At 40.1% G+C, this 72,089-nt stretch overlaps 3 protein-coding genes across 5 annotated transcripts; all 3 read right to left on the minus strand.

The window, feature by feature from the left end:
• Positions 1-23,470: 23,470 nt before the first annotated feature.
• LOC121967655 (signal peptidase complex subunit 3B-like) lies at positions 23,471-30,144 on the minus strand. The gene is made up of 6 exons (XM_042518009.1): positions 29,927-30,144; positions 29,275-29,322; positions 27,130-27,192; positions 24,674-24,727; positions 24,455-24,541; positions 23,471-23,833 (listed from the first exon to the last, which is right to left on the minus strand). The coding sequence occupies exons 1-6, from the start codon at positions 30,050-30,052 to the stop codon at positions 23,708-23,710; spliced, it is 504 nt and encodes a 167-aa protein (XP_042373943.1). The 5' UTR covers positions 30,053-30,144; the 3' UTR covers positions 23,471-23,707.
• A 763-nt stretch (positions 30,145-30,907) lies between these two features.
• On the minus strand, positions 30,908-34,236 carry LOC121967656. 3 transcript variants are annotated; one of them, XM_042518012.1, is made up of 7 exons: positions 33,929-34,236; positions 32,721-32,933; positions 32,033-32,183; positions 31,772-31,899; positions 31,459-31,521; positions 31,317-31,385; positions 30,908-31,216 (listed from the first exon to the last, which is right to left on the minus strand). In XM_042518012.1, exons 2-7 carry the CDS (start codon positions 32,910-32,912, stop codon positions 31,145-31,147), a joined length of 675 nt encoding a protein of 224 aa, XP_042373946.1. In that variant the 5' UTR covers positions 32,913-32,933; positions 33,929-34,236; the 3' UTR covers positions 30,908-31,144. The 3 variants fall into 3 exon arrangements, with proteins under 3 accessions (XP_042373946.1, XP_042373945.1, XP_042373944.1); XM_042518011.1 differs by having other exon boundaries at positions 32,721-32,948; XM_042518010.1 differs by having other exon boundaries at positions 32,721-32,964.
• Positions 34,237-34,554: 318 nt separating this feature from the next.
• LOC121967657 (subtilisin-like protease SBT2.4) lies at positions 34,555-37,839 on the minus strand. Its single transcript, XM_042518013.1, has 9 exons — positions 37,520-37,839; positions 37,310-37,442; positions 36,822-37,240; positions 36,645-36,740; positions 36,502-36,571; positions 36,138-36,420; positions 35,740-36,062; positions 35,132-35,672; positions 34,555-35,065 (listed from the first exon to the last, which is right to left on the minus strand). The coding sequence occupies exons 1-9, from the start codon at positions 37,732-37,734 to the stop codon at positions 34,644-34,646; spliced, it is 2,502 nt and encodes an 833-aa protein (XP_042373947.1). The 5' UTR covers positions 37,735-37,839; the 3' UTR covers positions 34,555-34,643.
• Between the last annotated feature and the right edge of the window lie 34,250 nt (positions 37,840-72,089).

Raw genomic sequence — 72,089 nt, forward strand, 5'->3', positions numbered from 1 at the left:
ATCTGATTAAAGACTACTTTTAATGAAATCAAAGTACATATCTTTACGCATAAAATAAATAAAGACCTCAAGTTAAAAAATCATTTACACTCGTTTATAAGAGGAATAATGAATTATTCTTAATATGTGGTCTCCTCTTAAGCCGGTCGTGTCCAGTATACCTCTAAACTCAAGGCACTCTCAAGTACAACTTGAATATTCATCCCTCGATCTATCTCGACCTAATAATACTTAGCGTTGATCTAGATATTTATGTCCCCTCCAAATATCTATACGATCATGGGTTATTTTTAAATTAATATAACTATTAATATGTGAAACTTTATCATTAATCATATACAAAAAAAAGTAAATGATTAACAATAAATACTTACCTTTATGAAATAATTACCCATAAAATATATAAAAAGTATCTTAGTACATAAGTGCATACACTAACATATTAGGTATTTAATGTCGTGTTTATTCGAGAAAGACTTTATTTAGTACATAAGTGCATACACTAACCAAGTTGGGTCTCATGTACTCAAGATGATAGGATACATAGAGAGGCTTGAGACCTTAGGTTCCAAATTGGACCAGGACTGGACTATTGACCTGGTCTTGTCATCACTACCTCCATCATTTTTCCAGTTCATATTAAACTTCAACATGAATAGCATGGACAAGTGTTTGACTAATCTGATGGTAATGCTGAAAACTACTAAGAAGGGTATGAAGGTAAATCCTTCACTGCATGTAATGATGATTAGAAAGATAAATAAGCGCCTTAGCACTGGGAAGTTTAATCCCAAGGCTAATGTAGTGAATAATCCTAGATATCAAGATCATAAGAAGCTTAAGAGAGGGATGCATGTATCCCAATCTAATGAGAAGGAGGTCATGTGCTTCCATTGTGGCAAGAAAGGTCACTGGAAGAAAAACTGATATATTTTCATATAGTGCCAGTAGAGCGGATGCTTTGGGTATCTTTATAATAAAGTACAATCTTTCTATTTCTTCACCATGGGTCATAGATTCTGAAAGTAGTTCTTATATTTGTGTGAACATACAGGGTCTACGTGATTGCAGATAGTTGTCCAAGGGCGAGATGGACTTATGAATAGCTAATGGAGCAAGAGTTGTTGCGTTAGCTGTAGGAATTTATTTAATAAATTTGCCTAATGGACTTGTTTTGAATTTAGAAAACTACTATTTTGTTTCTAGTTTCTCAAAAAATATCATTTCAATATCGAGTTTGGACACCAAGGGATTTGTATTTTAATTCAAGGACAAGTTATGTTCCTTTTATTTGAACAATGTGTTATATGAGAATGGTTTATTGAATAATGGTATTTATGTTCTTAACTTAGATGAACCAATTTATTGTATTGAAAGTAAGAAACAAAAATTGCATGACTCAAACTTGGCATATCTCTGTCATTGTAGACTTGGTCATATAACTGAAAAACGCATCGCTAGATTACTTAGTAATGAGTATTTGGACTCTTTTGAATTAGAGCCCATAGATATATGTGAAGCATGTTTATAAGGAAAAATGACCAAGAAGTCTTTCACCATGATAGGTGAATGGGCAAAGGAACCATTCGAACTCATACATAGTGATATTTGTGGGCCATTACAAGTTCAGAATACAGGAGCGTATACCTACTTCATGACTTTTACTGATGATTTAAGTAGATATGGATATATCTACTCAATGTGGCATAAATCTAAAACTCTAGACAAGTTTAAGGAGTTTAAGAATGAAGTATAAAATCAATGTGGCAAGAAAATTAAAGCCCTGATCGAGGTGGCGAGTATTTAAGCTAAGAGTTCATTGATTACCTAAAAGAGTGTGGGATAATTTTTCAATTTACACTTCCTAGAACGCCGGAGTGAACGGTGTTTTAGAAAGGAGAAATCACATACTCATGAATATGGTTAGATTAATGATGAGTTATGTAAGTCTTCCAATATTATTTTGGGGCTATGCCTTAGAAATAATGGCATACACACTTAACCGAGTTCTAATCAAAATAGTAAATAAGACTCTTATGAGTTATGGTTTGGAAAAAAACCAAATTTGTCTTACCTTAAGATATGGGGTTGTGATGCTTACATGAAAAATGAAAATTCTAATAAGCTTGTAGTAAGATCCATAAAATGTATGTTTGTAGGTTATCCCAAAGCTACAATGGGATACTATTTTTATTTCTCAAGTAAACACAAAGTTATTGTTGCTCGATATACTACTTTCTTAAAAAAAGTGTTTATTTCTAAAGAAAGTAGTGGGAGTAAAGTAAATCTTGAAGACATTGCAAACTCTACAAATAGGTTGGAAGATAAACAGTTAGATGATGAGACAGTGTCATAAGTACAAGTGTCTCCTTTATCCGAGACTGTTTAAGAAATACGAGATCAACGTAAGTCTACAAGAATACATCGACAGCCAAATAGATATGGTTGGTTGATAACCCAAGATGAGGAAGTGCTACTTATTGAAAATGATAAACCGTTGACTTACGAGGAAGCAGTTGCTGCAAGTGATTATGAGAAATGATTAGAAGCCATGAAATCTGAAATGAACTCCATGTACACCAACCAAGTTTGGGAGTTGGTTAATGTGTAAATTAGGGTAAAATCCATAGTGTGCAAATGGATCTTCAAGAAAAAGATTGACATGGATAAGAACATAAGTACCTATAAAGTAAGACTATGACAAAGGATTTCAATCAACGTCAAGGAATTAACTATGATGAAATATTTTCGCCCGTTGCAATGCTTAAGTTCATTAGCATTTTGCTAGCTATAACAACTTACAAGGATTACGAGATTTGAAAAATGGATATAAAAACTACTTTCCTAAATGGAAGGTTATAGGAGGATGTATATATAGTACAATCTTCCAGTTTTATAACATCCAAGAACACTAATAAATTATGTAAGCTTAAGAGATCTATTTATGAACTAAAACAAGCATCTCAGAATTAGAATATGTGATTTGACGAAATTATTAAAGATTTTTCTTTTGTCAAGAATCCAGAAGAACCTTGTGTTTACAAAAATATTAGTGGAAGCAAAATTATGTTAATAGTGTTGTATGTTGATATTATACTTCTTATAGGCAATGACATCCCTAACCTAGAATCTACCAAGATTTGGTTGGGAGAGTGTTTCTCAAAGAAAGATTTGGGGATGTAATCTATGTCTTAGGTATTAGAATATACCGAGATAGATAAAACAGGTTACTAGGGTTGAGTTAAAGTACATACTTTGATAAAATGCTGAATAGATTCGGTATGCAGGACTCCAAGAGAAGATATTTACTAGTGTCATATGGTGTACATCTTTTTAAGGTTATGTGTCCAGAAATGCAAGAGGAGAGAAGTAGAATGAATAAGATACCTTATGTTTTAGCTATAGGGTCTATAATGTATGTTATGATATGCACTCGTCCAGATGTTTCATATGCATTAAGCATGACGAGTAGATATTAGTCAGATCCTGGAGAGGGTCATTAGACTGCAGTAAAGACTATCCTTAAGTATCTTAAAAGAACAAAGAACATGTTCTTGATTTTCAGAGGAGACGAGGAATTGGTCGTTAAATGATATACTGGCACCCATTTTTAGACAGGTCAAGATGATATGAAATCACAACAAGGTTATGTATTTTTTTTTTTGAATGGTATAGTTGTTTGCTGGAGGAGTTCCAAGTAGGAGACAGTTGTAGATTCAATAGCTGAGTCCGAGTACATAGAAGCTTCAGAGACAGCAAAGGAAGCTGTGTGGATCAAGAACTTCATAGCAGAGCTTGAAGTGATTCTTAGCATTGTTGATCCAGTTGTGCTATACTGTGACAATAATAAGGTCATAGTGCAGGTAAAGGAGCCAAGGTCTCACCAATGATCCAAGCATGTACTGAGGAAGTATCACCTCCTTAGAGAGATTGTTTAGAGGGTGACATGTTAGTTAGAAAAGTAGATATCAGTGAGAACATCGCTGACCCACTTACAAAGGCCTTACCTCTACAAAAACATGAAACCCATGTTAGGAGCTAGGACTGAAAGTTTATAGTGTTTTGTAATAGTGTAAGTGGGAGATTGATAGTGTGTGTACTTATGTGCCAAGACACTCCTTATGTATTTTGTGGATAATTATTTCATAAAGGCAAATATTTATTATTGATCATTTACTTTTTTGTATATATATGATTAATGATAAAGTTTAACAGATTAATGGTTATATTAATCTAAAAAATAGTCCATAATTGGATAAATATCTAGAGGGGACATAGATATCTAAATCAACACTGAGTTATGATTAGGCTGAGATAGACCGAGGGATGGATATCCAAGTTGTACTTATAGTGCCTTGAGTTTAGAGGTACATTGTGTTGGAGCAATCCCAATGGTCCGTGCGACCATGTGTTTTGGTGTTTGGGCAAAGGGTTTAAGTTAGGTTCACACTTGTTATTTGATATATGTACTTGAGTTGTGCAGGACTGCAGGATACACATGTGACTCAGGTTGACGGCTTCGGGTCCGGTGAAGGATAGAGCATCCGAGGGACCGTGGACAAGGCAGCGAGGACAAGGGCCGAGGGAAGCGACTTCGAGGCATACGCGAAGGATGACATTGGGGACGAGCCACGGGCTTGAATGCATCCGAGGGATGAGAGCCAAAGAAAGTAGGCTTGAAGGCAAGAGGTCAAGGCTGCAAAGAAGCGTCAAGTGAGTCATAAGGGTGAGGGTACGAGTGCACGAGAGATTATACTCGGAGTAAAATCCTAATTATAGGATTTTACTGTAGCAGTACTGTAGAGTTACTGAAGCAGTACTGTAGCAGTCAACTGCATGTTTTAGCAGTCGACTGGGCACGAACAGAATGGTTCTGTTCGTTCGGTCAGTGTGGATCAGTCGACTGCATGTTTTAGCAGTCGACTGGTATCGAACCGTTGGGATGAAATGGTCAAATTTCCACAGAGGGCAGTCGACTGCATGTTTTGGCAGTCGACTGGTAGGCGGGGTTTTCAACCCGCGGCCTATATAACCAAAGCTTGGGAGCTTGGTTATAGTTGACGAAATTAGTGGTGGGTAACCTCTAATTAGTAGTCAACTAGTGCCCTAGCAATCCAAGTGCTCTTGATCGAGTTGTGGCGAGGTTTCTCCACCGACAAGGAGGATTATGCTAGCCGGAGTTTCGGGGGATTAATCCACCGACGGATTGAGGGATCGTCCACCTTACGGGCAGTCGTGGAGTAGGAGCAAGTTATCTCCGAACCACGTAAACGAGCTTGTTAGCGATTTGCATTCTTTCTTATTCTTGTCTTTAGTTTAGCTTGTTTGTTTTGTATTTCCGCTGCGCAAGCTAACAAGTGTAGGAAGCAAGGATTTGGGGGTGCCGTCTATCCAACCCCCCTTCAAGCCGGTCACCGATCCCCCAACAAGTGGTATCAGAGCAAGGCCGCTCTCCATTGGACTAACTGCCAAGGAAGCAAAGATGATCGGCTTAATTAAACCGCCAAAGCTTGAAGGTAGAGGCTTATGGGACATCACATTTGGATGATGAAGATGGAGGTCTTCTTCAACACGGATTGGGACACCATGATGGTGGTCAAAGAGCCGTTCGAAGTCCCGAATGACAAGAAAGGGAAGAAGCTCCGACCACGACATTGGACGGAGGAGCAAACCTCTTGGTCAAAGGCAAACGACAAGGTAATATCAATATTAATTGATATTTTGCCTAATGACGTAATGAGCCTTGTAGGTAAATACGAGAATGCTCACGATTTGTGGAGCAAGATAAAGAAGACTCAATGGGAAGAACCTATGCCTACACAAGAAGAAGAAAAATCCGAAGAAACGGATGAAGAAGCTCAAGTAGAGGAGGAGCAACCGGAAGGTGAAGAGCACTCAACTTTCGAGGAGAAAGAGGAGAAGAATGAAGAAATGTCATCCACTAGTGTGGATGAGGAGGCATCCTCAAAGGTTGAAGAACAATCCAAGACAAGCGAAGAAGAAGAAGAAGTCTTGGAAATCAACCTAGAAAGCACCTCTACCGAAGTGAAGTCAAAAGACCATATAATATGTTTCAGGTCAATGAGAAGGGATACTACAAGAATAGATGTCCTATGGGTAAGAAGAAGGTAAATCCTAAACCCAATCAAGTTATTTTAAATTCTAATGTGGGTTGTAGAAATGAAGAAGTCCAAAAGAAGAAGATGCGCATCATATGTGATCCGGTGGTAAGAACAAGAGACACCCGTTCTGGGGAGGCAACACCACGAGAAAGTCAAAGGATCAGGTGGTCGATAGAAGAAGGATGGGCCGACCAGAGAAGGATGGGCCGACCGTCCGGCCGGCAGATCGGTGACTAACAGATGACAAAAGGCGCCCTGGCAGGAGTCAGGGTTCCGGCGCTCATTGAATAGGATTGTAAGGCCGAGCGGATGACACGTTCGACCAAAGACATAAGGTGGCATACTGCTAACGGTCTCCACAGAGCACCTTACCGAAAATCTCCCAAGTAGACCACGCTATGTGACCGGCCGGACGTAAGGCGTGTGCTGGCCGGCCGGACGCCCGGCAGGAAGTAAGTAGAAAAGGACATCTGACAGCGGGCATGCTCTATAATCTGGCCATACTCCAAATCTTACGACAGAAGGATCCGCTGTCCCATCAGAGACGTGCTCAAACTGTGGCAGTATGGTGTCAGGTAAGCTCCTCTGACAAGCCCACACTACAGTATGGGAAAGGACACGTGTACACCTCGGTATGTGTGCACTCGCTTCTCCACAGCCCTATATAAAGGCCCTCACCCTTCGCCAGAGGTATGCATTCTACGATTCTTGGAGCCACTTTCTTGTTGAGTTTCGCCTGACTTGAGCGTCGGAGGGTCGTCGCCGGGAACCCCTTCCCGGCCCGACTTCTGTGCAGGTTCGCCGGAGGTTCGTACGACCAATCGGAGATCTACGTCAGCGACTCGGAGAGCGCCACGTGCCCAGCGTCCGTTGATTCAGCATTCGGACAGGATCAATTTGGCGCTGTCTGTGGGAACGCACCTGCATCCGAGCGGAAGCAATGGACGAAGCTGGACGATCGCATACCGTGATGCTCTCCACGGAGGAGCTCGACGCTCTGATCGATGCAAGAGCGGCTAAGCTTATGGAGCAACAGAAACAGAAGGTGCAAGCCGAGCGGATGGAGCAACAAACGACGTCAGAGTCAGGAGGCCGAGCGGAAGCCGAGTTTCGACCGGAGAACATCTCACCAAGGGGCCGAGATAACGATCCGATCGGCATTCAAGGGGAAAAGGATGGCCGAGCGAACCACCTCCAGCCGTACCGAGCTGGGTGAAAGGTGCGCCGATGTAATTCATTTTATGTGTGTCTTGGTCGCCTGTGTCCTTTTAATGCAGGAGGCAAAGTGATAAAACACATTTTGGAATTATTGGTCGAACGGCCGACTACACGAAGACCACGTGCCGCTCGGACCGTGTTGAAATTAGCCTTGAAGGCCGTCGAGCTCTGACGTTAAAAATCGAGAGACGAGCCGGTGTCTATAAACCATCCGAGCGGAAGGCCGTCGAGCTCCGACATTAAATATCGAGAGACGAGCCGGCGTCTATAAACCCTCCGAGCGGAAGACCGTCGAGCTCCGACGTTAAATATCGAGAGACGAGTCGGCGTCTATAAACCCTCCGAGCGGAAGACCGTCGAGCTCCGACGTTAAATATAGAGAGACGAGCCGGCGTTTATAAACCCTCCGAGCGGAAGACCGTCGAGCTCCGACGTTAAACATCGAGAGACGAGCCGGCGTCTATAAACCCTCTGAGCGGATGAGGCCAATAAAAAGGACTGCAAGTGTCCAAGAACTTCGCCGTTAATATTGTTCGACCGTCTCTACATTCCGCTCTGCTCAGAACCCAAAAGTACTTCATCGGCATATAGCGAGCGATCTCTGCTATTAAAGCGGAATATTACATATTTAGTCGAGCGGAATATTACATATTTAGTAAAAATCCCTTTCAGATGCTAGAGGTGTGATAATAGATGGGCGGACAACACATATTAGCTAGCCAAAGGGGCAAAGTACGTGGAAGGAAAGCATTGCATTAAAAATAAAACTTTAAGCTGAGCGGCTTAAGTACAAAAAAGGATCATTTTTTGGCCTAGCGGCCTAACTACATATAAAGACGTCTACTCGATGTAATCATAAAGGTCCTTGGGGATATTGTCCAGGAGCGCCACTTGATCGCCGGCCGGAATAATAGTGGACTCCGGAAGAAGACCCTTAGACTTCAGATACGTGGTGGTGGCGGTCATAGCCAAGTCGAAGGCTGTGTACATCCGCTCGCAGATTTTCTCCCAGAATTCAGGCGAGCGGATGTAGCCCTGTCTTAGGGTAGCGACCCGACTCGGCTCGGCCCCTTGGTATTCTTTGAAGGCCAATTGAGAAGCAGCGAGGGATTCCTGTAGAGTTTTCAGCTCGTCCTTATGCTTGATTGCGTCGGTCGCGCGGCCCACCTTCTCTTAGTCGAGCTGCTCCATCAGCTCTTTGACCTTCTGCTCCAATCCCCGAGCCTCAACATTCTTTTTCTCTAGATTGGAGATGGTCGTGTTTTTCCGAGTGGTGGCCAGGGTTATCTTTGTGTCAAGCGACTTGACTTGTCGCTCGGACTCGGCCAAGGCGTGGGCCTGATCGGCCGTCTTCTTCTGTTCGGCCGCCAGCAAATTTTGAGTCTTTTTGAGCTCCTTCTGCAGCTCAGAGTACTTCGGGCCGTGAGAACCGGACGGACCGCCTGCTGCTTTCAGTTGCCTTAACTCCTCGTCCACCATCGCCAAGCGGTTGGAGACTGTTATCTCCTCCACCCATCTCTGATGCAAAAGGAAGGAGAAGTTGTTAATGGCCGATCGGAAAAAATGCATGCAAAACTTCGGAAAAAATGAACTTACCCCCGTGGCCTCCTGCATGTGGCTATTGGCCAAGTTGCGGAGGGGGATCATCGCGATGCGCGCCCGAGCGTCGGCCCACATCTCGGCTAGGGGCCCTTTCAAGGTAATGGTGTGCTCGGGCGCGGTTGGTCGGTCGGCCTCTGGCAGCAGCTCTTCAGTCGGGAGATGAAGAGTGACTCGTACTGTGCGGCCATGACCGGGGGTCGTCCAACCGACGGTCGGAAGAGGATCAGAAGTTGGCGCCGAAAATTGAGAATGAATGGTCGGACGCTGGACTAGTTGACGAGCGGGCGGAAGGGTACTGACCGGAATAGCCTCAATAGGGGTTGTCGGCTCGTCCCATTCAGAAGGCGTCCGGTCGGACGAAATGGCCTCGACCTCTGGAGCCTTGCCTCGAGCAGTAGCAGTGATCCGCTCGGATGGTTGGACTGCGGAGGTAGCCGATCGTAGGGGAGTCTCCACTCGGCGCCTCTTTTGTCGAGGTTGCTCCTCCTCCCGAGCGGAACCTTCCTCTGGGACAGTTGGTCCTCCGCTGGGGGTGGCTCCGCTTGCCATGTTCTGTTGAGAAGCCTGAGCGGCCGACTCTTCCTGAGTCCCGCTTTCCCCTTCGTGCGAGCCGACCGGCTGGATGCCGAGCGTCTCCATTTCTTTGGCCGCCGCGGCTTCGAGCGTCGCCACTTTTCTCTTCAAAATGCCGGCCATTACTGACTCCATGACGATGTCCGCTGCAAAGGAAAGAAGAGAAATCAGTTAGCAATCAAAGTATATGCCCAAGTTAAATTCTTACGGAAGATGGTCGGAAGGGGAGTCCGCATGGGACTCAGGCCGAAGATGTACATCACTCCTTCGTGAAGAAGCTTGTTGATGTCAAGCCGCAGACCGGCTAGCATATTTGCAGCATGAAGGTAGTCCGGTCGGGTCTTGAACTTCTTCAGCTCAGGAGTGGGGGGCAGGTCGACCTGCCACTTGGTCCGGAAATTGGCCTGATCGGGCATACGAATATAGAAAAAATACTCCTTCTAGTGTTTATTGGAAGAAGGCAGTTTATTAAAGAAGACTAAGCCAGGCCAAGCTTGGAACATGAAGGTGCCCGACTCGGACTGCTTGGGGTAATAGAAATAAATAAAGACCTCCGGTCGGAGGGGGATGTTGTGAATTTTGAACAAAATGACAACGCCACAGAGAAGGCGAAAGGTGTTGGGTACTAGACTGCCGAGCGGAACACCAAAAAAGTTACAAACATCTATAATGAAGGGATGTATAGGGAAACGCAGACCGGCAGTAAATTGGTCACGGAAGACATAGAAAGCTCCGCGCGACGGCCTGTGTAGCCGAGCGGAAGGACCGGCTAAAAGAAGTTCAAAATCACCAGGGATTTCAAAATTATCGGTCAGAATATCAAAGTCACGCTGATCGAATCGTGACTGCATGGTGGTGTACCAAGGGCCGAGGGACTGGTCTTCAGGATGAGAAGAACTAGCCATGATCTGATCGGAAGAAATCGAAAAGGCAAAAAGGCAGAAGAAAGACGACAGCAAGCTAAAAGAGTACCCTGGGAGCGAAAACTGGGGAAAGAAATGCGGAGAAAGCACAAGGAGCAGAAAGAAAAGAGGAGAACCTTACAAGAAAAAGGTGGACCGAAGGAGGAACACCGGGGATCGCCGGAAGCAGAAGAATACGACCGCCTGAACTTTGGAGCGCGAGGAGTAACCGGAGGCACGCGAGAGAAGAAGTGAAACGACGGAGGAGGAAGCGAAGTTTTTATAAGGCGGGGGCCGGGCGGCCTCCACCGTTGGATCCAGGTCACGGGATCAAAGCGCGCATCGCACCGTCCATTTTGAACCGCCTCGATCCCATCAAAGCACCACATCGCCGCCGTACGATGACGACAGTGTGCCACGTGGCATTCAGCCATTCGAGGCATTTAATGAGCGCATGCTCAGCCTTAATGTTGAGGATTGACGCAGGTTACGAGAAGATCCGAGGAAGGTTGCTGTTGACTAACCTTACGGCCATCCCCGCGGAAAATCGAGCGGAGGATAATTGCACGAAAGCGCTGCCCGGCTAGATTTGCAGTCCAGTCAGTCAGACTAAGTGCCTCCTTCGACTAGACTTGAAGGGGAGGCAAGTGATCCGGTGGTAAGAACAAGGGACCCCTGTTATGGGGAGGCAATGCCACGAGGAAGTCAAAGGATCAAGTGGTCGATAGAAGAAGGATGGGCTGACCGGAGAAGGATGGGCCGACCGTCCGGCCGGCCGACCGGTGACTAACAGATGACAAAAGGCGCCTTGGCAGGAGTCAGGGTTACGGCGCTCATTGAATAGGATTGTAAGGCCGAGCGGATGACACGTTCGGCCAAAGACATAAGGTGGCATACTGCTAACAGTCTCCACAGAGCACCTTACCGGAAATCTCCCAAGTAGACCACACTATGTGACCAGCCAGACGTAAGGCATGTGCTGGCCGGCCGGATGCCCGGCAGGAAGTAAGTAGAAAAGGACATTTGACAGCGGGCATGCTCTATAATCTGGCCATACTCCAAATTTTACGACAGAAGGATCCGCTGTCCCATCAGAGACGTGCTCAAACTGTAGCAGTATGGTGTCAGGTAAGCTTCTCTGACAAGCCCACACTACAGTATGGGAAAGGACACGTGTACACCTCGGTATATGTGCACTCGCTCCTCCACAGCCCTATATAAAGGCCCTCACCATTCGCCGGAGGTATGCATTCTACGATTCTTGGAGCCACTTTCTTGTTGAGTTTCGCCTGACTTGAGCGTCGGAGGGTCGTCGCCGGGAACCCCTTCCCGGCCCGACTTCTGTGCAGGTTCGCCAAAGGTTCGTACGACCAATCGGAGATCTACGTCAGTGACTCGGAGAGCGCCACGTGCCCAGCGTCCGTTGATTCAGCATTCGGACAGGATCAATATGCTTCACGTGTGGAGAGAAGGGTCACTACCACACCAAATGCCCCAAAAAGGGGGAAATCAAGAAGCTTGCGCAATTGAAGAAATGGGAGAAAGAGAAGAAGAAGAAAAGCTCAAGTCAAGGGGGAGCTTCAAGGGTAAGGGAGGTATACCCTAACTTGAAGGTTAATTCAAATTTAAATTCTTATACTCCCATGCATGCTAGAAATAAGTGTTATTATTTGCCCATGCATAACTTCGGTTTTAGATATCATGATAGAAGTAGGTTTAAGGTAGACCATAACCCTAGGAGACCAATGCATGATCAATCTAGAAATGAAAGACCTAAGGAGACCCAAGGCATTAATCCCAAGAAGGGGAGACATATGCCTAGGAAGGGTAGGTCTAGGAATGTCCATTGTGGACATGTTGATTCTAGGTTTAGTAACCTAGAAAGGGAAAATCAAGCTTTGAAGGCAAAGCTTGATAAGTTGGAGAGAACCCTAGAAAGATTCAATGTTGGATCTAAGGGTTTAGGTATGGTGTTGGGTAGCCAAAGACCCAACAATGATAGATCGGGTTTGGGATACCGATCTAATGTCTCCAATGCTAAGGGAAAATCCTATGCTAGAATTGTATATGACTATAGCAAGGAGAAGTCAATAAATGGCAAGGGAAAGCCATTTAAAGGTAAGGACAAATTAACCAAGGACAAGGTGTCCAAGGTTAAGAAGGTTAGATTTGTAGGCCAAGTGTCACCGGAAGTGTACCGATGTGGCATGGCGATTGTGGATGAGTCACCTAGGGAGGTGGCTATGGCTAAGAGCTCTAGGGGGAGCTCTAAGAGTCAAGGTGGGACCCATGGCCAATGGATCTCAAGTGGGTTTTACTTGGGAGTCTAGGTTAGGTCATAAAATGTGCCAAGTGATTTGGAGACGAACTTGAGTCTCAAACCTAGGGAATTGGCACACATGGGTTGTGTTTCATGCTTGGAAATATGACATTGGGGTCATATAGCATGATAATTGATTTTGGATGTATAGATGCCATATAAACCAATGCTAGGGATGCATTGTGGGTTATTATGGGCAAATACATCAAGAGGAAGCCAAAACTAGGACTTTAGGTCAAGGTTCAATTGAACTTTTTAGCTAGTTTTGTGTTTTGTGTCAATCTTGGGATTGGTGATAGATATATTTTTATATATATATTTTCCAAGTAGACATTGATATAATAGACCTTTTCACAAAATTTGAGATTTTTTGTAGGTCTGTGGAATTTCTGGCACATTTCTGAAGTTGGCCAGAAAAGGCTGATTTTTTCATGAATAGTATACCAGTCGACTGGTAACACTGTTCACGAGCACAGAATGTCTCTGTAAACTCATTTTCATGGGTGCAGTCGACTGATACCAATCTGAAAGTATTTTCAGCACTGGATTTTGACCGAGTCAGCTCGTATAGATGTATGAGATCTATGGGGGATTAATACATGAGTTTAGGGTCAATTTGGATGACAAGTTTTCAACAATTGGGATATTATTGGAGAAATTTTTGGATGTTAGGCAAAGGGGGAGAAGTAAGGTTTAGTTGGGAAAACCTGAAAGTGCCTTTGCGTAGGGGGAGCCTTGGGATCGGTTTTTAAAAATCCCTGTGGAAAAATTCCTAGCTCAATGGGGAGCATAGGTGTAGGGGGAGCCTTGGGATAGGTTCCAATGCATGATGCATTGTTTCGGCGTTGCAAGTCCAAGTGTGTTGCCTTGGCATCGTAAGTCCATTCGGCAGTATAAGTCCAAGTGTGTAGCCTTGGCAACGTAAGTCCATTTGTATTAGCATGTTTATTTGCTATTTGTTTTCCCTAACTTAAACGTATTGTCAAACACCAAAAAGGGGAAGATTGTTGGAGCAATCCCAATGGTCCGTGCGACCATGTGTTTTGGTGTTTGGGCAAAGAGTTTAAGTTATGTTCACCCTTGTTATTTGATATGTGTACTTGAGTTGTGCAGGACTGCAGGATACACATGTGACTCAGGTTGACGGCTTCGGGTCCGGTGAAGGATGGAGCATCCGAGGGACCGTGGACAAGGCAGCGAGGACAAGGGTCTAGGGAAGCGACTTCGAGGCATACGCGAAGGATGACATTGGGGACGAGCCGCGGGCTTGAATGCATCCGAGGGACGAGAGCCAAAGAAAGTAGGCTTGAAGGCAAGAGGTCAAGACTGTAAAGAAGCGTCAAGTGAGTCATAAGGGTGAGGGTACGAGTGCACGAGAGATTGTACTCGGAGTAAAATTGTAAAATATCGAACCAATAAAAATAAAATAGTAATTAAATAATAAGGTTTAATGGGCTAATAGCCTTAACGGAATTTTTAAGAATTTTTAGAAATTTTCTGAGAATTTTTCGGAGCTCGTAAGATGTATTTTAAGTGGATCAAATATTGGGCTGTAAGAAAGCCTGTTTGAAATACCCGGAGGTAGGAGTTGATTAAGGAACTTATCTAGGGTTTAATTGAAAAATCCCTAAGTCCTAAGTTATAAAAGCCCCTTCTCCCCTCACCCCTCTCGCGCCGAAGCCTTTTCCCGAGCCCGTCCTCACCCCATCGCCGAAACCCCTCGTCCTCCTCATCTCCCGAGCACCGACGCCACTTCTTGTCCCGACGCCTCCTTTCCCCGACGCCGCCTGTGCCTGTTCTCTTCTTCTTCACCTACGCCCGACGCTGCCTCTTCTCCCTCCTCTCTTCTCCCGAGCGCCGGAGCTCGATCTCTCCGAACCGTGCCCTAGGTTCATTGCTTGTGCTTTTGTCCTTGGATCATTGCTTCGTGGGAGCCGATTTTTGATCAGGAAGGGAGATCCTAGCCCTAGCCCCGACCTTTCCTCTTCATCGCCGGCTTGGATCTATCGTGTCGTGCTCTAGCTCCGGGCTTTGTCTTCTCCTCACAGTAGTGGTGTTTCGAGAAGGTGACAACAAGGTGAGTTGGGTTGTTTATTTGATCTGTGATCTCCCCTACTTGATCTCTACTTGATCCGGTTGATTCCAATCTTGATCCTAGTAGTATACCGAAATCCAACAGAGAGGTTATGCTTCGGTGGCGCTGGAATTGTGATCGTGAAATAGGACTTGCTGTGAGGTTTCTTGTTCTTGGTTCCGATAACCCTCCAACCAGCAGTCTCCTTTGTTCCAGCAACCTTATCAGTTGTGAATCGAGGTAAGGTGTAGGGATTTAATTACAAGTTGTGGATAATGGATCTTGTGGTAGATCATGGTGTAATTTGATCTTGTAGTAGTTGATTGCGCTTAGATTTATTTATTTGGATTAATTTAATGGGATGATTAGGGTTAAGGCAATAAACCCTAGTCAACTATTGGATTTATTTTAGGTTTGGATTTCTAATCTAATAGGTGATTAGGGATTAGATAACTAACCCTAATTAACCGTTAGATTTAATTTAGGTAGATTGAGGTATGTGTCGATTTGGGCTTTACCCTAAATTACTCATAGGGATTTTATTTAGCTATTTATATGTATGTAGATAAATAAAATAAATATATGGTTTGATGCAGGACTTTGATTTGAGACGAGTGTCTCGACTTTGGATTGCTTGATTGGATCTTCTTTTAAGGCGGGTACTTCTTACTTTGATTCTCTAGTTTTTTCGAACTTAATGCATGAACTATTTTGGATAAGAATTTCTTTACCTTGACTCCACTCGAAATTTTTCCTATGCTTGATACTTCCACTCAAAACCTTTGAGTTACTCGTTTTTATATCCATAAAGTCTCTTATTGTTGTCCATGATCAGTAGCAGATATTGGATACCATGTTTGTATGTTTTGACTGTTGCTTATTTATGTACGATATTGAACATGCTGGCTTCATGTAGCATACCTGTTTCTGCGTATATATGTATATATGATGACTGTTGCATTGTTCGCATCATGTCATTGCATGCATGCCGCATCCTCGGCCATTCGAGAGAGTGGTAGCTGGAGTTGATGCTGCTTATCCTGTCGTGCCGCACTCGGCCATTCGTGTGAGTGGTAGCTGGAGTACGAGCAACAGGGACCCCGTCGCAGATGTAGCTAGTTAGCTACTATGCAACTGTCCCCTCGGCCATTTGTGTGAGTGGTAGCTGGAGTGGTGTACAGTCTGTCACTGACCCGGCCTCTCGACCATACAGGGGTCATGGTGCGGAGAGGTGGGCGGGAGTGACCATCCGTGCATACGCTGTTATTATATTTGCTATGATTGATGCTGTTTATATATGTTGTTATTGCTTACTTACTGCTGTTGTTCGCATATGCTGATGTGTTTGTGTTGAGATATATTCTCGTTGCTGATGTTTAGTCATTGGAAATTTATATATATCTTGCTTATTACCTCTGTAGTTATAAGCAGTACTATAGCAGATTAGTACCAGTTCTAACCTACTATACCTAGCCTAGGATATGGTTTCAGGTAGGAGCAGTTGTTTTGATTCTACTTTAGTATCTGCCATTTCCTCTTATGAGACTGTGTACTTTTGGCACTTTCTATCTGTATATTATGTTCATGCACTATCTTATCTTTACCCGCTGAGTTCCAATACTCACCACCCCGCAAAATGGTTTTCTTTCGCCAGGTAACAGGTAGATGAGTCATGGATGCTTGGAGAGATGCCGACCGCTAGTCCTGGGTCCTACGTCACACTCGAGGATAGTTTTCGTTTTGGTTTTGTTATCATTTTGGATTGTATGTTAATTTTGCGTACTTTGCTTTTGAACAAGTCGATATGAATTTTGGGTCAAGTCTGTGATGACAGGTATTTTTATTTGTGTCGTTGGTTTTACGTTCGTATTGTTTTATGTCTTCCGCTGCTGTGTGTTTACGTTCAGCCGTGTAGGCTTATTAAACCGCGTGGTTGTATTTATTTTGTTCCAGCCGAGTAGGCTGATGATATAAACTGCGTGGTTGTGTTTATTTCATTTTTGTCCAGCCGGTAGGCTGAGTATATTAAATTGTATGTTCTGTTGTTTGTATTTTGTATATATATATTCCAGCCGAGTGTGGCTGAGGTATATTTTGTATGTAGTAATGTTTCATATTATCCGCCGTACAGGGGAGATGCTGTCGAAATTTCTTCTGGCAGGGACTCCTTTGGGGGCGTGACAAAAATCCTAATTCTAGGATTTTACTGTAGCAGCACTGTAGAGAGTACTGTAGCAGTATTGTAGCAGTCAACTGCATGTTTTAGCAGTCGATTGGGCGCGAACAGAATGATTCTGTTCGTTCGGTCAGTGTGGATCAGTCGACTGCATGTTTTAGCAGTCGACTGCACCAGTCGACTGCTAGTTTTAGCAGTCGACTGGTATCGAGCCGTTAGGATGTAACGGTCGAATTTTCACAAAGAGCAGTTGACTGGTAGGCGGGGTTTGTTAGGATGTATACTAAAAGCCTAGCTTTTGGTATAAACATTTATTTAGGAATAAGAATCACATTGGTCAAATGTTTACATTTATGATAAATGTAGTTGTTCAATTAATTTATATTGTAGATAACATGGTGTGTGGTGTCACACACAGAAGATCTTGTTATTAGTACCTTATAAATTATAAACAGTAGCTCACGACCAAGATGAAAAGGAACAAATCATTGGAAGGTCGTAGTGTAATTAGGTATTAGTTTATCTTAACTATATAATTATACTAGTACACTTAGAGTGTATTGAGTAGGACCATTAAAGGGCGTTTCTTTTATACTGACTTTATAAAGGAATAAAGACCTCAGTTATTATGGAAGTGTGTGCTCTTAATCCTAATATAATAACAAGCACATATATTTGATATTTATTTCTTTAATTTATCAATGGGTGAGATTTAGTTCGATAAATCAATAAGCCCGATAAGTTGGGAAATGATATCACTTATAGTGTGTGTTGTTGATTATAAAAGGAAACTGTGTCCTAGTAATCTAGGTTGAGAATGTCCCTAAGAGGAGCTCATAAGGATTATCATGTTAAACCCTGCAGGTGGACTTAGTCCGACATGACGATAAGTTTGAGTGGTACTACTCTTGGACTAAGATATTAATTAAATGAGTTGTCAGTAACTCACTTAATTAGTGGACATTCGACATCTTAAACACAGGGAGACTAACACACTCATAATAAAAAGGAGCCCAAAATGTAATTTGGGATTGGTGCGGTAGTTCAATAATAGTTCTCTAGTGAAATGAATTATTATTGATAAAATTAAGTTGTGTGTTCGAGGCGAACACGGGATGCTTAATTTTATCGGGAGACCAAAACCAATTCCTCCTCTCGGTCCCTACCGTAGCCTCTTGTATATAGAGATTTATACCCACCACATACCCACCTTCTTACCCATCCAATGGGGCCGGCCAAGCTAGCTTGGAACCCAAGCTAGGGCCGGCCAAGACCAAGTGGATGAGCCAAGTTGGTGGCTGGCCAAAGCTTGGGTCCCAAGCTTAGGTGGCCGGCCACTAGAATATTAAAAGGGATTTTTATTAAAATTATTTCTTATGTGGATATCATGATTTTAAAAGAGAGTTTAAAAATTAAAAATTTCCTTTTATAGCTTTCTACAAAAGATTAAGAGAAGAGATTAATCTCTTTCCTTATTTGTAGATTAAAAGGATGATTTTAATTTTTGGTAAAAACTTTCCTTATTTGTAAATCATCTACATGTTTAAAAGAGAGTTTAAAATTTGAAATCTTTCCTTATTTTTTGATTAAAAGGTGGATTTTAAATTTTAAGAAAACTTTCCTTTTTAACCATGTTCATGATTTAAAAGAGAGTTTAAAAATTAAATATTCTCTTTTATAAGTTTCTACAAGAGATTAAGAAAAGATTTGATATCTTTCCTTATTTGTAGATTAAAAGAGATTTTAATTTTTAGAGATAACTTTCTTTTTATCCACATGTTTAAAAGACAGATTTTAATTTATTAATTTTTTTTTATAAACCAATCATGAAAGGATAAAATTATTGGAGAAATTTTTATAAATTTCTAGAAATAAATTAGGAAGTTTTAATTCTTGTTTAATTAAAACTCTCCTTGATTTGGGGAAATAAGTGGCCGGTCATGTTATAATGAAAAGAAAAAATATTTTTAATTAAATAAAATTTTCCTTTTCATGGCAAAAGAATTAAGGAAGTTTTTATTTAAATTTCCTTATTTGCCAAGATCAAGGATTATAAAAGAGGGGGTAGAGGAGACTTTATAAAAGATGAACTCTATTTTTTCTCCCTCTTTTCTGTTGGGGTTGCAAGGTTGCAAACATAGTCCCATATTGAAAACACATGGAAAAGATCATGGGTTTATAAGAGAAAGATATCTTCATTGACATGAGGCCTTTTGGGTAGAGCCCAAGAGCAAAACCATGAGGGCTTAGGCCCAAAGTGGACAATATCATGTCATTGTGGAGATATCTAAATTCTTTTCGATCCTACAATTGGTATCAGAGCCCGGACTGCCAGAAGGTTTAACCGCCGACTGTGCACAAGAGCTATGGTCTAATTGAACCATGTGAGTACAATATTGACCTCGAACAAAGAAAGTGGGGGCTCCTATGTTCGGATCAAGAGGATCAGACACCAGGCAGGAAGTCCTAGTAGGTCGGGTGGACCGAGGGGGAGGAAGTCCTAGTTGCGGCTAGGCAAGGAAGTCCTAGTAGGTCGGGTAGACCGAGGGGCAGGAAGTCCTAGTAGGTCGGGTAGACCGAGGGGCAGGAAGACCTGTTGGGTCAAGGATCGAGCGTGGGAAACCCATGGTCCTTTGTTTGAGGGGGGGATTGTTGGGGTTGCAAGGTTGCAAACATAGTCCCATATTGAAAACACATGGAAAAGATCATGGGTTTATAAGAGAAAGATATCTTCATTGACATGAGGCCTTTTGGGTAGAGCCCAAGAGCAAAACCATGAGGGCTTAGGCCCAAAGTGGACAATATCATGTCATTGTGGAGATATCTAAATTCTTTTCGATCCTACATTTTCTTCCTTGGTGTGGCCGGCCCTTCCCTTTCTCTTCTCTCCATCTTTGTGGCCGAAACCTTCTTTTCTCTTGGAGATCAAGTGGTGGCCGGATCTTAGCTTGGAGAAGAAGGAGAGAAAGATTGCATCCCTGTAACGACCCGCCTTCTACTGGCTAGGCTGCAAGGCCGGACCGTCACATTATGCTGTGCTAAGCTATATCCATGACCATTACTAAGTCTAGGTGCGGAAAACTGTACCAATTTAAAACTTTGCCAAGCTAATACAAATTCTTGTTCCTACATGTACTGAGGGATGCAATCTAAGGTATACATGGCATATCCTACATCCCCTATGGTCAAGGAACTGAATTACAAGGGTTCCTGGTCGAAACCTTGCTTCCTAATCGATCCAGATTGAACTCAATCGATTGCAAGCTGTTGAATCGATCCATGGATCGATTCAGGTTGCTACTGTGCTCGGGGGAATATTCTGGATCGATCGGCTGATCGATCCAGACTGGCCAATCGATCCAGTGATCGATTCCGGAGCTCTCTGTTCGCGGGAGCGATTTCCCGATCGATCGAACGATCGATCCCCAAACTCTCTGTTCGCGATAGAATACGACTGGATCGATCGGCTGATCGATCCAGAAGCTTACTGTTCGCGGAACCAGACTCCCAATCGATCCGCTGATCGATTGAGGGCCCCCAATCGATCCGTTGATCGATTGGGGTTTCTAATTTCGCAGCAAAACTCTGATTTCAGCACTGCTTCGTGCCGAACTCACCTACAAGAGTTCTATAATAGCTGGAAACATACCAATAACACATAACTAGGATTGTGAGCATAAATACTAACAATCTAAGCAAGTCTTTCACGATTCAAGGCATTAAATAACTAGAAAATGCGGAAAATAACACTATATAAAACTAAAGTCTTAGTTTGCTAATTTCTCCAAGATCTTTATTCCAGGTTCCTTCCACACACATCTTCATCGCATTGACCTCCAACCTCCTCTAATCCATCTTTCCTTTACCTTTATCTGCAGTATAAGGAAAGAAGTATCTGTAAGCTTTACGCTTAGTAAGAAACCATCTACCTCACAAAAACATGCATACGATGCAATTTATGCTTTTAAAACATGCTATGTGAAATATGTGCTGAACATACTAAAACATGGCATACTATCATACAAAACATAGAAACCAAAAGCTAACCTTGGCTATAACTGCAATGTCAATAGGAAAGGACTAAACTGAAACATGCTGAGCTAAACTAAAGCTGAACTAGAACTGATTTTAAAAATATAATCACCTAACTGATTTGTGAGTTTGAAAGCTATTATCATACTAGATAAAAATACATAATCATGCTGCTGATGGGCCCGACAACTTTACTTGCTATGCGCGCATCCCTAACTAGACCCGGGTTTGCAAGTCCCGAATTTAGTAGGGTTTACTAGGTTATCTAAACCTAGGGACGACTGTGGGAGCCCAACCCAATGGACATCTAGTCCAGTACAGTGCCACTGCTGAAAATAAAATACTAGATCATAAGCTAATTAGTTTATCTTGCTGATTCTAGGTTATCTGAACTTAGAGCTAGGTTATCTGAACCTAGAGGCGACTGTGGGAACCCACCCATTGGACCGTAGTCCCATAAAAACTGTAATAAAACTGAACATATACTAACTAAATGCTTCTATTGCATTCAGCTAAGCTATTAAAATGCCTAGGTTGCATTTTACCTGTGCTGAACATATTATCGAACACTTGGTGTGCGCTATTGCATAGCCTAAGTGTCAAAATTCATATGCTACTAAACTGAAGAAGGAAATCACACGAGAACTACTTATACTGCAGGTGAGGGGTTTCTTACTTCCTGCGCTAGATTTCCTTACGATCTGATCGCTAGATTTCCGGTGGAGAAGATCCCTTCGGCGATCTCCTTGCGTCTACGTGTTCCTCTTGTAGTGGAGAGCGTCCTCGTACCGGAGTTATCGCCGGAAGGTGCTCTTGGAACCCTTGGAACGAAACCCTAGTCTTCCTTGGCTGGGGCGCCGAGAGGATGAGGGAGAGAAGAGGGGTCGGCGGGTGAGGCCTGTTGGTAGGTTGAGATTGACCCACTCATATGGACAATCATCTCTATTTGTTAAGTATAAATAGAAATAAGACCGTTACTTATGGGATAACTTATGTAACTGTGAATAAAGACATACCCATAAGTTAAGGTCGTATTGATAATGCTGTAAAAATGAGATCATTTATGTGATTATTAGAGTAAACGAACCCACCATTTATTAAATTAGTTTAAGGCCAGATTGAAATTTATAAGTTGAATTCATGATTAGACATTAGGTATATCTAAATTAAAATCTATACAATGTTAAATTTTGAGAAGAACATGTATTCTTTATTAGTAAGAGAAAAATATCATAACATGTGATTCATACCACATGTGTTATGACAACAATAAGAATAGTAGAAGAATGGATATCTACTTCTTTATTATGTGAGATCCTTGAAATTACAAGTTAATTTCAATTTTACCTTAAGTGTCTATTTAGCTTCTACTAAAAGTTTTAATCAGTGTCTTATACTTTAGCATGTATCCTATTGGATATGAATGATTCAGTTTATAGAGCATAACTAGGAAAATGACTTATTAGAATGAATAGATTTTAGTTAAAAAAGAAGATTGAAATATATTTATATTTTTGACATTTATTCGCTGATCGACAAATTATATTTTTTTGTCGAGTACATAAAATATGATTGTTAATAATTGTATTGAATAAAAATATTAAACTTGCTCTCGATATAATTAACATTATGAGGAATTAGAGATATTCACATTAATATAAATGATTTAATATATGATAAAGGTAAGATATTCATGTCTCTGATTTGTTTGATAGAGAAATTAAGTTAAATGTAATAATTTTTTTAATAGTAATTACTCAGTGTATTTATTATCGTACAAATTATTTTACCTGAAGTATAAATTAAATGTTTTTACATGGCCTTCATGACTAGATAATATTTATGAATTGGCTTAGAGATGTGTATAATTAGTATTTATGTTACTGAGAGAGTAAACTTCCGCTATAATGTGCAGTTACTGCACACACTACCACTCTTCTTCCTATATAAGCGTCCGAGTAAACTAGAAAAAAGAGCAAGAGAACAAATCAAGAGGTTGGTTCATTTTGGGATTTAATTTGTGGATCCAGCGTGGAAGTTTGTTGTGATCTTCTCGCAAGCGGCAAACTCTTCTCTTTTATTTCTTCTCCAGAACAAGATATGAGATTTAATGTTTGTACAGTATTGTCATTCTATTCTACAATTAACAATTATTTCCTCAGAACTCTTCCAATTTCCACCTACCGAGTAAGGAGGCACCAATTTATTTGATCTTTCTAATCGAATAGCATATTTTTGTTAAGATTGATAAAGCAAATGATCAAAACTTAACATAATCAAGCTCAATCCAACTAGTTTATAGCCCTGCTATGCATTGCCCGCGCCACCGTAGTGGCAGAGTGCTTCACTTGGTGAATTCAGTTCCTGCAAGGAAAATAATGTGGCAAAGCAAGCAGTAAAGTGGATGGTGGTTGTTAAGTAATTCTTTCAAGGGGCAGATTAAGAGGGAAATGGCTTCAAACTAAAATCTATAGTCCAAAAAGCGATTGTATCATACAAAGAAGGGCTTTGGAAACGAATCCCGCACTAACAGCTAAGAAGCTTTAGCTAGTGTTTGTTGCTCTTCACCCAAAAGCCACCATAAGAGGACAAAGGAGAGAAAAACCATAAATTGCTATCTTTCTGCAAAATCTTGCTGCTAGAATCATACAACATGGTATCTATTTCTCAAACAGTTGGAAGAGCTAACTATTTATAATCCTCAGGAAGACTGTATCTAGTCATGACTAGTTTGTCGGCAAACATCTTGCCAGTCTTGGGCATGATATGCCAATGGAGTGTCAAGTTGTAATCCTTTCCTTTAAGGTTGTTGCCCTGCACACAATTTGAAATGTAAGAGATTAAGTAATAGAGTATCAAACAATTGACTGATGAATTGTGGTATTCGCTTCCGATTTCGCACAATTAACATTGGACAAAGCAATATGAACCAGAGACTGCTAAGAAAATAACTGATTACAAGGTTTCTTTCATGATGAGACTTTTAGATAAAGAAAACTTAATTAATTCATGCAGAGATAAAAATTGACGGCTTTGCATAGGTGTCCATTATGAACAAATCATGAAGATCAAAGCTGAGTCTGGAAATGAACAAGGATGATGAGCTTAAAGCTAGTCTGATTCTTAATAGTATTCTGCAATGTCAACCTACTGAACTCTCCATGTCTTGTACAGATACGAAGAGGAAAGATATATTTTACAAACGGCTACTTGTTACATAGCCACTATGAACCTACCTGTGCATTATTCATCTACAATATAGCTGAAAACCATGTAGCCAAATAGTAGAGAGCTAATACTAGTGAATATTTTATTTTATTAAACAAATTAAGAATTCACTATTCACGATCAATATGTTAAGAAGAGTATTATCATAATGCATAAAAAAATATATTGTATTATTTTAGAAGACCAAGGATGTATTAAATTTCTTGCCTGGTCAGTAAATCGATACTTGTTTGTGGTATGAATCCAGAATTTGGCCTGTTCTTTAGATTGTATGATTCCGTCCCAAAGTGAAACCTGCCATCCAAAATTATCATGATTGCATGATTTCGGTCAACATGTCACAAAAAAATAAATAAATGATAGAAAACACCATTACTGAAGTTGTAACGGTAACAAACTACAATATGTAAATAACACTAGGTTCACCTGATTAAAGGCATTCTGTGGTGTCTCATACTCAGCCGCTACAAAAACAAACACCTACATAATCCAATTAAATATTTTTAGACCAAAGTTAATGAATTTGTAAACAGATCCTGCAATGGAATTGAAAATTATTCTGTTGTGAAAAGTTTATGAAGATTGTAAGGAGAGAGCAAATAATCAATTGGTTATTGCTATAATTATCTAGGCATGTTTTGTGACATGAAGTTAATTGAGAGATACATTATCATTCATTACATGTCATCTAGGGAGTTAATTATGGAGTTACCTAGAGTTAGAGAAATGTTCTTTATAATGTGTGAACTGAAAGGGATATGCTAATTGGTCCCTTTCGTAACAGAACAAACTTTTGACATAAATGTTCAACCAATCAGCTGTAAGACGATATCAAAAGTTAAGAGATACTGTGCTAATAGTATTATCTCATCACTTCAATGGGCATGTCTGTGTTAGTCAAGTCTATTATGCCACTCATACATGATTGGGGTGTATTAAGAATATAAAAATAAAGATTGGTTGTCTTTCCAAATAGCTCAAGGTTTTGAAATAGATGGTTAGCCAATCCACTAAAAACAATATTTCAGTGGCAGAGTTGTATCTTGTATACTTCTTTGTGTCTGATCTCCATGTTTGTTAAGGTAATGTGTTTTTAACTACAATAGAAAAGGAAGAATGCACAATATCTCCATATGCAAAATGATCCAAAAATGGCATAAAACTATTAAAAGTGAACATTGCTCAAATAGTCGATCAAAAATTAGCATGCCTTCACATTCCTGGCGTCATTCGTTCCAGGTTTGTGACTATGATTTTAAATGTATCCTTCAGAAATTCAAATCATCATACACATATCACAGTATCAAGTTCAATGGCACGCCAAAAAATATCCTACTCATCTATCCAAGCATTACAACCTTTGCATAATTAGATTTCTCCAGCTTTAACATCTTATGTGGATCATCATATCCAAGCTATAGATTCCTGATTGTAATATTGGAATAGAAGTGAAGATGCAACGTTGTAGCTATGCTTTGTATTGAATGCAACAACAAAGATTCCACTTGAATGTTTTAATCTTTCTTCACTTCTCAGACTCCTTTAAAATCATTCATGTACTAGAATTTGAGTTATTGAAAATTCTATATGAAAAGAACCATAACCTCAGCATGCAAAACAAAAAATTCATGATTTTTTTAATGATAAGTTACAATTTCTCTCTAATATTATGTTTAGAAGTTATTGATTTCAATATTACATTATAAAATTATTGTGGAAAAGATGCCAACTCAGGTAAATATATTTAAGCAGAACAAGATCTCCTATTTCCACTCAAAATAGATACTTCAAAAAAAAGTGTGTATTAAAAATACTGCCAATTGAAATATTTATATGAATTGCGGTTGCCATGGAAATCAACTCCCCTCACCAACTTCATATTACTATGTCTCATTAAACCTAAATTGTATTCATATAAACCTTTCCTATCTAGAACTACCAACTCGGATGTACCAACAGAGAGAGGAATGAACCAAAATACCCACTCTTCCATATAGTACATACATAGATCTAGTGTTTTATGGCTGGTCCTAGAATGCTCTCTCCATATCAGTCAGGTTACAGGTACACAATTCCTGTACCCTCTGAAACCCTAAACCTGCATCATTTTTCTCAAACTCAAGTTTCAAGTTGAAATAGTCTTTTATGATCAATCAAGTACTAGTAATTCATTAGATGGCTCTATGAGATTTACTATCAAAACTTTTATGGAGAATACTCTACACCCATCAGCAAATAGGGAAGAGTACTGATGTCATAGTCCCACTAAGTGTAGGGATTTTGGATGTGCCTATATTATGCTAGTGGCCATCTCTGGTCTTCAAAATGGCAAATCATTTTCGCGATTAAGTGGTCTCACTTTCAACATAATATCAAAGCCTTAACTCATATGTCTGAACCTAATGAAAAAAGTGTGTGTGTCATGGATGTACATAGAGCCACAGCCCGCACCTTTGAGTTTGATGGTCAGCTGAGGACTCCTGCATGTGCTCTATCCTAGATACACTTAAAGCTTCAATTCATACCTCTGAACATGACAGGATGTGAGGACCTGAGGAGGGTATTTCAAACCCATCAGTGTAGAGGGTGGCACTGGCTCATCATCCAACAATGGCTTATAGTAGGCATCCTGACTGTGCTTATACTAAAGGGGTGCCCCTTCCCAAATAGGTAGTCAGTTTAGGATGAAACAGGAACAATTGCAAAAGGCAATGACTTAACACCAAATATGTTTGACATAATTACATGCAAATTACCAAGAAAAGAATTCTTAAATCATTGTACACTTACAACATAGAACAGCAGATAATAGGTTCTAATTATCAACACTATGTCCAACAATATACTTAACAATATGCTGATTAGTAAGTGTGAAAATAAACCTGTTTAGTATTCCAGGTGAAAAGAGATGAAAGATCTGCTGATATGTTCATTGTTAAGCTGACCTAGAAAGTATAACAGTACATGAAGTTAGATAAACAGCAACTTGCAAGATTCTTATGTCCATATATAATGTGTTTAATATAATAACAAAATGTCCTATGCTAGCAGTGAACAGAAAAACGTGATTTAGTAGTATAATGTGCAAGAATCAACAAAATCTATATTATATAATCAGGTTTAGTTGATTGAAATTTTCACCCAATATGCAGATTTTTCTTCTGGACAATATAGCAAATTAGAAGCAGGAGGATTTACTGTTTTCCCATTTTTCCTTTCAAACAAAGATACTGCTAACAGGAGATACTAATTTTGTGTTTAATTGGAAAGAAATAGGCAGGAAAAGAAAAGAAGTGAAATGAAAGGATGCATTTCACTTATTTAGTTCAAGGAAATAGAGGAAGAACTTGATTCCATCCATTTCCTATGATTTTATTTCCATAGGATTGGAAAAAATGAGCAGACATGAAATTTACACATATTGTAAGAGCAGATAAGTGAGACCAGTTCCCTTTAGGTAAGTCTGACAAATGAAATAGAGTGAAATCATTTCTTTTTAATAGATGGTAGTGAAAACAGTTAATTATTGCACATGTTCTTTTGACAGAGTTTGTAATTCGACTCATTGATCTTAAACTTCATATAGTATGCATTTTGATTTTGTATCCATAGAATCAATGTTTTGGCCAAAAAGCAGTCAAAGGTTTCAAGCAAAAGAACAGTAAGTTTCAGTATACTTATCTACGCAATGCTCTGGAGTCTGGCCTAATAGCCAACAGAGCTGTATGCAACTGCAGCCTGTGTTGGTGTTTTAGTGTATTTTAAATTATACTTGCAATAGCAAGTATTATGAATTACCCATATAAGAAAATGCAAAAATGTATAGAAATCTAGAGAGGTACTAGTTAAGTATTATAGACCATTAATCAAAGGGTGAAGATATACTTTTCCAAAATAATGAAAAACATATTTATCACTTAGCATTACAAATTTTAGTATTGCATATATATCCTTCTAAATTTCAAATCTTTAACAAATACAATTCATTTGAATTAAATTTAGCTTATTGATGTTTTATATTGTCATTATTATAATTTTTGTAATTGTTTATTTTCATTTTTTTCTTTGTCTCACTTTTCATCTTGCATTTTATTTCTTTTAGTCATTTTTTCATATTCAAATGTCATATCCAAATATTCAAATAACATTTTCGAATATTAATAAAAAGAATATCTTGAAAATATTAAAATACTTGTGTGATCAAATTCAAAGGGACATCATAAATGTTTAAAAGTTATAGAGCAATATGGTTAGTACAATCATTTTGTTACTATTCTAAGAAAATTTTACAATGCCATTTTTGAAAATTAAAATTTCAACTGATAATGCCAAGGGGAAAATACATATTTACTTTTTCAGAATAACAGAATTGCAGATTTGCCATTACGAAATTCAATATTTTATCATCCATGGAAATTTGAAAGTCTCTTATAGAAGGGGAGCCTTGGCGCAACGGTAAAGTTGTTGTCATGTGACCAAAATGGTCACAGGTTCGAATCCTAGAAACAGCCTCTTGCAAAAAGCAGGGTAAGGCTGCGTACAATGGATCCTTCCCCGGGACCCCGCATGGTGGGAGCTTCGTGCACCGGGCTGCCCTTTTTTTTTTTAGGTTAAGGATGTTTGGGTAAAATGATATAAGCAAAATGTCCTTAATATAATTTTAACTTTTATTTAGTTTCATGTCAATATCTCCTTTTTCATTTTGTATTGCATGTCCTCTGAATTCATTTTTCATATTCAAATGGCATTCCAAGATATTTAAATGTCATTTCAAAAATTAAATATACTATAAGATCGAAGAAAAACAATAAAAAAACAAAATTTGACAAACGAATTTTATAAAAGTAGCCAGTTTATTACTATTTCGAGAAAGAACTCTCAAACTGGATACATACTCGATTTTTTATGTTTTATGGTGGTATATTTGCAAAATTAAACTAAATGATAAATGTGCAAAATAGTTTCTTTGAATGGAAATTTTGCCTTAGTAACAAGGGCAACAACAATACAACACTAACAGAACTAACCTCATCATTCCCATTTGGTTGCTTTTGGAACCAATTCACATTAAGAACCTGCAGAAGAACAAAGTCAGGACAAAATGTTGGGAGAAAAAGAAGAAAACATTGAAGCGGCTTACAATGCATCAAGAGGATAAACAATTAGTATCGTCAACTTAACTAGGATAAAGAACAGAGTCAGTCACAAGAAAAATGTTTAACTTCATACTACTTACGTAAAAGAAAATCACATCTTTAACAAATTATATGCTTACTCTAGTCAAGAGTTAGCATCATAAAAGGCCCACAATCCCATTGATGGGTGCTTTATAGTTACATCTAGCTAGTAATTTGATTGACAAAAGGAAAGAGACTGATGCGAATAACAAACAGTTCAGGAAACAGGACGAACGCCAATTATTTTGAAAATGACTTGGTTTTTCTATCAAACAAAGAACATCTATGTCAACAACATAATCCGTTCATTTTGAAGAAATCTGTCGACAGCTAAGATAGAGATCCAAATTATTTGTTACAGATGAACCAAATCCGACAGCAAACGATGAAAATGAACATATTGGGTGTCAGTACAGAGCAAAGTCTTGAGGGATCGCCGACCGTAAGGGATTGATGACCTGAAAACGGGTAAAGAAGGAGAGAGCAAGCCGTGAGTTCTTACCTTGACGTCGGCGGTGGGCGAAGGAGAGTTGAAATTGACAGAGAGGGAGGCCATGGCGCACATCACCGCCAGTATAGCGACGCCGAACGTCACCACCGCGTTCGCCCTGTAACCGAACGAATGCATCGTCCCTCGTGTCTCTCTCTCCCTCTCTCTCTCTCTAGGTTTTGGAGTTCTATATTTCTGTTAAATTGGGTTAACATTAAAACTAACCAAATCTTCGGGCGTTTTAATGCATTTAACCAAAATGGAATTTGGTAACGAATAGAAGTGGAAAAAAAATATATATATAGAAAAATGAATTTGCAAATTAAGCTATTACGTATAATTTTTTTTTAAAAAAAATTTATAGAGACGGTCTATTATAAATTTACCTCTAATTTTAAAAATTAAGAAATACATAATCATCATTTTACTGCAATAAACAAAATTACAATTTAATTTAGAAAAAAAATAGAACAATAATACCTCACAAAATTAAATAATAATGGTTTTAAAACTTGACATAATATGCAAAACTAGTCTCTGGGACAAATTTTAAAAATCAGGTTGAAATCATCCACACCGAATACCATAAACTCAAAATGACGTAACAAAGGACCATGGAACGACTTTGAATCATGAAGCGAGATTTAGCATGCTAATATTCATAGTTTTAGAAGAGATCTCTACCAGGAAAGCAATAGAACTTAATGTGGGGAAAAGACACATTTCTTATTCACTAGAACGTGGCTAGAGCTGTGGATAAAGCCACAGAAAAACTGCAACTTCCCACACGTGACGAAATCATCCAAAAACTTGCCATCTATTAATTATCTCTATTTTTGCATATGTTCTCTTCTGCTTATCAAATGGGTCATGGGTGCTGGAGTGGAAGACAAGAACACATGACTCATTTTCCACCGCAAAGTCCGGAAGATTATATAGAATAAATCGTCCTTTTCCGACTCATCTTTTAAGCAGGCTGTCCCCTCCACCACAACCGAATAAAAAGTATGTCCTTTCCATTCTCACCGAAACAAGAAAATATACATACATATAGACTACAAAATCATTTGGTGCCATGGTTCAATCACTGCAGTCCATTAGGTAGGTATATATATAAACATATATATATTTTACTAGACTACAAAATCATCAGGTGCCATGGTTCAATCACTGCAGTCCATTAGGCAAGGCACTTTTACAATCCGTCCAATCACACCACCTTGTTCCTCTTTATGGGTTAAGTGTTTTCAATCTTTTGGCAGAGTGGATGAAACCCATGATCACCTGCATCTCATCCAATTCCTGCTTATGTGTAGGAATGTGAACAAGAGATCAGATTAAAAAAAAATGTTAATTGTTAGAAGAAAGTAGTAGTCCAAGAAACAGTAAACAGAAGGAAGACCTGTGACAGGAGATGATTTTGCACGCCAAGAATCAGTTGTTCCTTGGTTGGCTTGGGGTTGACGTTCACCTGTGCATCAGTTGGTTTCAAGCTTAGTAAAAGGTAAAGGGTCTCACGAGTAGAATCTGGTCAAGAAACATACGAGATTGAAGTGCCTCCAGTATCTCCATAAGGTCGGCGTCCCAAGCTTAGCCAAGTTAAGTCTCTGTTCATTGTTTACTAAGTTATACTCAATTGAAGATTGTGTAACCAAGATGACCCATACTAAGATTCTTCAGGAATCATGCGGATGATTCGAATGGTCTGAACCACCCATGGAAATATATAATCTCAAAACGATGCAATCATACAAGTCAAAAAAGTTTAAAGATGGATTTTATTTTAAAAAAAATTGAAAGATGATAATGAGATATATTGTGAATGATATTGAATTATTCAACACAACATCTTCTCACCATTTGATGTTTATGGCCATTAGTATGAGTGTCTTGACAACTGCTCCGACCACTTGACTTTGCAAAGGATGCCCATGGCTTGGTATGCCGAACCCTTGGCTTTGTTGTCTTACGGAACTCTAAGCTAGCTGTCAAGACAACATAACTTTAATAAAAATTAAAAATAGATAGGCACACTGCAGGCTTTACTTCTTAATTTCAAGCGATATCTAACTAATGAAGATAATTATAGATACCAATTAGTAAACAGTAGGAACTTACAGCAATCAATGTCTTTGTCTCCCAGGTCTGAGCTACTGCAGAATGAGTTATCATATTCAATGTCATCATCATCATCTTCGTTTCCTGTAGGGGCTTCCAAGACACTCAATGCATTTCTTTGCAGTTTCACTTCTACGCCATTCTTTAGAACCTGATAAAATGCCAACAAATTTTATTAGCAAGACTTCCAACTTGCTTTATCCAAATTGCATGGAAAGAAAATAGTCCAAAATTTCACATAAAGTAACTAAGCAAAGGTGTCAGATCAATTAAGATTGGAAACTATAATCGGCATCTAAACCCTCTCTTCTAAGTGAAAGATCTAACTCAGGCTTTGAACAATTGAGTGCCAAAACTAAGCTAAAGATAATTGTGGAAGTAATCGAAAATACGGTGAATTGGGGGATACAGGAAGCGTCTGCATCAGCATCAATTTATCATTGATAAGTGCATGACATCATCATTGGTATGTTCTCTAGGAATGTTTCTCCAACCATAATAGTTAATAATCCTGTACATTGATTTGAAGGAAAAAAAAACTTGTAGTTTGGAGGTCAAATTTACAAACCACCAATGTGAGATCATACCTGATATTTTAGCTCCATTTAGATACCTGCTTCTTGGTAGCATACAACTACTAAAAATATACAAGAATAGTGGGCAGGTAATGGATGAAAGAATTACTAACCAACCAATGCCAGCCACCAAGACCTACTGCCTTCTTGACGACGCCTTGAAGTCCAACTAAAATAGACTTAGTTCTGTTGTTTCCAGTGACAATGACTTTAGTGTGCCTGGGAAGCACAGAAAGCTCTTCATCCCCACTTTCATACCGTGAAGGGGATAGAGTTGTCCTGACAGAACAGAACTCAGCTTCCATACCTTGTAGTAAATTTACAACCTGATATCCAACCAGCTGAGGAATCATCAAACTATTAGCAAAGGAAATATTAGTTAAGGGGCTATGCGAATTTTTTGGCAGAAAATACAACATTGAATAATAAAAGTTCTTCTAATGCAATTTATAATGGTTTTATTCTGATAGGCAAGATTATGGACAGTCGTGCCAGTTGGAGGTAATAACATCTCACAAGCAATAACATTTTTTAAGGTACAAACGTTATTTTCAGGGAAAAAAAAGGCAGCACCAAAGACCAACAGCAACGCCCGTCAACATCATATGGATTTTGACTAAGCTCACATATGAAAATTCAATTCAATCCAATTAATGAGAAGGCAACAGGCTGGCTACCATCCAACACACTATAAAAAAAAAATAGCATTCTTCCCAGAACCCAAGTCTTTCCCAAAATTTATGTGGCATAGTACTTAATCGGCGCTCACAGAGGAACGAGCAAGTATCAAGAATCGAACATGAATAGTTATTTATCTATTTACTTATTTTTTGTGTGAAGAGAAAAGCGAACAAAAAATTCACAAACTCATCTAATTCCACGATCAGAAGATTCGCAGTAAATCAAGAATAAAAAAAAGATTTTTTTTTAAATGCAATTCCTCTTCACAGTGCCGATCTACACAATGATTTTAGTTAAAAATAAAGGAAAGTGGTTCAGTTGAAACCCCCAAAAAGTAATACATAACGAATGGATCGTTTGCTAAAACATGCATTGAATCATGAGAACAATTCCGGAAACTAGAGCAAAAATCGGCATTTCCGATTCTCTCCCTTTTTTAAAAAAGAAAAAAATCAGCACAACTTTCCACAAATGGGAAAAAAGTGAAATCCAGCATCAATCCGAAAGATTTAGTTCAGTTAATTGTCCAAGTTGAAATCAAACGTATGCAAAAACTACACACAAAAATATCAGGAAATCGAACAAGAAGATCAAAAAAGTAGATGCAGCAAAAATTAAAAGGTTCATAATTAGGTCATACCACAATGTCGCGATCCAGCGAAGCGCAACACCAAAGCCGATTGAACCGTCGAAATGCGGAGGTTTTCCAACTTAAGAAACAACAAAATCGTGAAGTTTCGCGATCCAGAGAAGGATTTTGATCGATGATCGACCGGTCTAGGAGATAACCAGCGGATTCGCGAGAATTGGATACTACGGAAGGGAAGATCGGGATCTGGGAGTGGAAAGAGTAGGGTTTCTAGTAGCAGCGAAAGAAAAGAGGAGCGAAAGGAGTAAGGACGGTAGAGGAGTGGGCGTTCAGTGAACTAAATGCTCGGCAACTGCCAAATGGGTAAGTAACGTTTCGGAGCGGATTTTAAGGAATGTTACGGTTCGAAGCCGATACGGGATCAACTAGTCACGTGATTTTTCTGAGGGCTGCCCCGGCGGCTCCATGCCCGAGACGAACCGTCGATCGAGCGCAATGACACCGACACCGTTCCTAATCAGTTGTCTCGATCCATTAAATTAAATAAAAAAGATCTAATTTGCAAATTAAGTGGTGGATTTGCAATTGATTAATTTATAGTTAATTTAAAAAATATATTTTCGTAGTTATCTAGATTTTATGAAATACCTAAGATTGTGGTTAAACTTGATCGATCGTTCACTTCCAATATTTCTCTGCTTGCTGTTAAAATGAAATTTTAAAAGTAGTTTTTTTTTTCATCCTGCCGTCGACATCTAGCAAATGCTCATCCGAATCCCACCGGTCGAATTGCCAATGGCAACCTGACTACGTGATTCAGGCTCCCGGTCAAAACGATCTCCCCAAATGCAAATGACTCCGACGTCTGGAGCACCTTGAACTCGATCTCCAAATCTTGCACTCCGTCTCCAGGGATTTCAAACCATTCTGGATGAACGCTCACCTCCACCACCTCCGGCTGTGGCGGCCTGACGGAGCTCAGGTACGTCTCTGCCTTCCCTGCAACATTTCTCACGCTGCGTTTCACCGTTTGGTGCCCTCTTAACGCAGATATGGTCACCGACGGCAGATTAAGATCCGCCGGAGAGCGGTCGGACTCGGCGTCGCACTTCATTCCGGTGGAGGATCGGACGAGCGCCTGGGTGACGTTGGGCAACGCGCACAAGAAGTTGACGTAGTCCTCGAACTCTATAACATGCGAGGGCATTGTCAAACGTATGGCAGTTGATGAATGATGCGTGATTAAATCATTACCGGCGGAGAAGACTAATCCCGGGTCGAGCGCGGCCTCGGGGTTCACCATTCCGGCGCCGTGATCGAACGGAGTCGACGGGCGCGAGGAGTACAGGTCCGAGCCCTGCGACTGGAGCGGGAGTCCCCGGCGGTCATGCTTCAAGGCGGTAGTGGACAGGGCGGAGGCGACCATGGAGGGATTCCACGAGGGGCGGAGCTGCTTGATCAGCGCCGCGACTCCGGCCACGTGCGGCGCCGCCATGCTCGTCCCTGAGAGCAGAGCGAAGTCATCGCCAGAGAGTACAGGGTCAGAGACGCCAAGCGAGCTCCAGGCCGCCCAAATTTGCGCCCCCGGTGCCAGGATATCCGGCTTCAGGACGTCAGCCGGATTCTTCTGGTCGTCCATGACGCCAGGCCCTCGAGATGAGAACCGGGAGACGACAGGCGCGTCATCGGAGAAGAAAGCGTGCCGGCCTTCTGTAAGGGCTCCGGTGGCTCTGTAGCTGATCGCCGCACCTCTCTCGTCCCTACAAGTGTTGTTCTCGTAGTACGCCATGAGCACCTGCATCGACCTCCAACAGGATCTTAATTGTAACTCCAAAAATTTAATCAAACAAACATTTTACCACCTGCGCATCAGCTACTCGAGGGATCATAATTCCGGGAACGCTGAAAGGAAGGGGATGGGCGACGAAGTCGCCGTAAGCAGGGTTGGCGATAAAGATAAATCCAATGAAATGAAGAGCTTTTGCGGTGTCAAGTATGGCAGCGAGAGATGAGGTTCCATTAAGAAACCCCTGTGAGAATGAACATATCACAACGCTGTTGATCACCAATTCAGGCTTCAGGGCATCTGCAAATTGACATTCTTCTGAATCCAAACTGTTCTTCACCGCAGCATCCTTCGCCGCGATGAGCTTAAACTGGAAGAGCCCATTTCCCGGAGTTGGTGCTAAAATCAATGTGTATGGTTGATTGTCACATTTGAAGAAGTGATGTTGGATTAAGTTCTGAGTTACTTATTTACCTGTTAAGCCAACGCCTGGTAGTCGATGAGCATCGCCGGTGAGAAGAGTAGGCACGTAAACTCTCCCCGTAGTGCTCGCTGCCACACCCATTGCCCAAGGGCTGAAAGATGAGACTGTGGCAGCGGCCGGGCCTTGGTTGCCGGCGGCCTGAGCGACGAAGATGCCTGCTCTTCTCGCGAATAACAACGCGATGTCGAGTATGCACATGAAGCTAACGATGCCCTCCGGGGGCTCATCTGGGCCGACGGAGAGCACCAGCACATCAACTTGATCGCGTGCAGCCTACAGATTGATTAGATAATTGAGACAAAACATCAATTATTTTTTGGAGTTCTGACGCAAAATCTCTGATTCAGTTCTTACTTGATCAATGGCTGACACAATGTCAGCAACATTTCCACCTGCAGGATACAGAGCCTTGTAAACAGCAAGCCTGTTTTTTTTTGAAAAAAAAAATGAAAAGTAAGTTTTCTATGCACAAAATCAAGAAGAGCAAGCAGTCTTGCCTTGCACGAGGAGCCATTCCGCTTGCAAATCCATACATGAAACCATTGACGACGGCAGGAACTCCCCAATTCCCAGCTGCAATGGAAGCTACATGGCTGTGGCAGAACAACTCAATCGAGCATAATAAAGAACAAAAGCGACAGACTGACTTAATTATTACTCCTCTGCACGATCACCTGCCATGTCCAAGCTCGTCAAAGGGTGTGAAGTCCCTGGAAGCATTCAAGGGAAGGGTTGTCGCTGCTCCACGAGCAAAAAACCTAGCAGAAACTATCTTGCCATTGCAGGAACCTGGAGGAAACAGAGGACCTGGCTGGCAGGAAAGTGAACCGAAGAGCGATGCAGTGCAACTGTCTGACGTTGAGTTTTGAGGAAAGGGGGGTTCGGAACAAGCAAAGCTGGGATGGTTGGGGTCGATGCCTGTGTCGATGACGCCAATTAGCATGCCTTGACCTCCATACTTGGCGCCGGCCATTGCTTGGGGCCATACTCGCTGAGGGATCCCTAAGAACTGGGGTGTGTAGGTTGTCATCAGCTTGGCTCTTCGATCCTTCTCTATTGTTAGCACACCGGGAACTGATTCGAGCCTCTTTGCCTGTACCAAATTGTCTATGAACAAGCGTCCGAGTGAATGGGCATTCAGTGATGCTTTATGAAGAAGTACCTGAGCGGGAGTGGTATGGACGGCAAAGCCATTGATTATGTGGTGGAAGCTGTACACTTTTTGGTAGCTCTCCACGTCGAGATTGCTCTCAAGAAGTTGGTCATGAGACTTCGCCAAAAGCTTTGCTTGTTCCCTGCATGAGTTTAAAATATGACCACCGACTCCTAAAAATATGAAAATATGACCACTGATTCCTAAAATGCACTATACATTTTATATTGTAATGGTTTATGTCTCTTTGATGGCGTAGCAGCTGCTTGACGAAATGCCACTGGTTCTCCTTCCATTGTCACGAGATAGATGGCTTTCTCCTCCATTTCTGACGCAGTCGCCACTAACGCAGGAATAATTAGAAAGAGAAGTAGAGAAAGAAGATTAGTTTTTGAAGGATAAATCTTTTTCATGATCTCAAACGAGAAATGCATCTAAGGAAACGAAGTGGCAACTGCATTGAGAAGAAGATGAACAATATAAGTACGGTAGCAGAATCACGTTGTTAGCTTGAAGAGATTAGTTTGTAACGTATCGTGTGTATCCTGCTGTTCTTCGTGTTTTTATTTTTTTACTTTTTTTTTTCTCTCTGCCGTTACTACGAATAAAGGTGATTACCTCAATGTTAATCAATAATTATCTTCTCTTAATGGCTTGGTCTCGTTTAGGAAGGTGTTGAATCCTACCTGACAAATTTATTAACATCTGAATTTATAGATATCAGATTCTTATGTTCCATGTCCCTTTGTCGATGGATGGTCATGATATCTTCATGATTTGCATTGTATCTTTGAGATATGATTTAATTCGTCCAATCGATAAAAGGACATGAGAATATGGGGATAAAGGATCTGATCTCAAATTTATAATGGGACAAAGATTAGAAAGTGCCTTAATTATCATAGAAGGGTGTTTTATTTTTAAAAATATACATTTGAAAAAAATATCTAATCATACTTTTATCTAAAAGTATATCAAAAGAATACCTAAGTACTTTGTGGGACGGTGCATATGCTTTGTAAGATATCGGGCATAAATGTCATGGGTAAAATGGATTAAAAAAAAAATCTATTCATTTGATTCAAACAAAGTGGAACTAATATGGTTAGTGAAGAAAATATAGAGATTCTTCCAAAAGTGTACTCGATAGCGAAATGAATGTATGCACTAGAATTAATTATTAATTTGAGACCTCCAAAATGATGTTGATTGATTCTAATAATGTGTTATTGAATGCCATAATGCACCATACACCATGACAAATAAATGCAAAAATGTTGATATCACACCAAATTCCTACTTAAATTATTATATTTTTTTAGAATAGTGCTAAATTGTCAGAATATATTTTGTAAATTATTATCGAAGGTATTTTAGTAATATCACAAATCCCTACTTAAATTATTGTATTTTTTTAAGGATAATGCTAAATGGTCAGAATATATTTTGTAAGTTATTATCGAAAGTATTTTAGTAATATCATAAATCCCTACTTAAATTATTGTATTTTTTTAAGGATAATGTTAAATGGTCAGAATATATTTTTGTAAGTTATTATCTCCATAATATTATAATATTGTCCACTTTGAAATATATTTTCTCTTATAAACTCATGATCTTTTTATGTATTTTCAATGTGAAACTATGTTTGCAACCTTACAACCCAACAGTTTGGCTCCATCAAAATTTTCCATAGCTGATCAAAATAAATATAAAAATATTGGTAGCTCAACAATATAACATCCTAAATTTATCATCCAACTAAAAAAATAACTTACAATATATCATAAATAAAAGTCGAATCGTGAGATCCTACTCAAATTATTGTGGGTAGGGACATAGAGGATGAACAAGCTAAAATCCTTTAAATTTGGGGATTTTGTATTAAAAACACATGAAAGCTACACGTATGATTTTCGTCATCGGTTCTAAACGTTGACATGTAATTTAGACCCAGATCCAATGGGGCAAATGCCCACATGGGCAATCCATGTATGCAATTCGGCGGGACCCAGTGTTTTTGTCAGTTTTACAAAAAGCACCCCAGAAGTTTCAGTTTTTACCGTCGAGTCTCGTTTTATTTTTCAACAAACTGTCTAGAAATGATTTTTTTTTTCAAAAAAATATAAAACTATATTTCTTTAAATGATTTTTTTTCCTTCTAGTTTTCTGTTATAAGAATCTATAATAACTTTGAATAAATATTTACTTGGATGAGGATATTGAGAGTTTTTGGTAAAAATCGATAATACAGAATTTTGGCAAAAAAACAGAGAGAGATAAAAGACATTGCGTCCTTTGAATATGAATAAAGTATAAGGGGCCCATTGATGAAATCCAAAAACCCTACTATGTATGTACCTTAAAATAAGGATAAATTATCTAAACTCTCCATGCAAAGTTTTTACATCTCTATATGAAAGAATATTTATTGTAACTTTTTAATCCCATCAATGCATCTATTTTACTATCTGTGTATATATGTGAGGGAGTATTACAAAATATAAATATAAAAAATTTAAAATGAGATATTTTTGATTCAAAAAGAGATTTAAAATCTTCCTAAATTAAGCATCATTTAAACTCAAATATAGCACACTATGTATACATACAATTTTTAGATACATGGTAAAATATAGGTATAAAAAGTCCATAATAAAATATAATTTCTCTTAAATTAAGTATCATTCTCATGTGCACATTGTTTAAATACGTGGTAAAATATATGTAGAAAAAGTCTATAATAAAATATAATTTTTCTTAAATTCAGTATTATTTAAACTAAAATCTAATATATTTTCTATCTAATTGATCACAATCTATAATACATCGATCAAAATTATTTATAAAGGTATATAATCTATTTTATTAAGTATAAAATATTTCAAATCAACTATATAGGTATTTTAATTGAGTATAATTATATAAGATTTTATATAGATAATGAATTAAGTCAATTAGTATGGATTAGAAATTTGAAATAAATATTTTTTTACATGGAGACTTATGGTAAAATTGAAATTTTGTATAGAGATTTTTGGTGAAAAAAAGGGCAGAGATAAAAGACATTTCGTCCTTTGGATATGAATAAAGTATAAGGTGCCCATTGCTGAAATCCAAAAACCCTACTATGCATGTACGTTAAATTAAATATAGAATTATCTTTGGAATATGGAATTTACGAAGTTGACATATATTTTAATCATTACACAATTTGTCACTTTAGTTATTTCAATCAGTCACAAAATAAATAATTTATTTCAATCAGTCACAAAATAAATAATATAATGGTGATTCCTTGGGATAAGTACGAGAACAATAAAAGGTAATTACTGTTGGATCGGAATTAGAAGGGTTGAATAATTTACAGTGAAAAACTCAATTTTTCTTACTATGAACCTATTTAATTAATTGAAAATAAATAATAAAAGTATAAAACAAGATACTGAGGGTTACTAAGTTATAATTTAGATGTTTATTAATCTAAGATAAGTAAAAGGACGGATGAATTCCTTCTTCGATAATGATAGAGAAATCTCTTATAGTAATTAAAAGTTTAGAAAATGAAGTACAAAAATAAGTACAAAGTGTGTATATGAACTCTTAGTTCTAGGATATTATTTATAGTCATTTGGGTAAAAGTGACCGTTGTTGACATGACACGTCTAATAACATTCAGGGTACCTCTAATGAAATAGAATCTTATTCACATCGCAACAGCTCCTCAACAGTTTTGCGACATTGGAAGCGTCTCCAATCACCTGGAGGCACTTTTGCTATTGTTCATCCTGTTGGTGCAACCTTAGGTCAAGGTTGACCTGGTTGACCCGACTCGAGGTGACTTGACTCGAGTTGTATTTTGATGTTTGACTTGGGAAGATTGTCGGTGCAACCTTAGGTCGAGGTTGACCTAGTTGAGTTGCATGTTAATGTTTGACACTCGTGAGAGAGTTCTATTCTTGATGTTTGACAAGAATAGGTGTTTAGGAGATTGTAGGTGCAACCTTAGGTCAAGGTTGACCTGGTTGACCTGATTCGGGAAAAGTCCAAGCAGGGAGCTTGGCACGCGAAAAGTCCAAGCATGGAGACTTGACACTGGAAAAGTCCAAGCAGGGAGCTTGGCACGCGAAAAGTCCAAGTATGGAGACTTGGCATTGGAAAAGTCCAAGCAGGGAGCTTGGCACGCGAAAAGTCCAAGTATGGAGACTTGGCACGGGAAAAGTCCAAGTATGGAGACTTTGGAAAAGTCCAAGTATGGAGACTTGTCACGGAGAAGTCCAAGCAGGAGCTTGGCACGAGGGAAAGTCCTAACTGGGATGTTAGTTGGAAAGTCCCGTGAGTGAAGCCAAGCATGGAAAGTCCTAATGATGTTAGCGAGACAGTGGAAAGGTGAGTGAAACCAGGGAAAGTCCTAACGGGATGTTAGGCGGTGGGAAAGTCCTAACTGGATGTTAGGCGGTTGGAAAGTCCCGTGAGTGAAACCAGCAAGGAAAATCCAGATGGATCGGGGATGATGACTTCTAGTGTTGAAAAGTCTAAGTGGGTCAAAGGATTGACCGGACACTTAGCGGGAAGTGCTAGGTCAAGGAGTGACCGGATGCTAGGCATGATGTACCAACAGTCAAGGTTGACCGGATGTTGGTGTGGAAGCCTTAGGTTTAGGGTTGAAAAGTTTGGATCGGCCGCAGACCGATCCAATGATACATGGCTCATCCGACGGTCGGTGACCGATCGGTGATCGATCAAGATGCTATCGATGGTTATCGATCGGTCCGGAGACCGATCGGCAAGGAGACAGAAGCGTGGAGCGATCGGTCCGTAGACCGATCGGGCTTCCCGATCGGTCCGTAGACCGATCAGAGGTTCGATCGACCGAACCGATGCCCGATCGGTCCATGGACCGATCAGGGACGGAACAAGCATAGGCTTCTTCCCTGATTGGTCTGCAGACCGATCAGGATGTTGCCTGATCGGTCCACAGACCGATCAGGGTTCTAGCCGTTGCGACGCAACGGCTAGTTTCTTCGCTGTTTCTTCTTCGCAGGTATAAAGGGGCTGAGAGCTTCTACAGGGAAACTTCTTCTACTTCTTCCTGCTTCTAGCTTGCTGCTGCTTGCGATCTGAGCTTTGTTGAGCTCTCCCCAGTAAGCTTCGTGTGAGCTTCCAGTCGACGGTCAGCTGCTGCTGTTGTCCGAGAAGTTGTTGCTTCACAGACAGTCGACGAGAAGGCGAGTTAGTGTTTATACATTGTTCTTGTCTTTCTACTTGTATTCCTTGTATTCTAGTCTGCTGTTGCAAACGTTTGTGGCAAGGTTTCTCCACCCACAAGGAGTATATTGTATTAGCCGGTTTTCCGGGGGCTCATCCACCGACGGATTGATAGGGCTCGTCCACCTCACGGACACGCCGAGGAGTAGGAGTTCATCTCCGAACCTCGTTACATCCTTGCGTTTGAGGTTTGCTTTCTTCTTCTTAGTTTCTTCCTTGTATTTCCGCTGCAACTAACCTAATCGTAGGAAGAAACGCGAAAGATTGGGGTCGGCTATTCACACCCCCTCTCTAGCCGTACGAAGAGATCCTAACAAGTGGTATCAGAGCAAGGTTCGCTCTTCATCGGATCAACACCCGTGGGAGCAAAGCTAGAGAATGGATCTCTATGGAGAAGATGTCACCATTCCACCCTTCTACGAATGCGGCGACTTCGCGTATTGGAAGGTAAGGATGAAGTATTTTCTTATGACTAACATAATGAATTGGTTTTGTGTACAAGAAGGATTTACTCCTCCGGTGGATAAGGAAGGAAAACCACTTGAGAAGAAGGAGTGGACAAGAGAACAAATTCACAAATCCGAAATCAACAAAGAGGTAACGAAAATAATTGAATTTTCATTGCCTACTAACATCTTGTGTAAGATAGGTTACAACAATGCCAAGGAATTATGGGATAACTTGGCCAAGTACCATGAAGAGAGCTCCACTTCAAGCCATGAAGAGGAGCCTAGTGAGCCAAGTAGCTCACATCATGAAGAGAGCAAATTGGAAGTTGAGGGTTACTCAACATCTAAAGAAGAAGAGGAAGTGAGTTCTTCTTCTTCAAGATCGGAGCACGAAGAAGAAGCTTCTACCTCCGGGAGGGATGAAGAAGACAGCATCCATTCATCCTCAACCCTAGGTAACTCAAACACCTTAAGTTCAAGTAAATTGCATATAATGTGTTTTGAGTGTAGGGAATTTGAGCACTACAAGAGTAAGTGTCCAAAGAGGGTAAGGAAGACTCCACCGGCGCCAAAGGTCAAGGTAGCCGAAGTCCCGACACGCAAGGGCAAGGAGCACGTGGTGTGCTTCCAATGCAAGCGAAGGGGACATTATCGGAGTCATTGTCCGAGGGGGAGGCAACCTCACAAGGGCAAGAGACCGAGCACTTCTATAGGGGGAGCTAAGGCAAACCCTAAGGTATCATTTAAGTCTCATTTTTGCAATTCTAATAAAATGCATGCTAGGAATTTTATTGCACTTGTCGATAATAACAAGCATGATAACCTTAGGAATCAATACATGTGCTTAGGAGCTAAACATGTGAATCTAGATAAGGATAATTCTAGAAAGGCTAACCCTAGGATCAACCCATCTAAGGCTAAGGATAACCTAGGTAGGAATCCTAAATCAACTAGACATATGTCTAGGAATACCTCAAGGAAGAGTGATAAATCAAAAATTGAGGTATTAGAGAAGGAGAATCAAGTCTTGAGGTCAAGACTTGATACTTTGGAAAAGGCTCTTAAGAACTTGGAGAAGTCATCTCTAGGGTTTAAGGGTCAAAAACCAAAGCCCAAGGACAAGAAAGGTTTGGGTCACAAACCTAAGTCCCAAGTGGTCAAGCCCACTTACCACAATGTTCCATTCGATTATGGAACAAAACCTAAGGCTAGGAAGACCATTACCAAGGTCACAAGGGGAGTCACCCCTATAGTTGACCTTGATGAGACCCAAATGACCAAGGCTTTAAAGCCTAAGAGGGTCATTAGGAGGGTTGCTAGGGAAGTCATCCCTAGTGAATTTTTAGTGAACCCAATGAGCTCAAGTAGGTATTGGGTTCCTAGGAGCATTTTCTCTACCCCATAGATGGGTTAGAGAGTGTCAACTCCAATAAGAAGGGTAGTTAACCCAACTTTGAGGAAATTGACACTCAAGGAGCATTTTCAAGGTTTTTGGGAACCTTTGAAAATGAAATGGAATAATCTTTATCATTCACTCCTTGGAAGAGTAAAGTGTGCCAAAGTGAGAATATATTAATCTTACTTTAAATTGACACAATTTGGAAAAACCTAGAGAAATATCAAATTGGGATTTTGATATTCTCTTAGGTAATCAAGGCAATCCGGGCCTTAATTTAGAAATGCTACTCTTGTAGAATTTTAAATGGTATAAATCAAACAAGAGATCAAGAAATGTCAATTTGGGTTTTGACATTTTCTTGGAGCACTTTGGGCAATCTAGGATTAGAATTTAAGTTAGCTAAGTGATTAAGGATACTTAGATAGGTAATCTAGGTATTTTATTTGTGTTAACTTACCATGGTTGTTTGCCATATGCCATGTCATGACATCATATTTAATTTATGATCATTTGAAATGTCATGATAATGCTTAGGCTAGTTTTTATGTCATGTTTATTTAAGTTTCAAACTTTATGCCATGACATCATGACATTGGCACATGTTTTCATTTATGATACCATTTTATGTCATGTCATCATCTCTTGCATTAATAATCAATTGAATTGATTTAAGGATGAAAAACACATTTTGATATTGAGATCAAATTTGTGTTTAGAAAATGCATGAGACCTTAGTCTAAGATACCTAAACCCATATCTCACATCAAATTGACTTGAATGTGGTTTGATACACCTTAGATGTGTGTGAGATATTAGGATCATGAGTTAGGATCAAGGTGCATAGTCATTGTACCTAGATGACCCTAATTCAAGAAATTAAGGATCATAGGGAAAGCTTGTGTACAAGTCATGTACATCTAGCCCTAAGATTATGGTCCTAAATTCAAATGGTTTTAAAAACATTTTAAAATTGATTTGAAAAACCTTGATGAAGCTTTCCTAGTGATAGCATTCTTCATTGAGCAAGATGATACAAAGATGACTTAAACTTGAACTATTTCAAAGTTTTTGAACTTTGTATCAAGATTGAAAAATGGAAACTATTTTCATAGAAAACTATTTTTCCTTGATAGTGTATGACATGAGGAATGTATCCTCAAAGTTTCGTAATTTTTGGAATTTTCTGTAATTTTCTATGAGTTTCTGAACTTCTTCCGGGAGAAAATCAGAAATCTCTGATTTCAGAGGCTGGATCGGTCACCGGACCGATCCAGGGAAGGCCTGATCGGTCTGGTGACCGATCAGTGACGATCCAGTGCGATCGGTGAAGCGTGGATCGGTCTGGGGACCGATCCAGGGGGCTTCTGATCGGTCTGGGGACCGATCAGGGCGTGCCGAATTTCTGATTTTTCAGCTGTTGGTCTGAAATTTCAGCTGGAAGTTGGGTTTTGGGGATTTCTAAAGGTTTGAAACTCTCCAAGACATTGTTGGTGCAATGGTCGAGGGGGAGTTGACTTTTAGGGGGAGTTTTTACTCCTTAAGACTTTTGAGGATTAGTGATATGGGATTATCACTAAGTTGATTGTTGAGTTTAGTATCAAGGGGGAAATTAAGAGTTTCAATGAAAGGTATGAGACTTTCATTAGGAAGAAACTCTTGACCTTGATACCCTCCTTTTTCTTTTTGATGTGTGTCAAAAAGGGGAGAGTGTTCATTTGAGAATTATTGGAGAACCCAAGTTAGGTTATCGGGTTAACCTAAGCTAGGGAAAGAATGTCAAGGAATGTTCAAGAAAAGAACATTGAAATTCTTTTTGATGTGTGTCAAAAAGGGGGAGAATTATTGGAGAACCCAAGTTAGGTTATCGGGTTAACCTAAGGGGAGAATGTCCAGAGAATGTTCAAGGAAAGAACATTGGACATTGGAAGATGGTTGGAAAACCTAAGTTAGGTTATCGGGTTAACCTAACTTGATTATGGGTTTTGTCAAACATCAAAAAGGGGGAGATTGTTGGTGCAACCTTAGGTCAAGGTTGACCTGGTTGACCCGACTCGAGGTGACTTGACTCGAGTTGTATTTTGATGTTTGACTTGGGAAGATTGTCGGTGCAACCTTAGGTCGAGGTTGACCTAGTTGAGTTGCATGTTGATGTTTGACACTCGTGAGAGAGTTCTATTCTTGATGTTTGACAAGAATAGGTGTTTGGGAGATTGTAGGTGCAACCTTAGGTCAAGGTTGACCTGGTTGACCTGATTCGGGAAAAGTCCAAGCAGGGAGCTTGGCACGCGAAAAGTCCAAGCATGGAGACTTGGCACTGGAAAAGTCCAAGCAGGGAGCTTGGCACGCGAAAAGTCCAAGTATGGAGACTTGGCATTGGAAAAGTCCAAGCAGGGAGCTTGGCACGCGAAAAGTCCAAGTATGGAGACTTGGCACGGGAAAAGTCCAAGTATGGAGACTTGGCACTGGAAAAGTCCAAGTATGGAGACTTGGCACGGAGAAGTCCAAGCAGGGAGCTTGGCACGAGGGAAAGTCCTAACTGGGATGTTAGGCAGCTGGAAAGTCCTGGTGAGTGAAGCCAGGCAGTGGGAAAGTCCTAACTGGGATGTTAGGCAGTGTGGAAAGTCCTGGTGAGTGAAACCAGGCAGTGGGAAAGTCCTAACTGGGATGTTAGGCAGTGTGGAAAGTCCTGGTGAGTGAAACCAGGCAGGGGGAAAGTCCTAACTGGGATGTTAGGCAGTGGGAAAGTCCTAACTGGGATGTTAGGCAGTTGGAAAGTCCTGGTGAGTGAAACCAGGCAAGGGAAAATCCAGATGGATCAGGGATGATCGGACTTCTGGTGTTGAAAAGTCTAAGTGGGTCAAAGGGATTGACCGGACACTTAGCGGGGAGTGCTAGCAGGTCAAGGGAGTGACCGGATGCTAGGCATGATGTACCAACAGGTCAAGGTTGACCGGATGTTGGTGTGGAAGCCTTAGGTTTAGGGCTGAAAAGTTTGGATCGGGCTGCAGACCGATCCAATGATACATGGCTCATCTGATCGGTCTGGTGACCGATCAGTGACCGATCAGTATGCTACTGATGGTTATCTGATCGGTCTGGAGATCAGTGGCAGCGGAGAAAGAAGCCTGATCGGTCCGTAGACCGATCAGGAGGTTCCCTGATCGGTCTGTGGACCGATCAGGAGGTTCCCTGATCGGTCTGTGGACCGATCAGGAGGTTTCCTGATCGGTCCATGGACCGATCAGGGACGGAACAGAAGCATAGGCTTCTTCCCTGATTGGTCTGCAGACCGATCAGGATGTTGCCTGATCGGTCCACAGATCGATCAGTTAACCCATAGAAACGCTAGTTTCTTCGCTTCTTCTTCGCAGTATAAAGGGGTCGAGAGCTTCAGGGAAACTTCTTCTACTTCTTCCTGCTTCTAGCTTGCTGCTGCTGAGCTTTGTTGAGCTCTCCCGAAGCTTCGTGTGAGCTTCCGACGGCTCTGTTGTCCGAGAAGTTGTTGCTTCACAGGCAGTCGACGAGAAGGCGAGTTAGTGTTTATACATTGTTCTTGTCTTTCTACTTGTATTCCTTGTATTCTAGTCTGCTGTTGCAAACGTTTGTGGCGAGGTTTCTCCACCCACAAGGAGTATATTGTATTAGCCGGTTTTCCGGGGGCTCATCCACCGACGGATTGATAGGGCTCGTCCACCTCACGGACACGCCGAGGAGTAGGAGTTCATCTCCGAACCTCGTTACATCCTTGCGTTTGAGGTTTGCTTTCTTCTTCTTAGTTTCTTCCTTGTATTTCCGCTGCAACTAACCTAATCGTAGGAAGAAACGCGAAAGATTGGGGTCGGCTATTCACACCCCCTCTCTAGCCGTACGAAGAGATCCTAACACATCCGAGGCGCCGCCAATAAACTGAGGTGTCTTGGATCACTTTCATAGCAGCTGTTTTGTTGGACATTTGAGGTCCCTTAAGCCAACTGAGGCACTTTAAGTGTTCATGGTCAACTTCCGAAATAACTATTTTTTGACCCCACTCACTTGGATGATCTCCGATTGTCTGGAGTTGAGCTCATCCAAACTCAATTCTGACTTTCTCCTTGATCAGACTTCTTCCCCAGCTTCTCGTTCCTCGGATGTGTCGTGTACGTCCTTTTCACTCCACCGGTGTACTCTTCTGCAGTTGCTAGTCCCTCGGATGCACCGAGTCTGTCGACTCCCTTCCTATGCCATCTTTCTCGCTCGTTACGTCTTCCATTAGACAACTTGTGTTCCTCAGTCTCTACACACTCAGACACAATGCCTCAAATACGCATAGTCAAACTTAACTCGATCGATCACATCAAAACTAACCTACGATATTTACAATCTTTCCATTTTCGATGTGCATCAACCCGAATTAAGATTAGAGTAAATAAAAAATAAATAATTTAAAACAATTTATAAAACAATACATTTGTAATCAATCTCTCCCTTAACTTAATCCTCATCATTTCTCTCCTTTTAATCACATCAAAAATAGGGTAAATAAAATGAGAGAAAATATAAAATATCTAAAAAAAAAAATCTTAGGGTTTGTACATACAATAAGTAAGTTTGTATATTTTTTAAAAAATTATTTTTCAAATATACGAATTTCTAGAATTTAAAAATAAGAGTTTCAAAAAAAAAATGGAAATTCTTTTTATCCTTCAAATTATTCTTTAAAACATAAACAATTTAATCATAAGAAAAGTTTTCATAAGAAAATGATTTTTCTTATCGCGAAAAAATAATTTTCTTTATATAAGTAGAAATTGTTGAAATTAAATGCTTAAAAATAGATTTTAATGTCAAAATAACTTCCTAATTTTTTTGAGTATTCAAAATATAACAGTTATTTCTTATTTGAAAAAAAACGAGTTTTTCAAAATTCAAAATTTAAAAGTTTTTAATATTAAAAATACATTTCTTGGTAAAGAATTTATAAAAAAAATATATATTAATCAAAAAATTTTGAAAATATTTCTACTAATAGATAACATTTTTGTATATTACAATTTTTTTTAAAAATGAATTAAAATAAGAAAAAAAATGCTTACTAAAAATTATTTTCAAGTAAATACTAAATTTGTAACAATTAAAAATTTTAATAGGTCATAACATATTTAGGAATCCAAAATAAAATTCTACCTACAGGATTTATTAAATATTTTCATGGAATATTATTTTTTGATATTTTTATAATTTGACCTCTATGATTTTTAATATACCAATTAAGTACTCCATAATACCTAAAATTATTTTCCGAGGCATATGAGTTTGAACATGTAATTTTTTTTTCTAATTTTAATTTTCCTATTTGTTCAGCTAATTTTGCATTTTCAACCTTAAGTTTATCAAAATCTTCCTTTAATTATGCATTTTCTATTTTATTTTCCAAGTCAATGTTAATTCTTTTTAAATTCACATACTTGATTCGTAATTTGCATAAGGATCTATTTAACATTTTTATTACATCATATAATTGATCGGAAGATAAGAGTCGTACCTCACTTACTATGTTAGACTCATAGATGGATGCTCCCCCTTTATCAATGCTCTCCACTAAGGTGTCTTTGTCGTCTGATTTTTGGTGATTGGTCATTAGTGCTAGTCCGATGTATTCTTCTTTTTCGGGCTTAGATGACGAATGGCTCCATATTACTTGTAGGTTCTTTTGTTTGGACCATTTCTCCTTTTTCTTTTTCTTTGTTCTTCAATCTGGGGTAGTTGTCCTTGATATGCTCTTCTTTATTATAGTTGTAGCACTTTACTGTTCTCATCCTCCAAAGTAGCTTCCTTGCTTATTTCTCATCAAAGTTCTTAGTTTTAAAGAATTTATTGAACTTTCTTACCATGCATGCTTCTTCATTTTCGTCAAGGGATGACTCCAAATCTAGTTCAATTTTCTTGGCTTTTAATGCTAAATTCTGACTTGACTTCTCTTTATTTCTTGAATCTGCACATCTAGACTCGTGTAATTCGAAGCTAGAAAATAACTCTTCTAAAGTACTTACCTCTAAGTCTTTTGAGATGTAGTAGACATCTACTATTGATGTCCACTCTTGGATTCTTGAAAAAGCGTTAAGTGCATATCGGAGAGGATCTCGATTTGAAACTATTTCTCCGAGGTTGGTCAGTCCAGTGATCAACTATTTGATCTTTGCGCGCAGTTGAGCCACTTTCTCTCCTTTTTCCATCTGGAGGTTTGTTAGTTGATTTCAGAGGATGTCACATCTTGCTAACTTGACGTCCAATGTTCCTTCATGAAGCTCCAGAAACTTCTCCCAGAGTTTTTTTAATAGAGTCGTATACGTCGATCCCATTGGCTTATTGGGGCAGTAATACACTCAGGAAATAAAACTCTGCTTTACTGTTAGCCACAAAGTCAACCTGTTATTTTTTGTTCCATTGATACTCTTCCTTTTCTTCTCCGTTCTCATCCCTAGGTACTTCATTACCATATTTTATTGTAAGAAATTTATTTTGAAAAATACCTCCCTTTTGAGCTTTCAAAGCATGAACTCTTCTTCGAACTTCAGTGGGCCAATGCTTGATCTGACTATCTTCTTATTGCTTTAGTCGACGATTTATTCTTCTAAGGTATCCTGTCTCTGATACTACTTATTGGATCGAGTGGATCGTCTAGAGAGAGGTGAATAGCTTGCAATTAAAAACTTAATTTTTCTTGCTATTTACTTAGCAAGGACACACTTAATTAATTAAAAATAAATAATAAAAACATAAAGTAAGAGGAAGAGGGGTACTTGGTTACAACCTAGGTAGTTATTGATCTAATACAAGTAGAAGAACTAACAAACTCCTTCTTCAATAATGTTGGAGGTGGAGAAGCCCCTTGCAACAGTTAGAAGCTCAGAAAATGAAGTATATGTTGGTGCAATTGACCTCTAGGGTTTCGATGTTTGACAATATACCTAAGTTTGGTCAATTTGACCAAGGGTTTATCTAAACAGGACTTGATGTTTGAAAGAGAGAAGTCTAGTTAGAACTAGATGACTAGCAAAGGTAAGTCCTAACCAAAGGATATGTAGGTGAGGAGTCTACTGAGTGACTAGTCCTAACTAGAGGTTAAGCAAAGTGGAAGTCCTGGTAAGTGAAATCGGGTCCTAGTGAGTGAAGCTAGGTAATGAAAGTCCTGGTGAGTGAAGCCGAGCTCCAGTGAGTGAAGCTAGGTGGTGAAAGTCCTGGTGAGTAAAGCTAGGCCCTAGTGAGTGAAGCTAGGTGGTGGAAGTTCTGGTGAGTGAGTCGAGCCCTAGTGAGTGAAGCTAGGTAGTGGAAGTCTTGGTGAGTGAAGTCGGGCCCTAGTGAGTGAAGATAGGTGGTGAAAGTACTGGTGAGTGAAGCCATACCCTAGTGAGTGAAGCTAGGTAGTGGAAGTCCTGGTCAGTGAAGCCGGGCCCTAGTGAGTGAAGCTAGGTGGTGGAAGTACTGGTGAGCGAAGCCAGACCCTAGTGAGTGAAGTTAGGTAGTGGAAGTCCTGGTGAGTGAAGTCGGGCCCTAGTGAGTGAAGCTAGGTGGTGGAAGTCCTCGTGAGTGAAGTCATGCAATGGAAGTCCTAGTGAGTGAAGTTGGGCAGCCCTAGGGGAGGTAACCCTAGGTTATATGTGACTGACGCGCGATCGACTAGCGAATCTTGAAATATGTTAAACATTGTCTTACTTTATTATTTTATCTATTGTGTTAACTCAGTGTTACAGGGAAGTCCAGCTAGGTCAAGGGGTCGATCGGATAGCAGGAATGAAGTCCAAACATGTCGACAGGCTGACCGGATATCTGACAAGACAGTAAGTTTGTTGGTGCAGTGAACACCATATGAACGAACCTGAGTTTTGATTATGGCAAAGGGCTCAAAGTTAAGCTGTGGTGTTATCTAACAAGGTTCATGGAGCTTGCAGGAAAGTCCTAAGTGATACTTAGGCAAAAGTCCTAGCTGTGGCTAGGCAGGTGAAAACCCTAGGGGGTGGTAACCCTAGGTCCTAGGGGGAGATAACCCTAGGTGGAGGAAAACCCTAGGGGGTGGTAACCCTAGGTCTTAGGGGGAGGTAACCCTAGGTGGAGGAAAACCCTAAGGGGCGGCAACCTTAGGTCCTAGGGGGAGGTAACCCTAGGTGGAGGAAAACCCTAGCGGGTGGTAACCCTAGGTCCTAGGGGGAGGTAACCCTAGGTGGAGGAAAACCCTAAGGGGCGGCAACCTTAGGTCCTAGGGGGTGATAACCCTAGGTGGAGGAAAATCCTAAGGGGGAGTAACCTTAGGTCCTAGGGGGTGGTAACCCTAGGTGGAGAAAAATCCTAGGGGGTGGTAACCCTATGTCCTAGGGGGTGGTAACCCTAGGCGGAAAGTCCAGTCGGTCTAAAGGACCAGACTGGCATCAGGTAAATCTCCCGAGTGGAGTAGGTGAGGACGCGTTCCCCGCAGAGGGAACAGTAGGCGTCGGGTCGACCTAGGGGTTCCGGTTGGAAATCCGAAGTCGGACCCGGACAGTCTGGAGACTGCATCATATTCTATTATCATATCTATATTGTTGTTTTGTGCTAACTTTGTTTTGCAGGGTATGTGTTTGGGACTAACACTTTTTGCAGGACCAAAGGAGCACAACTTAGCCTCGGATGAACAGTGTCCGAGACGTCTCCATGGGGCTTGGAGGAGCCTCGGGTGCAAAGCTGAGCTGGCTGCGAAGCAAGCTTGGAGGCGCCTTGAAGGAAGCTCAAGGCGCCTTGGACTGGTGGATGAAGGCGCCTTGGAGAGCACAGAAGGCGCCTTGAAGGGATAAGTCACAACCAGTTCAGGCTTGATCCACGCGGGCGACTCGGCCATCCTGGAGGCGCCTTGGATGGCTTTCAAGGTGCCTTGAGCACAGTATAAAAGCAGCACTCGACCAGCAACTCAAAACAACTTCCTCTAAGCAACCTTTCTTCAACGTGCTGTCAACGAGACGACCCAGAAGTGCTGCGACTACTTCCCGACGACCCGGAGCTCCAAATTTGATATTTCCTAAGTGTCGTTGGTATTTTTAATTACTGTTTTAAATTGTATTTAGCTTGTAATAATTTCGTGCTTATAGTTGTTGCCCACAGAAAACGATCAAGGATCGCGGGCCTTCGAGTAGGAGTCGCCACAGGCTCCGAACGAAGTAAATCCCTTGCGTCTTTCTGTGTGCTCTTTTATTTTTCCGCTGCGTTTATTTACTTGATTGTTTTTACGATTCGGAAATGAACGAAATAGCCACGAGCGCTATTCACCCCCCTCCTTTAGCGCTTTCGATCCAACAATTGGTATCAGAGCGGGGTCGCTTTGAACTGGTGCAACCACCATTCAAGCATTTTTTCCATAACTTTTTCATTTGTATAGGTTAAAAATAAGACCTTACGCCTTTCATTTTTTCCCTCCAAATATGGTTTTAAAAAATTAATTTTCATCTTTTCACAATTGGTTGGGATTAACGAAATATCGTATTTTGCAAATTTTGTAATAACATTTTTTTATTAATATTTTAATAATATTTTATTATTATTTTTCCTCAAAATTTGTGAATTTATATTTTTATTATTTCCCACACTACTAATCCAAGACCAAGTCTTGGAACAAGTTTTTTGTTTATATTGTGTGCTAGGTTTTTAAATGGCCTATGAAGATGGATACAACACCGCAAGCCTACCACTCTTGTCAAGCGAAAATTTTGGTTACTGGAAAGACCAGATGGAGCACCAATTGAAAACCCAAGTGGAGACATGGACCATAGTCCAGATCGGACTCATTCTCTCAACTGAAGAAGGTGTATCCATCACCTGTGACAAGTGGGATGCACAAACAATAAGAAACTTCGAGACAAATGCAAAGGCAACATGTATTCTCCTAGGCGGACTATCAAATTCAGAGCTTGATCGAGTCGGAAGGTTCGACACTGCTAAAGAGCTTTGGGAGAAACTACTCAAACTTCATGAGATTCCTTCAGAGTCAGAAATTGAACAAGACTGCGAACCCAAATACGAATCTCCAGAGTCAACCTCCGAACCAGACTCGGAAGAATCAGATCAGACCGATTTCATAGCACTAATGGCCAGAGAGGAAATTGCTGAATCTGAGTCTGAACTCGAGGTGACAACAGTCAAGGGGGAGGATCCTGTCATGAATTTGAGAGGTAAGATTGTAAATTCAAAATGCAAATGTCACATAACTTGTTTTAAGTGTAGGGAGAGAGGGCACTATAAAAACGAGTGTCCTACTCATAAGACTCGGCCGGTACAATCGAAGGAGAAGGAGAAAATGATCAAAAGAGGGAAGGAACAAATTAAATGCTCCAAATGCAAACAAATGGGTCACTGTAAAAGACAACGCCCAGAAAGAAGACCCAATAATCCAGAGGGAGAAATCAAGGTAAATAAATTTACATTATATGAAAATCCAGTTTTTACAACACATGATTGCAGTAGTTCAACTAATCTTGCTTGCTCTAGTATAGATTTTCCTTCAAAATTAGATACACATGCTAATAATACCATGATTAAATTTGATTCATATCTAAACAAGAATAACTCAAAATTATTAAGTAAAAATAAAAAATTAACTTTAAGAAAATTAGGAATACAAAATAATATTTTAAAAGATAAAATTGATAAATTAGAGAAGATTGTTAATAATTTAGTCAAATCACAAAATCTAGACTTAGATTACAAGTCTAAAGTAAAACTTAAACACTACAAACCAAGCTATAATCAAGTACCTTTTATTTACTAAACTTAATTTAAATATAACTCTAACCTAATTTAAATAAAATTATCAATAATATAGGGGGAGGCTTCAGAATAGCTGGCACCTCCAAAACAAACTTACCCGGCAGGGTAACCCAAACCAAACTACCCGGTAGGGTAATTAGGACTAGATTAAAAAATGGCTAAGCTTAACTTGACCCACGGTACTGGTGAAGTATTGGATGATAGTACGTTAGAGAAGCTTAGTCTATGCATGTCTAGGAAGATATGGTTTCGACCTGGTGCATTTGGCTAAGTGGAACTGACCGAAGCTACCCTTTATGGATTCTAACCAGTTAGACCAAGGTTTTATACTAAGTTCAATGGGTAGGACTATTTGGAAAACCTTGAAGGCATGGTTACTTTAATAATGTCCTTGTGACTCACCATAACCCAGAAGTTTATCTAAAGAATGTATACTTGTTGAACCCAAAGCTAAACCCGAATCTAACACAAAGTTAAACCAAACCCTAATATTGAACCATAATTCACCTCACAAAAATTATAGGATTCCTTGATTGAAAATTTAGATCGGTTGAGATGACTAAGGAATAGAAATTCAAATTTAAAATTAAATTCAAAATTTAAATTAAATCAAATAATTCAAATCAAATTAATCAAATTACTAATTCAAATCAAATTAATAATTCAAATCTAAATAATAATTCAAATCAAATTAAATTAATTAAAAATCAAATTAAATCATTTAAAAAAAAACTATTTTAAAAAATCATTTTAAAATTCTTTTAAAAATTCTTTTAAAAATCTGTTTAAAAATTATTTTAAAAATTCTTTTGAAAACTTATTGAAAAATCATTTAAAAATTACTTGAAAAATTCTTTAAAAATTATTTTAAAAAATTATTTAAATTTTTTTTAAAATCCTTAAAAAAAAATCATTTTAAAAATTATTTAAAAATTATTTGAAAAATCACTTTTAAAAATCCTTTAAAAATTATTTGAAAAACCTTTTAAAAATTACTTGAAAAATTCTTTAAAAATCATTTTAAAAAATTATTTGAAAAATTCTTTAAAAATAATTTTAAAAATTATTTGAAAAATTATTTTAAAAATCATTTTAAAAAATTATTTAAAAAATTCTTTAAAAATCTTTTAAAATTTATTTGAAAAATTCTTTAAAAAACTTTTAAAAAATTATTTGAAAAATTCTTTAAAAATCCTTTAAAAATTATTTGAAAAATTCTTTAAAAATTATTTTAAAAATCATTTTAAAAATTATTTAAAAAATCATTTTAAAAAATTATTTATTTATTTTTTAAAATCCTTTAAAAATTATTTGAAAAATCATTTTAAAAATTCTTTAAAAATTATTTGAAAAATCACTTTTAAAAATCCTTTAAAAATTATTTGAAAAACCTTTTAAAAATTATTTGAAAAATACTTTTAAAAATTCTTTAAAAAATATTTGAAAAATCCTTTAAAAATTCATTTGAAAAATATTTTGAGAATCTTTTAAAAATCAATTTCAAAATTTATTTGAAAAATCCTTTAAAAAACAATTTCTAAATTCAATTAAAATTCCTTTAAAAATTAATTGAAAATCTTCACAACTTTAAATGTTTAGCCTTTTGAAACTCTAACTTACTTTAAATATCAATTAAAGTAGAGTTAACTCCATCTCACACTCACTTATAAACTGAATATGATTGGCAACCTAGAATAGGTGAGATGGAAAATTAGGAACATTATTTTATTACTTATGTTTATTAACCTCTCATGCTTGGACTCTAGGACCCTAAGAATTTATTAATGCATTAATTAAAGGGGAGTGATTTTGAGTTGGTCTTAAAGTTAGTTTTTCCAAGTTAGTTTTTCATTAAAGTAAATTTTTTTGACTTGGTTTTGTTGGTGTTGCAAGATTGCAAACATAATCCCACATTGAAAACACATGGGAAAGATCATGAGTTTATAAAGAGAAAGATATCTCCATTGGCATGAGGCCTTTTGGGGAGAGCCCAAGAGCAAATCCATGAGGGTCTAGGCCCAAAGTGGACAATATCATACCATTGTGGAGATATCTAAATTCTTTTCGATCCAACAGGTTTTTAAAATAAAAATTATCTTTGACTTGACTTAAAAACTAAAAACTATTTTTTCCTTATCTTCAAAAATTCAGGTTATTTTTAACTTAGCTTTAAAATTAAAATTATTTATGACCTGACTTTTAAATTATAACTCCTCTAGAGGCTAAATGTTTTCAAAGCTAAGTACTTAATTAAGTTTTCTCTAACTAAACTTAGTTAAATTATTTTCTAAACTTAGCTACTTGGCAAAATATTTTCTCAACGCAATCATTTTTAAGTTGAAAATATAGCTAAGCATTTCAAATTTAGCTAAGTGTTTTTCAAAACAATTCTTTTTGAAAAGCTAAGTCTTTTTAAGACTAAATATGTGACAAAACTATTATTTTCAAAAGCCTTATAAATTAAGCTAAGTACTTAACCAAATTTTTTTTATCAAAGTCTAAGTACTTAACTATGCTACCCTTTAGGGGGAGCTTAAAATTAAATAGACTATTTCTCTCTTTTGTTAATTCTTTTTGATTTATGTCAAAGGGGGAGAGAAAAGTCAAAGTTAAGAAATCAAGAAATTAAACATAATTAAAGGGGGAGCATAAACTTTAAATTGCATTGATGCTCATGGTTAACTTCCATTATTTATTCCTTTATTTAATGTTATGTTTTACTTAACTTTGAACCAAGGTTGCCATAATCAAAAAGGGGGAGATTGTTGGTGCAGTGAGCACCAGATGATCGAACCTGAGCTTTGATTATGGCAAAGGGCTCAAAGTTAAGTTGTGGTGTTATCTAACAAGGTTCATGAAGCTTGCAGGAAAGTCCTAAGTGATACTTAGGCAAAAGTCCTAACTGCGACTAGGCAGGTGAAAACCTTAGGGGGTGGTAACCCTAGGTCCTAGGGGGAGGTAACCCTAGGTGGAGGAAAACCCTAGGTGGAGGAAAACCCTAGGGTGTGGTAACCCTAGGTCCTAGGGGGAAGTAACACTAGGTGGAGGAAACCCCTAAGAGGCGGCAACCTTAGGTCCTAGGGGGAGGTAACCCTAGGTGGAGGAAAACCCTAGCGGGTGGTAACCCTAGGTCCTAGGGGGAGGTAACCCTAGGTGGAGGAAAACCCTAAGGGGCGGCAACCTTAGGCCCTAGGGGGTGGTAACCCTAAGTGGAGGAAAATCCTAAGGGAGGGTAACCTTAGGTCCTAGGGGGTGGTAACCCTAGGTGGAGAAAAACCCTAGGGGGCGGTAACCCTAGGTCCTAGTGGGTGGTAACCCTAGGCGGAAAGTCTAGTCGGTTTGGAGGACCGGACTGACATAAGGTAAATCTCCTGAGTGGAGTAGGTGAGGACGCATTCCCCGCAGAGAGAACAGTTGGCGTCCGGTCGACCTAGGGTTTCTGATTGGAAATCCGAAGTCAGACCCGGACAGTCTGGAGACTGTCATCATATTCTATTATCATATATATATTGTTGTTTTGTGCTAACTTTGTTTTGCAAGGTATGTGTTTGGGACTAACACTTTTTGCAGGACCAAAGGAGCACAACTTAGCCTCGGATGAACAGTGTCCGAGACGCCTCCATGGGGCTTAGAGGCGCCTCGACGGCAAAGCTGAGCTGGCTGCGAAGCAAGCTTGGAGGCGCCTTGAAGGAAGCTCAAGGCGCCTTGGACTAGTGGATGAAGGCGCCTTGGAGAGCACAAAAGGCGCCTTGAAGGGATAAGTCACAACTAGTTCAGGCTTGATCCACGCGGGCGACTCGGCCATCCTGGAGGCGCCTTGGATGGCTTTCAAGGCGCCTTGAGCACAGTATAAAAGCAGCACTTGACCAGCAACTCAAAACAACTTCCTCTAAGCAACCTTTCTCCAACGTGCTGTCAACGAGACGACCCAGAAGTGCTGCGACTACTTCCCGACGACCCGGAGCTCCAAATTTGATATTTCCTAAGTGTCGTTGATATTTTTAATTACTGTTTTAAATTGTATTTAGCTTGTAATAATTTCATGCTTATAGTTATTGCCCACGGAAATCGATCATGGATTGCGGGCCTTCGAGTAGGAGTCGCCACAGGCTCCGAACGAAGTAAATCCCTTGCGTCTTTCTGTGTGCTCTTTTATTTTTTCGCTGCGTTTATTTACTTGATTGTTTTTATGATTTTGAAACGAATGAAATAGCCACGAGCGCTATTCACCCCCCCTCTAGCGCTTTCGATCCAACAAAGTTAAGGTAAGTCACTGGAGGAGAGTGACTTTGGTGAGGACACATTCCCCGTTTGAGGGAACAGTAGGCGTCGATCCAACTTAGCTCCATTTTGGAAACTTAAGTTGAGATCTTGATTAGATTATAGTCTCGAGGAGATAGAATCTAATTACTACTCTATTTGTTATACTGTGTCAACTTTGTTTTGCAGGGTAGTATAATTTTTATTACATCGGACTAACCTTTTCTTGCAAGAAAAAGAGTTGCTGGAAAAGGGGGGTCCCGGCACCCGGAAGGGATCCAGTTTCCCGGAGTTGGTCGGGGCGCCCAAAATGCCAAGGCTTATCTGCTCGCCAACTTGGAGTGCGTTGATTAGTTGGCTGACGTCACGGTCTAGGAGCACAGAAGGGATCCGGGCGCCCGGACCCCTTCCGGGAGCTCGGAACTGCTTATATTTGCAGTCTTTCACCAAGAGCCAAACACAACTTCTTCTACGATTGCTCTATTGTGCGCTGCTCCAAAGACACTCTTGCGATGCTGTGAAGCTCCTCTGACAACCGGCAACTCAGTTTCATTTTCCTTGTTATCGGTATTTTTTATAGTTCGTGTACTAAATTGTGTAATACTTTTTACGAATTATTAGTGATTGTCCAACGAAAGCACTCTCACGTGCAGGCCTTGGAGTAGGAGTTGACGAAGGCTCCGAACCAAGTAAAATTGGTTTGTTAGCATTGCTTCAATTTTTCTCTTCCGCTGCGTACTCGATTTAATTTATAATTTTTCGACGATCGTTATTCACCCCCTAGCGAACTTTACGATCCAACAATACAGAAATGAGTTCTAGGGTGCTATTTATAGACCTCTAGGCAAAAGTTATCGTTGCTGAGATGACATTGGAGGTGTCTCCAATGACATCTAGGGCACCTACAATGAGATAGAATCTCATCCGCATCACTACGGCTCCTCGATAGTTCTGCGACATTAGAGGCACCTCGATCACCTGGAGGTGGCTCGGTTAGTATTCATTCAAGGCACCTTGGGTCACTTCCGTGGTAACTATTTTGCTGGGCATCTGAGGCGCCTCAAGCTAACTGAGGTGTCTTGAGCCTTCATGGTCAACTTCTGAGTTAACCATTTTTAGACTCCGCTTGCTTTGGTGATCTCAGGTTGTCCAGAGTTGAGCTTATTCGAATACAACTTTGACTTTCTCCTTAAACATACTTTCTCCCCAGCTTCTCGTTGCTCGGATGCGCTACGTGAGTCTTTCTATTTCACTGGTGTACTTTTCCGTAGCTGCTCATCCCTCGAATGCACCGAGTCTATCGATTCCCTTCTTGTGCCATCCTTCTCGCTCGCTGCATCTTTCACTCAACTTCTTATGTTCCTAAGCTCCTGCACATTCAGACACAAGATATTAAATACACAGAGTCTAACTTATATTGGTTGGTCACATCAAAACTAACCCAGGGTACTTTTAATTACGCTTGTCTTAGGTATCCCTCATAGTCTATCTCTAAGTTATGCGAAGGGTGTAAATCATGAGGTTAGTTTATAGCCGGCCGCCAAGTGACTAGAGGATGTTAGGATTTTTTTTGAAGGTATGCGCTTGTCGAGAATTGACTCCTTGCCCTATTGTAGCATAGTTGCCACCATCTAGCTAACTTAGCACCCCATAGAAATGAGAGCAATGTTTCTATTGACATAATAGAAGATATATATCAAATTTTAATGATATGTTGAGCAATAGAGAGCTATGTACTAGAAGGCTATATAAATTAACTCATCACTAGAAGGCTTTACAAGATGCTAACAAATTCTTAAATATTTTTGCAATTTGGACTTCTTCAATATAATGAAACATGCTCAACTTGTATTTAATGACTATGCACATTGGAATTGATACGAAGAGTAATAGAGGACTTCCATGTGTACCGACAAAGTTAAGGGAGATTAACAGTCTTGCTGAGGTGAAAGTCCGCCTTGTCCAAGTCAAATAGCACAAAATGCAGCTCAACTACCTGGTTTGCTATGCCTTTTAAATTGTCCATCTCCGCCTTTATCAATGTCAGCACTTTGGCCCATTCAAATAGGACTTGATTGGGTGGGGTCTGGGGGGGGGGGGGGTTTCTGACTCGATCACCCAAACCTCTCCTCCCTCATGTGCTTGATTGGGAGGGTTCTATTGGGCCTCCAACTCATTCACTCGAGTCTCCAATGCATTATGGGAGCACATGAAATTAGAACACTGTGAAGTGAGTTCTATCAGTTCAGCCCAAACTGTAATAAGGGTTAAGTGTCAATGACAATAATTAGAAAAATAACTCCATTCTAATATGGTAAAAGCAAGTTTGTACCCGATTCCGTCCCACGATATCGATTCCACCATAGATCTTAAAGATTTGCCCCTTGACTTGTGCTTATCTTCACCCCATACCTCAGACAGTCGATTTCTCAGTGTTAATGTGATGTTGAGCCGGGGTGATAAGGGGACCCCTTGTTCTTGAGGCACGCCCTGTGCAAAAGAAAATGAGCCCTCGCCTACCCCTTGATAGGAGGTCGACTCAGGGGTGACCAACAGATTCTGTCTGAAAATCCCCATGAGAAAGAGCTAGGGAAGTTGGTTCAGGGAGAGGATGCATAAAACTCCCCTCAATGGGAAAACCCTCCAACCGAGGGAGAGAGATCAGAATTGTGACTACATCCGGCTAAGAAAGTTCAGTAGGGGGGGGGGCTTGGCAATCAATGCCTTTTTCTATTTATTCTCGCGGGTGCCCTCGACTCATTGGAGGGGACATGCTCCATCGACATTGCGGGGGCTATCAGTATATCCCCTGAGGGAGCAACCACATCTGTAGTCAGGTCAATGAGTGCCTCATCGCACACTTTAACCTCCAGCTCAGACAATTTTATAAAGTAATTGAAAGTAGCCTTCAGCATGGTCTGAGCTGCGCAAGTAAAAAGTTTTCAGTTAGAAATCATAGAGCAAGGAATAATAAAATTCTTGCTAAAAGAAGTTTTGAGTTGGGCTGAGAGTCAGGCTGCAATAAGGCTCAATTCGAAGTGGAAGAGCAGTCCTTCCTTGATCAGCTTGTTGCTATCAAACTCAAGATCCGTTAGCTTCCAGAGGGACTCCAAATAAGTGGGCTCCATCTTATAGTTCTTGTTAGGGGAAGACTAAGGCAGCTTCACTTGCCACTCGGTGAGCCATAACATAGGATGACAAAAAGAATTGGGGCTTCCACCCCTTGGTAGAAGAGGACCATTTTTTTCAAAAAAGTGTACTCAACTTGGGAGGAGAAATAGAATACTCCGTCCTCCATTTCCTCTGAATAGAATAAATAATAAAAGACCTAGGAGTCAATGGGATTTGATATAGGAGAAAAACCATAACCACCCCACATAGCTGTCAGAAGAAGTTTGGGGTTAACTAGGACAAGGGAATGCCGAAGTACCGAGAGACGTCAGAAAAAAGGTCAGGATCGGGAATCAGAGCCTATTCACAAGTTGACTCCGGAAGCAAGTAATGAAGCTAGTTGGGGGCGATGGGGGCGGTTCTCAACACTTGAAATCACAATGCGATGGTTGATTGAGATCTCATATGACATCCTAATATGATCTAAGTCACCCTCATTGAAATCCGACTCCGGAGACTCATACCATAGAGCAGAAGAGGATTCGTCTACCAGGGAGGTTTGCTAAGAGAAAAAAATCTACTTGAAAGGTAAAAAAGAACGAAGAAGAAGACTTGAGAAAGGTGACGAGAGTTTATAAAAAGGCTTGTCACAGGAAGCTTGAAGACGAAGGAAGCAACGACCAAAGGAGCAAACAAAATGATGGTGGCAATGTCGCCCTCACTCTCTCAACCTAATATACCCTCTCTCGCTCAACCACAATTGTTGGATCGGGGAGTCGAAAAGGTGGGATTAATCCCTAGTCATTAAATCAAGTGCACGAATCGACACAAGCCAAGTAATCATTACTGATCCGGAGGTAAGGTAGGACCCGTGCCACCGACAGATGGCATGGTTGGCGGCATGGACAGGTAGAGGATCGTACGGAGGAAGCTTCCACTGTCATGTCAGAAATATGCTTGGGGTCATTGAGGTATGGTGTCAGAGACGCTTTTCTGACATGTCTTTTCAGGGGAACCCTTTAGAAGCGTGCACGCATCGAGGAACATGCACATGCTCCCCCGGAGCTCTATATAAAGAGCCCTAAGCTTCAATGGAGGTATGATAATTTTCTACTGTAGCTACATTGTTACTCTGCTTCACTGCTTCCTCGCTTATACATCGCCGGAGACTGACTTGAGCGTCAGAGGGCCATCGCTGGAGAACCCCTCCCTGGCTCGGCACTGAAGCTGCTGTGGTTGCAGGTCTCTGACTCGGAGTTTGCCAATAGTCAACAGGAGCGCTACATCCCCCAGCATCCATAGCCTTGACTCTCAGACAGGATCAAATTTGGCATTATCTGTGGGAAAACACCTGCATCCAAGCCAAGAAAATGAAAGAAGTTGGACGACTTCACACCGTGACGCTCACTCAAGAAGAACTTGATATGCTCGTGCAAACTCGAGCGGCCAAAATAGTCGAGCAACAGCAACAGAAGACGTTGGTTGATCGGCTGGCGCAATAGGCCACATCGGCGTCAGGAGGCCGAGTGGCGCAGGAGGACCGACCGGAATAGTTCTCCATTTGGGAACAAAATAGAGGGCCGACCAACACCCATGGAGAGGCACCGCCCGCCCCAATGCCTTTCCACCGGGCTTTGTTCCAGACGCCCTCAGAAATTACGTAGGCGAATCAAGAGAGAAGATCCTCTTCAGATGAAGCGCTAGTTTGGGACGCCTAAAAGGGAAAGACACCTCAAGGCGACAGATCCCTCGAACGGATCAATCGCCAATTCTCTGAAGAAATACTGTAGGACCCTTTGCCAGGACACTACGCTCCACTGGTTATTGGAGAATACAACGAGTCGACCGATCCAGACGATCATTTAGGCAAGTTCGACAACGCGACCACCCTTCACCAACACAAGATGGGGTGAAGTGCTGGGTCTTCCTTACCATGCTATCCGGCTCGACACAATGATGGTTCAGGAGACTGCCAGACAGATCGATACAAAGCTTCAAGGATTTCCGAACGGCCTTCCTACATCATTTTACGAGCAACCGGCGCTAGCAGAAGACAAGCGTCAGCTTGTTTTCTTTAAAGCAAGGACCAAGAGAAGCTCTCCGGGCATACATCTAGCGATTTAATCAAGTAGCTATGAACATCCCCTCGGTCTCATCTGAGACCATGATGAATGCCTTTACCCAGGGGCTCGTCGAGGGAGACTTCTTCCGATCGCTCATCAGGAAGCCACCCTGCGACTATGACCGTATGCTTAGGAAGACTAATGAGTATATAAACGTGAAGGAGGCCCAGGCAGCAAGAAGGAAGGAAGCACCAGCCGAACCCTCGGTGCCAACCGAACGACGACCGTCGAGCGGTCACCAACCGCCGAAAGGGCCAAGGTCTGAGGGTCGGCTTCACCAAGAAATGAGGGCGCATACTGTGCAACATGTGGCTTCCAGTCGGCCAAAGGCATCGAAAGGCAAGGTATGGACACCCATGTTTTGCTCTTTCCATCAGTCGATGTCACACAATACACGCAACTACCATGGTCTGACGCCAATCACCAGACCGACCCCAAGGGGCTATCATCGCCGATCGCCCTCTCCCGACCGGCGGCACAGACATCAATTCGCCGAACGGTGAGAGGGTGCCAGAAGGCCACCCAAGCGACAATTCCATCATCAGCAGCCTGCCATCGACCATCCCCTAGCCTCCCGCGAACAAAAAAGGTCGCTCGCTCGGGAAGAAGAAAATAGAAGCAATACCGCTCGAAGGGAAATAAGCATCATCGTCGGCGGGTCGACCAGTGGTGACTCAAACTGAGCCAGGAAGTCATACGCTCGTCGGTTGGAGATACATGCAGTTGGATGCAGCGGTGAAAAGGCAAGTGGGCCTGAGATCATCTTCGGGTCCGGGGACCTCGAGGGAGTGGAAGTCTCGCATGATGACGCCCTCATCATCCCAGCGATAATCGCTAACTATACTATCCACCGAGTTTTTGTTGACACAGGGAGCTCGATAAATATAATCTTCAAGAAGGCTTTCGATCAGCTCCAGATCGACCAAGGCGAGCTTCTACCAATGACGACCCCACTATGTGGGTTCACTGGCAACAAGGTACAATCGATCGGCCAAACTAAGTTGGCTATATCGCTCGGAGAGGAGCCACTCAGGAGGACTAGAACCACAAACTTCATCGTGGTAGATGCCCTCTCAGCCTACAACGTCATCCTGGGTCGACCGACCCTCAATGAGTTCCGAGCGATAGTTTCAACCTACTACCAAAAGATCAAGTTCCCGGTAGACGATCGGGTGGGGGAAGTCAGAGGCGACCAGCTAGCCGCTCGACGCTGCTACGTTTAGATGGTCAAGACCGAGGACAGATCCACTCAAAAGGCTCCTAGACTAGAGGTAAGCGCCATCACTGAAAAACCACCTACTCTAGTTTATGAGGAGAAGGAGGAAGTGCAAATCTATCCTCGTCGAGCGGAAGCAACAACTTTCATAGCGTCCGACCTGGAAGCTGAACAAAAGGCGGAGCTGATGGCCTGTCTCCAGCAAAACCACGACGTGTTCGCGTGGTCGATGCACGAGCTCCCTAGGATTTCCCTCGAGCATCGCGCAACACCAACTCCACATCCGACCGGATGCTCGTCCGGTGAAGCAAAGGAAGACTTTAGAGCCGAACAAAATCTGATCATCCAAGCGGAAGTAGAGAAGCTGCTGGAGGCCAACCACGTACGGGAAGTTCAATTCCCGAGCTAGCTCGCGAATATAGTGTTGGTGCGGTTAGCACTAACGGTCTAACTCAGGTTTTGATGAATGACAAATCAGGTTAAGTTAGGTTTGTTGTTGTCTGACACTTTTATCAAGTGTGCAGGAAAAGTCCAGCTAGGTCGACGGGCTGACCGGATAGCTGGCGAGAAGTCCAAGCGGGTCGATGGGCTGACCGGACGCTTGGCAAGAAGTCCAGTTAGGTCGACGGGCTGACCGGATAGCTGGCGAGAAGTCCAAGCGGGTCGACGGGCTGACCGGACGCTTGGCGAGAAGTCCAGACGGGTCGACGGGCTGACCGGACGTCTGGCAGGTAAGTGAGGTAAGTCACTGTGAGGACGCGTTCCCGGGAAGGGGACATTAGGCGTCGATCCGGCTTAGATCCATTTCGGATGTCTAAGTCGAGATCGTGACTAGATTCCGGTCTTGGAAAGACGGAATCTAAGTCATACTCTTTCTTATCCATCTATTGAACTTTAACTGTGCTAACAATCTGTTTTACAGGATACATATTTGCCTCGGACTAACCCTGTTTTGCAGGAAAAAGGAGCTTTCTGAAACAAGGTGGTCCGGGCGCCCGGAGGGGATCCGGGCGCCCGGAAGGCAAATTTCATCCAGCCGAGTCGTCGCCACGTGGAGCATCATGGTTCGTGCAGCTACGTCACGTTCCAGGCGCCCGGAAGGAATCCAGGCGCCCGGGACAGCATATAAAAGAAGCCCCAGGTAGGAGCTTCAAGTACATCAAGTCTTCACTGAGAACTTACTGCTTGCTCTGCTGCTCTACGCTCCTGCGACGCCACGAGGCTATTCCGACAAAGCGCCTTCTTAAAGTCTAACTCTTCTTCTCTTGTCGGTATTTTATTTCTGTCAATTCTTGTACTTATTTGTAATCTTCATTCGAATTGATAGTGATTGCCCAACGAAAGTACTCACGGAGTACGGGCCTTCGAGTAGGAGTCGTCACAGGCTCCGAACGAAGTAAAAAACACCTGTGTCTATTTTAGTTTTCCGCTGCGTTTATACTCATCTTTATCGAATCGATATTCACCCCCCCTCTATCGAATCCAACGGTCTTACAAGTGGTATCAGAGCAGGTACCGCTCTGATTTGGTGCAACCACCAATCAGACAGGGGGTGAAAATTTTTTTTTAATTCCAAACTAATATTATTATCTTTTTGGAAGATTTTTTTTCCCGTTGCACTTAAAATCTAAATTGATACAACACCAACTTAGAGTTTCTATTTTTTCCCCGCACTGCTAATCCAAGACGAAGTTTTGGGATTTTCTTTTTCCAGTTAATTTAGTGTGTGCAGGATAAGATGTCTCAACAAGAAGGCTTCAGCACAGTACGTCCTCCCCTATTCAACGGGGATGATTTTTCGTACTGGAAGAGGAGAATGGAGGTCTACATGAAGACAGACTACGACCAATGGATGAGCGTCACAAAGGCTTACAAAATTCCAGTAGACAACTCCGGGAAAATAGTAGACCCTGAAGAATGGACAAATGACTTAAAGAAAAAGGCATCAATTGAAAACAAAGCCATCAATACTCTACACTGCGGACTAACACGAGAAGAACTGAACCGGGTCGGACCGCATGAAAACGCTAAGGAGCTTTGGGATAAACTGATTGAGCTGCACGAAGGAACAAGCGACGCGAAGGTAACAAAAAGAGATTTGCTGTTAAACAAAATTTTTAATATAAAAATGCAGGAAGGAGAAACGGCAAGTCATCTCCACGCGAGGGTCAAAGATATCCTCAACGGTCTCCACGCGATAGGCCACCAAATGGAGAACCGAGACTTAATAAGGTACGCATTAAATGCTTTTCCGCGAAATAATTTGTGGGCATCAATTGTAGATGCCTACAAAATTTCAAAAAATTTATCTAAATTAAAATTGGATGAACTCTTCTGTGAATTAGAACTTCATGAGCAAACTAACGCCGGGGTCGAGAAAGGTGTAGCTTTATTTGCAGGTTCCTCTAAAGAAAAGAAGAACAAACCCGAATCTGAAGAAGATTCCGATCAAGACTCTAAAGACGAAGAACACCTGGTGAACCTGGTAAGGAAAATGTTCACTAGGAAAAAGAGAAGCTTCAGCAAACAGGATCTTCAGAAGATCAGTTCGCCAGCCGACTCAAGAAATGTCACATGTTTCGGATGTAACAAAAAGGGGCAGTACAAGAATGAATGCCCAAGATTGAAACTTGACAAACCAAAGTCAACAAAGAAGAAAGCCCTCAAAGCAACATGGGACGATTCCTCCTCAGACGAATCGGAAGGAGAAAGGCAAAAGCACCAAAGTCACCTCGCGCTGATGGCTCGCGAAGCTGAAACGGAAGACGAATCAGAGGAATCGGAAGACGGGTCCGCGAATCAAGCCACGAGTCCGCACTCGTTTCCGAAGGTTCCGAAGAGGTATACCTAAACTTAAATCGTAAATTCTTTAGAATTATCTCGTGTTTAAATAAAAAAGTAGTTAAGTTGGAAAATGAAAATAAATCGCTTCTTGAGGAAAATCAAAACCTCAAGGAACAATTAAAAATTGAATCCAACTCAAGATCGAACACTTGAGGAGGAGAATTTATCATTAAAAAATGAAATTAATAAGTTAAAAGAATTGTTGGGAAAATTCACAACAAGATCTAAAAATTTAGATTTAATTCTAAATAACCAAAAGGCATGCTATAATAAAACCGGACTTGGATATAAGTCAAACTCAAACAAAACCTTTAAATCTTTATTAACCCAACACAAAGCAACTAAACAAGCTTGGGTCCCGAAAGCGTGCTTAACCACGCAAGTAGGACTTAATCAATTCTATATACCTAAAGATAAAATACATTATATAAACTTGAATAAATCAGATCAAAAACTAAAATATAAATTTAACTTAAAATCAAAATTCAAAACTCAACAAAATTTAGATTATCACCAAGTTGATTATAACTATAAAAAGAATCGACACAAACCCAAAATCTAAATTAATGGCCAATAATTCAGGGGGAGGCTCCAGAATAGCTGGCACCTCCAAAACTAACATACCCGACAGGGTAACTCAAAACAAACTAGAATTAGTTAAAAAGAGACCAAGTTTAACTTGACTCATGGTACTGGTGAAGTTTTTGGATGATAGTACGTTAGGGAAGCTTGGGCATCGCATGTCTAGAAAGATATGGCTTCGATCTGGTGCATTTGGCCAAGTGGAACTGACCGAAGCTACCCTTAAACGAATCCTAACCAGTTAGACCAAGATTTAGTACTAAGTTCCGTGGATAGGACTATTCGGAAAACTTCAAAAGGTTGGTTACTTCTAATGATGTCCATGAGACTCACCAAGCTTAGAAGTTTATCCGAAGAATGCCTATTTGTGGAAACCAAAGCTAAGTCTGAATCTAACACTAGTTAAACCAAAACTCTATAATCAAACCAATTTCATCTCACAAAACCATAGGTTTCCCTGATTGATAATATAGTTCGGGTGAGATGAATAAGGCTTTAAAAATTAATTTCAAAATTTTAAACTTAAAAATTATTTTCAAAACTTTAACTTAAATTTTAAACTTAAAAATTATTTTCAAAATTGTAAACTTAAAAATCATTTTCAAAATTTTAACTTAAAAATTTCAATTTTTAACTTAAAAATTATTTTCAAAATTTTTAAACTTAAAAATTAGTTTCAAAAATTTTAAACTTAAAAATTATTTTCAAAATTTTAACTTAAAAATTATTTTCAAAATTTTAACTTAAAAATTATTTTTCAACTTAAAAATTATTTTCAAAAATTTTAAACTTAAAAATTATTTTCAAAACTTTAACTTAAAAATTATTTTCAAAACTTAAAAATTATTTTCAAAATTTTAACTTAAATTTTAAACTTAAAAATTATTTTCAAAATTTTAAACTTAAAAATCATTTTCAAAATTTTAACTTAAAAATTTCAATTTTAAACTTAAAAATTATTTTCAAAATTTTAAACTTAAAAATCATTTTCAAAATTTTAACTTAAAAATTTCAATTTTAAACTTAAAAATTATTTTCAAAATTTTAAACTTAGATTTTAAACTTAGACCTATTTGACTCCCATGGAGTTAAATCAATAAATGGAAGTCTATACTGTTTAGTTATAATAGATGACTATTCTAGGTTCACTTGGGTCAAATTCTTAAAAAATAAAGATGAAACCTTTGAAATTTTTATGAATTTCTGCAAACAAATTGAAAATGAAAAAAGGCATAAAAATTAAAAGAATCAGAAGTGATAATGGAGGAGAATTTAAAAATCATAATTTTGATAAATTTTGCCTTGAAAATGGCTACCATCATGAATTTTCTTGCCCTAAAACTCCCCAACAAAATGGAATTGTAGAAAGGAAAAATAGAACCTTACTTGAAGCATCTAGAACTATGCTAAATGAATATAACTTACCTAAATATTTTTGGGCAGAAGCTGTTAGTACAGCCTGCTATGTACAAAACCGAACAACACTAAACAAAAACCACAATAAAACATTTTTTGAAATATTTTACAACAAACAACCTAATATAAAATACTTTAAGGTATTTGGCTGTCCAGCCTTTATCCTAAATACTAGAGAACACTTAGGCAAATTCACTTCCAAAATAGAAAATGGAATTTTTCTAGGTTACTCTCTGAATAGCAGAGGCTACAGAATTTATAATAAAGTTACCTTAAGAATTGAGGAAACCACCAATGTAAAATTCAAAGAATCCAATCAAAACCTAGAACAAGCCCAACCTCAACCAGTTGACCCTGTTCATGAACATATCAATTCTGAAGGAACAAACCAAACCCAAAATCATGAAGAAGAAGAACAACTACAAGAAAGTCAACCTTCTAGAACCATAAGAGTCAACCCAAACCATCCTACTGATCAAATAATTGGTGACCCAGACCTTAGGGTCCAAACTAGGTCATCTTTCAGAAACCTAAGTCAAATCTTGTTAATCTCAAATATTAAACCCAAAACTGTAGCTGAATCCCTACTTGACCCAGACTGGGTCATAGCTATGCAAGAAGAATTAGCTCAATTTGAGCGCAATGAAGTTTGGGACCTAGTACCTCCACCTAACGATAAGAAAATAATAGAAACCAAATGGGTATTTCGAAACAAGTTAAGTGAAACTGGAGAAATTACTAGGAACAAAGCCAGGTTAGTTGCCAAAGGGTTCAGTCAAGTTGAAGGACTTGACTATGATGAAACTTATGCCCCGGTAGCTAGACTAGAGTCTATTAGAATGTTACTAAGCTATGCAGCCCATAAAGGATTCAAACTATACCAAATGGATGTCAAGTCTGCCTTTCTTAATGGATTGATAAAAGAAGAAGTTTATGTAGGTCAGCCACCAGGTTTTGAAAGCCTAGAACACCCTGATTATGTCTACAAATTAAAAAAGGCATTATATGGACTTAAACAGGCACCTAGGGCATGGTATGAAAGACTAACCTCTTACTTAACCTCTAAAGGGTTCAATCAAGGTCAAATTGACCCAACACTATTTGTGAAATCAATAAAAGAAGATATTTTTATAGCTCAAATTTATGTAGATGATATCATCTTTGGTTCAACCAACTCAGAATTTTTAAACGAATTTACAAACCTAATGGAACACGAATTCGAAATGAGTCTGGTAGGAAAATTAACTTATTTTCTAGGGTTACAAGTCAAACAAACAAATGAAGGAAATTATATTTATCAACAAAAATATACTAAGGAGTTACTTAGAAAATTTGGAATGGAAAATACTAAAGA

Source organism: Zingiber officinale, chromosome 3B (assembly GCF_018446385.1).
Source record: "Zingiber officinale cultivar Zhangliang chromosome 3B, Zo_v1.1, whole genome shotgun sequence".
In the NCBI taxonomy this organism is placed as follows: Eukaryota; Viridiplantae; Streptophyta; class Magnoliopsida; order Zingiberales; family Zingiberaceae; genus Zingiber; species Zingiber officinale.

Coding starts and splice junctions, on each gene's coding strand:
- LOC121967655 (XM_042518009.1), bottom strand. CDS start 30,052: ATGCATTCGTTCGGTTACAGGGCGAACGCGGTGGTGACGTTCGGCGTC. Junction 27,193..29,274: donor AACCAAATGGGAATGATGAG/GTTAGTTCTGTT, acceptor TATACTTTCTAG/GTCAGCTTAACAATGAACAT. Junction 23,834..24,454: donor AGTATCGATTTACTGACCAG/GCAAGAAATTTA, acceptor AATTGTGTGCAG/GGCAACAACCTTAAAGGAAA.
- LOC121967656 (XM_042518010.1), bottom strand. CDS start 32,960: ATGATTCCTCAGCTGGTTGGATATCAGGTTGTAAATTTACTACAAGGT. Junction 31,900..32,032: donor AGACAAAGACATTGATTGCT/GTAAGTTCCTAC, acceptor TTGTCTTGACAG/CTAGCTTAGAGTTCCGTAAG. Junction 31,386..31,458: donor ACTGGAGGCACTTCAATCTC/GTATGTTTCTTG, acceptor ACTGATGCACAG/GTGAACGTCAACCCCAAGCC.
- LOC121967657 (XM_042518013.1), bottom strand. CDS start 37,734: ATGCATTTCTCGTTTGAGATCATGAAAAAGATTTATCCTTCAAAAACT. Junction 37,443..37,519: donor AAACCATTACAATATAAAAT/GTATAGTGCATT, acceptor AAACTCATGCAG/GGAACAAGCAAAGCTTTTGG. Junction 37,241..37,309: donor TCCATACCACTCCCGCTCAG/GTACTTCTTCAT, acceptor AATTTGGTACAG/GCAAAGAGGCTCGAATCAGT.